This window comes from Daucus carota, chromosome 2, assembly GCF_001625215.2.
Source record: "Daucus carota subsp. sativus chromosome 2, DH1 v3.0, whole genome shotgun sequence".
Classification (NCBI taxonomy): Eukaryota; Viridiplantae; Streptophyta; class Magnoliopsida; order Apiales; family Apiaceae; genus Daucus; species Daucus carota.
In genome coordinates, this window is record NC_030382.2 from 25,612,624 (window position 1) to 25,684,712 (window position 72,089).

Sequence of the window (72,089 nt, forward strand, 5' to 3'; positions counted from 1 at the left end):
AACTTGCGCCTAAAAAGAGCCTCCTGTACACCCCTGTTCTCTCTCCAATCTTGCGCCACTTAGTTTTTGTTTAAGCAAAAACAAACTTGCGCCTGTACAGTGGAGGACTCCACTGTTATCTCTCCTTGGACTTGTTCCAGGTCAAACCTTGCGCCATGTATGCTTCCAGTGTGTTCACAGTATAAATGACTTAGAAAAAATCATTCACAAGTGTAATGTCTTGTGTGAAACCCTACATGCACATGCAAACCCTAGGTTGCCCTAGACACCTGACATCATCACATGCATGCATAATATATATAATATATTATGTTGTTATTATATTAATAAATAAAAATATATATAAATATACACACACATATATATTTTATTTATATGAACATATAATAATATATGTACATATATTTAAATATATTCTCATATATTTAAATATATATAATATATAATTATACGTAAATAAAAATGTAAATATATATATATAAATATATATAGAGATATATATAGTTATTTATAAATATAAATATAAACATAAATATATATAAAGAAAAGTATATATAAATGTATACATATATATAATATTTATATAAACATATAGTAACATATATACACATATATTTAAATATATTCTCATATATTTAAATATATATAATATACATATAACTATGTGTAAATATAAATATAAATATATATATAAAGGTATATATAACTCTCTCTAAATATACATATATTTATGCACATAATATAATATATATATACACTTAATTATATAATTGCTTATGTAAAATATAAATACATATATTATATACATATATATTTATTTAAATATACATACATATAAATATACATATACATATGTTTAAAAACATATATACATATATATTATATATATTATATTTAATTAAATATACATATATACATATATATAAATATATTTGTACATATACAAATATATAAGTGCACACATATAAAAGATAGGTCACTTTGGCATAGCTTGCAGAGGCTAGGCATTTGGCTTGGCTTGGCTTGACACAAATGACTTGATATGACTGGATCAATTCTTCGATCGATAAATACTTTGCAAAGCTCCGTATGTGCTGACGCTTAGTGCACTGGTCTGGTTCACAAGCGACTAACACTGAAGTTAAACATTGTACCGTCTTTGTCAGCAAACATTGATCAGTCGGTTCCGGGTTAGTTTATGCTTCAGTTTGTTGATTATAAATAACCAACCAAGATATATGAAAATATCTTGCTTCAGGGGTTGCACTGAAATCTTTCGAGTACTTGGACAACATCTTCATTGCTTCACAATCTTGAATACTTCAATCTTTATTCTTCACTGAGGCATGAACATATTAATGAACTTCTTCCAGTGAACTTATTCCTTCAAGACTGTAGATGGCTTCTTCAACCTTTGTCTTCGTATCTTCCGATTCCGGTGCAGGCATAGTGTTATTTACTTGTCCTGTTCTATTGTTGAGTTATCATCCCTATGTAACAGATAGGGTTGTCTTTACATTTAGACTTACAATCTCCCCCTATTTGTTTGTTAATCATAACAAGCAAATCCTTTGGAGGATAACTCAACTAACACTAGAAAAAGTAAAATCCTGGACTAGTAAATAATGCTACAAAGTTTCTGGATCATATAATACATTTCCAGATTTCATGAATAGAAACAACAAATGTGCATATCACTTTTATTTCTCTGGTTTTTGCTTACCTGCCAGATAATCCTCATAGTCTGTCTTGAAGAGAATTCAAAACATTCCATTATGCAAAGAATAATCAGCAGCTTCATTGAATTCTCCAGTGGTAATGAATAAGTTCCTGTCTACCACTTACTGAAGAATAAATGTATCACCTTATACTTCTCCTTCCGTTACCTTGATCAGGTTCCCCTTGGTGATAAGTAGCTATCTCCCCTTAGATGAAAGATCAATCCTCCTCCTTAGTTGAAAGAAGAATCTCCCCCTCAGTAGTACACAGCTAAAGAGTAGTTTAATCCCCCTTAGTTGTAGACAGCAGAAGAAAGCTAACTTACTTTTTCTTCCCCCTTTTATATATTCTCCCCCTAAATATATTCTCCCCCTTAGTTGTGGAATCCTCCGAGGATATGTGGTATCAAATAGGTCAAGGAACGTGTACAATACTTCCTGTACCAAAAGATAATCTCCCCATAGAGAACTAAACAACGCTAAAGCTGGGGTCGAAGAAAGAGTTCAGAAGAAGGGTTTACTTTGATTGGGTTGGTCCCTATGCTGAAAGAATAGGTTCCAAACGGAAAAGTAATGAATAAAACTAACATTCCAGTAACAACATCCACTTTGTCTTTAGGTATAAATTTGGTAATTAGTGGGTGTCTCACTAAAATGTTCTGCAGGTGTATCACTCAACACTCAATTTTCTCTCGGTTTTTGGGTAAGGGTGTCACTCACGAGTTCTGTAAGTGTATCCCTCCACACAAATACTGAGCTTCCAAAATGCTGAATACCTGCAAGAAAATCACCTTAGCCACCCTTAAAGGGGGTCACCGGTGGTGCAATGGGAGTTCGTAATTCCCAGTCCCTGCAGACTCATCAGATAAATCCGAATCATGGTCCACAAGTTGCCAACCACTAAGTGGCTTATCCAATTAAGGATCCAGAGTTGTTTGCTCTAGGAGGTTAGACAAAGGCTTAATTATGGCAGAGGCCCAAGTCTTCCTCAATGTCTGTGAAGACACTTGATTCAAGAGAATCATCAACCATAAGTTCACACCATGAAATGGAATGAACCGTAGTTGCTTCCGTCAATTCTTTCAACAACATGTGAGTTTTCGATACTAAATATTATAATATGTACCTCACAAGTGTTTCACTCTTCTCAATTTCCTATGTGTTTGCACTCACTCATGCTCACATATTTCTCATTCAGATATCTCACTGGTTCTTCTCAGAATCTCACCAAGTGTTTAACTCTTAGTGTTTGGCTCACAGTGTTTCTCTCAGCACTCAAAGTATGGTCTTCTGTACCTGCATGAGAAAATCACCATAGCCCCTTCAAGAGAGGTCACTGGCGGTGCAATGGGGTTTCGTAAATCCCCGATCCTCAACTGACTCATCAATAAATTGACTCATAGTCAGAGAGTTGCCGATCTCCTATAAATAGGAAATCCATTCTGATTGGATCCAGATCTGTTCTTATCTGGGGAGGGAGACGAGAATCCTGAAGATTTGGCAATTGAGATCCTCGTTTCCTCCTTACACCTGTAAAGGCATCAACCATCTTATCCACCGTAAAATGGTAAATGAAGAAGTTGCTTCTGGAACAAAACCTTTAACCTCACTGTGCACTCTCTTGTATTGTGTCCATAAGATTTTTGTTTAGGCTCTTCATCAGAGTGATTACTGATGATGTGCTTGACTCCATACAAGATGCTCTGGCTGACGAGCGAATTTCAATGGACTCATCCTATTGAGAGAATGATTCCAGAGACTGTTTTATTGCCTTTTCAGCTCTATATTCTTTTGAGAGAATACAGATGAGCAAACAGTTACCTCAATTTTGAAAACACCTTTTCTTCTTGAGAGGTAGAGCTGTGGGTACACTATCCCTCACATCCTTATTTGCTGCAACAAGTACAGTTTCTCCCTCATTGACTGTCTGTTTGAAAAGTTCCTTATTACTCCAGGGGGAAAGTTGGGATGTGTTCTGAATTTGGTTTTATAGTCTGGGATAAAGATTGTTGGTTTTCAACCTTATGACTATCTAGGAAAGCCAATAGGCTAATAAAGTTCCGAAGAACAGAAAGAGATATAAATGCATTTTTGAAAATCTATGATTTTGAATGATAGCAATTGCATTTAATCTTTTGAGAAAAAAAAAATGAATCAGTTGTGATTGTAAAAATGATTTGCATAAAGAATGACAATCACAACAGATGAAAGAATCAAAGTTTTCCATTAAAAACTGGTTTGAATACGAGAGTCTGAATCTATGCATAAAAGGTTTAGATGAACTTGTCTTTGAAAAAGACACAGACTCCTATTTCTCACCACAATTTAAAAAGGAAACAAGAAAATTTATGCGCTACAGTGTATAAAGCACTCGCCACACTAATTAGTGAAAAGGCCTCATACTAGCACATCGTCAAAACAGACGCTGCAAGTGACAAAGATCACCAAGTACACAAATACAAGATAATCAATGTCTCGTCCTATGACGCTACATGTATAGATGCAAAATATTCTAAGAAATATTTATGAAATATAGTAGTGGATACCAATTGTTGAAATCAATTGATAAGAAATTTCTTGACAGAAACTCACCACTCCAGAACATAAATACGAGACAGAATAAAGATTTTGTTGTCTCCCTTGTACTCAGAATATTAAACACCTAATATATATTTGCACTAGTGGTTTTAAGAAATATGCAATAATATTTCACCAGTGCTAATACATCAAAATCAATTCACAAATAAAACATCAATAAAGCATCAAGAAATAGATACCAATTAAATATTTCAAAAATGAATCAATCATGCTTCTATTATTCTATCAAAGTCAATCATGAAACAAATAAGCATATAATTGTCATGGATCACAATTTAACTAAGATAAAATAATAATTACCTACGCAATATCATATAATTATCAGATCAGCACATAACAACTAAAATCATGACAATCATACAAAGATATTCGCAAGCCCGAGGGAAAGTTGAAGAAAAGTTCACCAATCTTATACAAATAATCATTAAACACACGTGAACGCACACAACTCCTCGCAGAAAAATATTAACAATTAATATTAGTGATCTACATATAAGCATACAAAATATCACTAACACTAAAAGTATCACAACTATATGCAGTTAGACATGAAATAAAATATCAATTAATAAATCATCAAATATCTAACACAAATAGCTATGCTTCAATTATATACACTAATATAAATGGATTCAGCCTAGAGAGAATCTAAGTAACTCCACAAATACTAGTATATCATGACTAAATTCTAACTAGATTTCAACCACATACCAATTACTGATACAAGTCACAAGTCTAGAAACAAATAAGTCATGCTTCAGATTTTATACCTATAAAAATGAATTCAACCTAGAACATAATCCTAAGTATTTTCACAAATACAGATATATCACGACTAGATTATGACAAAGTTCTCTACTAGATACCAATTGTTAAAGAGGTATAGATCAAGAAAAATAACATAATTAAGTCATGCTTCATGTCATCTCTAATCATTTAAATCATGAACAAATAAGTCACTTAATTGTCATGCAACACAATTTAAATAATTGAAATAACAAACACTCATGCTAAAACATATAATCACCATCTAAGCATGCAAAGCAATAAACATGGCAATCACATAGGATAGCAAAAAGCACGAGGTACTGGATTTTAAATAAATTCACAAGTCCTATGTATAGACAATTTAATACTCATGAATTCATTCAAGAAATACGATAGACATGCTCATGAAAGAAGTAATACCTTATAGAAAATATAGTATGTGATCTACTTGCAGTGAAGTAAAGTGATAAGTTGAATACCTCTGAGACTTGACATTTCAGTTGATGTACCTCTCTTGTACTGATCAAGTCCAGTGGTTGTTGGCATAAGTCTTGGCAGGTCTAGAATCTTCCAAAATGCGCATATTCAAAAGATCCTTGACTTCCTTTTATTGCCATCATTCTTTAGGCTAACTAGTAGACCATAAAGAATTGCAACTTTCCAACAAACTCATCATATCACTAATCTGCATTCACTTAGCAATTATCTTGCACAAGTGACGTTAGTCCACATATAATATAATCATGGTATTACAGCACAGATAGTTGTATTGTGTGTGCCTTGTATCATGAGAGGTAATAATTTGGATACCAAATATGACTCTAGCAAACAGATATTAAGATAATATGCTAGTAAGAAGTCATACCATGTCTGTGACGATCATCAGGTGTTGGATAGCAACTCATAGAGAGCTGGTGAAGAAAGAGAATACAAATTCCGTTGGATCTGCAACTGCAAAGTCCTTGAAATGTTGCATGAAGCTTCATCTTCTAGCTCACTGTAATATCCTGAACCCGAGTCTCGTCAATGGTGCTTTAGTTCAATCATGAAGGTCGTTGAGTCCCCTAAGATGTAGAGTCCTGAACTTGAAGATTCTATTTTCATCATCTTCATAACCTTCTCTTTTGAATTAATTCTAAGCAACCAAATTGGCTTGTCCCTCGTAACATAGCCAAAAACATCCAGTTGGAATCTAAATACCCGACAAGTACTAAGTACTGAATTGTCTTTAGGTCAGGTATTAGAATCCGCACAATCTGCTTTCAAACTGATTGAGATCATCTTGCTGTGCAATCACTCAATCTGGATCCCATTAAGAGCTTCTGAATCTTCCTCAAGTTTCACTTCAGATTGAAACCCAAAGAAATAACATCCTTTCACCATAGCTCTCCTAGTCTTCACTTCACCATTAGGAACATTTAAGAACTAGAACCCGAGAATGATATTGATTTCAAACCCTTTGTCTAAGCAGATACGTTCTTCATATGTCCTGTTTATCTCCAATGTGGTGTTGAGTTTGACTAGTAGATCCACCAAATGCTCCCCCTAAGCTGTTGCTGGGATTTTCTTAACAATCCTTATCCTTGCAAAGAGATTCTGCTTGGATTTGAATCATCATAATACCAATGATATCACCTTTAACAGCTTGGAGCAAAGTGTCATTCAATGTCCTGTCCAGACTTACAATCACCTTCTGTTGATTAATCACAATCACCCTGTAGACTGTAGACTCCATTGAGTAGCCGAGGAAAATATTCTTTGAGCTTCAAATGCAAGCCTTGCAAAGAGGCATTTTCCTCCAAACACATACCAAGAGTTAGTGTTTGCTTCTGATTGGCCACTGACAAGAATGGTGTCTTTCTGGATTTACCAATGATCAGGGTTCATCTTGATCAACCTTCATTTGTGACGTTTTGTCCTTCGAACACATACGAACAACACAAAAGACTCTAGAGTAGTCAACGATCATCACAAAAAGATATCTGGCTTTATTTGCAAACATGACATTAACTGATCCGTAGAAATCCATACGTATCATCTGAAGCGGCTCAGTAATGTTGATCATATCTTTGCTTTTGTGCGATGCTCCATCGACCTCCCTATTGACATACCTCATAATCTTCATCCATAATGAATTCCAGATGAGGTAGTCCTCTCATCAATTCTCTTCTTACTAATAAAAAGAGCTACTTGTTTTGACATACAAGTTTGAGAGCTTCAAGTGCCATAGCTAATACTCATCTGATGAGGCTTCACTATCAAAACAGCTCACTCCATCTTCAGTTGAAGTTCCATATTAGCTACGAGCAATATTCACATCCTTCTTGATTTGAGATAAAGCACTATTCCATGAACTGACATAATGTCCTTTGTCAGAGAACAGTCTGATACTCAGAATTTGTGTGCTTTGACTCTTTCAAGAAAGATATGTTTCCATGATGACATTCCAGGAAAACAGGCATGTCCCGCAAGAGAATCTTTGTTGTCATCTTTCAAAGATTATTGACGGAACTGCTCACACGATCACATTTGCTGACAGGGTACTTTTGGTAAATATATGATTTCAGCTACTCAGCAAACAGAGTGCACCAAAAATCATATGGAACATATGTAACCTGCAATCACAAATGGAAAGTGTTCTATGGTCCCCAATCATAACTGGGTCCGGATGGATTAGAGATTTTTCTTTAACAGTGGTAACAACAGAATCAACCTTAACATGCTAATTCTTATTTAGACATTGCCCTAATGTGATTCTCAAACATGCTTTTCTAAAATCAATGCAAGTACACGGACATGCATTCATGACAAGAAAATAAGCAGACATGATGTTGAATACACATGGCAAATAATCAAAGATAAGACAAGAGCAAGACAGGCAGTTATGCAATTCAGAAGATTCAGTACTCTCTACTTAAACCAATTAACACAAGTGCAACAGGTAGCAAGTAGAATTACATATATTCAATAATCTTCGAAAAGCATATGGATTAGACACAAGAAATTAATAATCACATTATCAATTCATACTAATCCCAATCTGTTGTTATATGGCATTATACTATCTCTATTACCTAAGTCAGTTTTAGATCTAACATGAAGTTCTAAAAGTTCTACTGACACAAGGTAGACATTCCATCATAGAACAAAATAAAATCCTTAACAAACAATTCAGATAAATAAGCAAATCTAGTTGTACTAGGGAATTTGAAACTAAGTGTTTTAACAAAGTTATACATGCTAGGATCATAACCCCTAAAACTAAGAGTTGTTTTCCAAAGGAAAGCTTCTAATCTCACCATTGCAAATAATCAAATCCTAAATATTCATACACATGTTAAGAATCTGCTAAAGACACATACACAAGATTATCATCAATCCTAGTTACCAGAACAGTGATCTAGCATACTATTCCAATCATTATCTATTGTGATGCTATCATGCTTGTGCTTGTGTGTTAAACAATTCTACTCAGAGATTTATAACATGCTTTGAATATAAAGAAATATGTATTGCATAGTTAGAAAGAATTCGTACCTGAGATGTGCGAGTTGAGTCATCTTCAGAGAATGCTAGGATAGCCAGATAACCATAATCATCCTTCTCATTAGCAACTGATCCAGCTCACACCTTTCCTAAAATAGCATAAGAACTTGTTGTGATGTTTCTTTCAAAACATCCACTTGAATTTCAGACAAGCCCTATCATCCTTGTTTGTCGAGGCTTCAATATATATAGCAACCCACCTTTGCTAAAGATACCAAACAATATTGTGTGTATTGACCAACTCAGTTTTGAAAACAACCTCCTTGAACTGAACCCTGAAGAGTCACCACTTGAAACCAATGGATTCCATCTGAATCTGACATGACTAAACCTCTCAGATAGTGTTATGCTAATCCTTGAAGTTATGTCCTCACATTCTTCAAAAGTGTTAACTTTCGTCGACTTGAGCTTCCTCAAATTCAGTAGTTACAAACTCTTCTGTTCAATCCTAAGGTTCTGACATAAATGCACGAAACTGATTTGGTGCGGTAGTAACTCGATAATTATATCCTTAAACCTCCACAGTTCTCTGTCTTTGGTTCAGCTGATTCTAAATAGATTTAGCATTGGTACAATTCACTGTGTAATTGTATATCCCTGAATCACTGAATTAGATTGAAATCCCTTGAAGATTCTTCTGCAAAAACTTCTTAGAATCTTTTTCGAATCACAATCAGCTTTGTCGAACATAGAAAACTGCTTCTAATAATCCTTTGAGAAATCAATTGGATTGGGTCATCAATGTACTTCCATTACCGGTTCTGAGAATTTGGTATTTGAAAGTCCGGTGTTTGTCTTGTAATCTGTCAGCCTGATCTGTCTCAACTAAATGTCAATCTGATTTGTCTTGGAGTAGAATAATTAAAAGGTCACGGGACACTTGATTATTTAAACTAAGTTTAAATTATAAAGAAAATAAATTTAAAAATAAGTTTTAAAAGATGAAAGAAAATAAAGTATAAAAATAAACTTAGCTAAATCTATAAAGTAAATTTAATTATATTTAAAAAATAAATTCAAATAAATTTATAATAAACTGAATAAGTTTAGAACAAATTTACTTCGAATTCATTTAGTAAATATATTAAAATTTATTAGATAAATTTAATTTTTGAAAATATTCAAGTGTCTCGCCTCCAATTAAATCATAGCTTCCAAAACAAACTAAATTGAACCCTTGAACTTGAACTTATATCCATAATCAGTTAAATCCTCTTAAATTTATATTTTATATTTTAACTTAAATTTAAATCATAAACTATAAAAATTTAAATAATAAATTTACAAAATTTATGATAAACTTAATAAAGTCTAAGAGTAAACTTTACAAGTCTAAAATAAATTTGAACAAATTTATTAAATGAATTTGATAAGGTTTATAAAATAAATTTAATTAAGTTCATAAAATAAATTTAATTAATTCATAATAAACTCAATTAATAAGTTTAAAATAAATTAAATCAAATTTATAAAATAAACTTTTTTTAAAATTTAAAGTATAAATTTATAAATCCGGGTCCAAAGTTCAGTATCCGACAGATAATCCTTGCTTAGGCTTACGGACAAATTCAGCAACACAAACCGGAAGAACATTTCCCCTAATCAAATATCAAAAGCTAGGTTCTTGATTTTCCGTACGATAAGGATCCTGATTTGTATATCAATCAGCCTCGCTCTGATACCAATTGTTAGGTCCAAAGTATCGTAGAAGGGGGGGTTGAATACGATACTCACTACAATTTAAAATTCTTTCGAATCTTGCGGATAAACAAATTGCAGTTCTGTAATGGGTTTCGTGTTCCGGATATTTATAGGGTCGGTTTCTGAGGATATGAAAATATTAAACCAACACACAATATTTTCCAAGGTATATCTGTATATTGATAAATACCTCGAAGGTGCTATAAATCCAAACCCGAAGGTTCGGCTACAATGGCCACTACTCTCACTATTACAAACTCTAACCACTACTGATATTTCTATTACAAAGCTAGGCTAGGGTGTGTGTATAGTGGGAGTAGCCGTACAGAGCACTTGGCCATTTCATCCCAAAGGATGATGTAAATTGTGAGAGCACAACTTACATATTTATAGGCTTTCAACAAAACTAACCATGGTTACTTGAATAGTCATCTTGCGCCAATATATATATACAAGTATATATATATATATCAAGCTTGCGCCAATACAGTACTCCAGGAGAGAGTCAAATGTTGCGCGGTCAAACCTTGCGCTTGCATCCTCCATTGTCCACTGTATATATGACTTGGTTTTTCAGTGGTGCAAAGTTGCGCCCAGGGGAGACAAATGGGAGGCGCAACATTTGACCGAGTCAAATGTTGCGCTCCAAGCCTTTGTACAGAGTGAAATGCCTTAGAGGATTTTCAGAGGTGATCCATGGCGCAGGTTTTGACTAAGTCAAAACTTGCGCTCCTGTACATATGCACCTTGTGACTTAGAATAAATCAAGGAAAAGGAACTTGCGCCAACACAGTGGAAGAGTTCCACTGTTATCACTCCAGGTTAAGACCTAACCAACTTGCGCCTAAAAAGAGCCTCCTGTACACCCCTGTTCTCTCTCCAATCTTGCGCCACTTAGTTTTTGTTTAAGCAAAAACAAACTTGCGCCTGTACAGTGGAGGACTCCACTGTTATCTCTCCTTGGACTTGTTCCAGGTCAAACCTTGCGCCATGTATGCTTCCAGTGTGTTCACAGTATAAATGACTTAGAAAAAATCATTCACAAGTGTAATGTCTTGTGTGAAACCCTACATGCACATGCAAACCCTAGGTTGCCCTAGACACCTGACATCATCACATGCATGCATAATATATATAATATATTATGTTGTTATTATATTAATAAATAAAAATATATATAAATATACACACACATATATATTTTATTTATATGAACATATAATAATATATGTACATATATTTAAATATATTCTCATATATTTAAATATATATAATATATAATTATACGTAAATAAAAATGTAAATATATATATATAAATATATATAGAGATATATATAGTTATTTATAAATATAAATATAAACATAAATATATATAAAGAAAAGTATATATAAATGTATACATATATATAATATTTATATAAACATATAGTAACATATATATACACATATATTTAAATATATTCTCATATATTTAAATATATATAATATACATATAACTATGTGTAAATATAAATATAAATATATATATAAAGGTATATATAACTCTCTCTAAATATACATATATTTATGCACATAATATAATATATATATACACTTAATTATATAATTGCTTATGTAAAATATAAATACATATATTATATACATATATATTTATTTAAATATACATACATATAAATATACATATACATATGTTTAAAAACATATATACATATATATTATATATATTATATTTAATTAAATATACATATATACATATATATAAATATATTTGTACATATACAAATATATAAGTGCACACATATAAAAGATAGGTCACTTTGGCATAGCTTGCAGAGGCTAGGCATTTGGCTTGGCTTGGCTTGACACAAATGACTTGATATGACTGGATCAATTCTTCGATCGATAAATACTTTGCAAAGCTCCGTATGTGCTGACGCTTAGTGCACTGGTCTGGTTCACAAGCGACTAACACTGAAGTTAAACATTGTACCGTCTTTGTCAGCAAACATTGATCAGTCGGTTCCGGGTTAGTTTATGCTTCAGTTTGTTGATTATAAATAACCAACCAAGATATATGAAAATATCTTGCTTCAGGGGTTGCACTGAAATCTTTCGAGTACTTGGACAACATCTTCATTGCTTCACAATCTTGAATACTTCAATCTTTATTCTTCACTGAGGCATGAACATATTAATGAACTTCTTCCAGTGAACTTATTCCTTCAAGACTGTAGATGGCTTCTTCAACCTTTGTCTTCGTATCTTCCGATTCCGGTGCAGGCATAGTGTTATTTACTTGTCCTGTTCTATTGTTGAGTTATCATCCCTATGTAACAGATAGGGTTGTCTTTACATTTAGACTTACAGATATTGACTCCAAACCCTTTGTCTAAGCAGATACGTTCTTGATATGTCCTGTTTATCTTGTGTGGTGTTGAGTTTGACTAGTGGATCTACCAAATGCTCCCCCTAAGCTGTTGCTGAGATTTCTTTAATAATCCTTATCCTTGCAAAGAGATTCTGCTTGGATCTGAATCATCATTATACCAATAATATCACCGTTAACAGCTTGGAGCAAAGTGTCGTTCAACGTCCCATCCAGACTTACAATCACCTTCTGTTGATCAATCATAATCACCCTGTAGACTGTAGACTCCATTGAGTAGCCGAGGAAAATATTCTTTGATTTTCAAATGCAAGACTTTCAAAGAGGCATTTTCCTCCAAACACATACCAAGAGTTAGTGTTTGCTTCTGATTGGCCACTAGAAAGAATGGTGTCTTTCTGGATTTATCAATGATCAGGGTTCATCTTGATCAACCTTCATTTGTGACATCTTGTCCTTCGAACACATATGAACAACACAAAAGACTCTAGAGTAGTCAACGATCATCACAAAAAGATATTTGGCTTTGTTGTAGATATAACATTAACTGATCCGTAGAAATCCATATGTATCATCTGCAGCGGCTCAGTAATGTTGATCATATCTTTGCTTCTTTGTGATGCTCCTTCGACTTCCCTATTGACATACCTCATAAGCTTCATCCATATAGAATCCCAGATGAGGTAGTCCTCTCACCAATTCTCTTCTTACAAATAAAAAGAGCTCCTTGTTTTGACATACAAGTGTGAGAGCTTCAGATGCTATAGCTAACACTTATCTAATGAAGCTTTACTATCGAAACAGCTCACTCCATCTTCAGTTGAAGTTCCATATTAACTACGAGCAAATTCACATCCTTCCTGATTTGAGATAAAACACTATTCCATGAACTGACATATTGTTCTTTGTCAGAGAACAGTCTGATACTAGGAATGTATGCTCTTTGAATCTTGCAAGAAAGATATGCTTCCATGATGACATTCCAAGTAAAACTGGCATGTCCCGTAAGAGAATCTTTGTTGTCATCTTTCAAAGATTATTGACGGAATTGCTCACACGATCACATTTGCTAACAGGGTACTTTTGGTGAAGCATATGATTTCAGTTACTCAGCAAACAGAGTGCACCAAAAATCATGTGGAACATATGTAACCTGCAATCACAAATGGAAAGAGTTCTATGGTCCCCAATCATAATTGGGTCCGAATGGATTAGAGATTTTTCTTTAACAATGGTAACAACAGAAGCAACCTTAACATGCTAATTCTTATCTAGACATTGCCCTAATGTGATTCTCAAACATGCTTTTCTAAGATCAATGCAAGTACAAAGACATGCATTCATGACACGAAAATAAGCAGACATGATGTTGAATACACATGGCAAACAATCAAAGATAAGACAATAGCAAGACAGGCAGTTATGCAATTCAGAAGATTCAGTACTCTCTACTTAAACCAATTAACACAAGTGTAACAGGTAGAAAGCAGAATTACAGATATTCAATAAATCCCCTAAAAGCATAATGATCATAGACAAATTAATAATCATATTATCAGTTCATACTAATCCCACTCTATTGTTATATGGCATTATACTATCTCTATTACCTAAGTCAGTTTTAGATCTAACATGAAGTTCTAAAGTTCTGCTGACACAAGGTAGACATTCCATCATAGAACAAACAAATTCCTTAACAAACAATTCAGATAAATAAGAAAATCTAGTTGTACTAGGGAATCTGAAAGTAAGTGTTTTAACCAAGTTATACATGCTAGGATCATAACCCCTAAAACTAAGAGTTGTGTTCCAAAGGAAAGCTTCTAATCTCATCATTGCAAATAATCAAATACTAAATATTCATACACATGTTAAGAATCTGCTAAAGACACATGCACAAGATTATCATCAATCCTGGTTACCAGAACAGTGATCTAGCATACTAGTTCAACATTATCTATTGTGATGCTATCATGCTTGTGCTTGTGTGTTAAACAATTCTACTCAGAGATTTATAACATGCTTTAAATATAAAGAGATAAGTATTGCATAGTTAGAAAGAATTTGTACCTGAGAAGTGCGAGGTGAGTCATATTCAGAGAATGCTAGGATAGCCAGATAACCATAATCATCCTTCTCATTAGCAATTGATCCATCTCACACCTTTCCTTATGTAGCATAAGAACTTGTTGTGATGCTTCTTTCAAAACATCCACTTGAATTTCAGACAAGCCCTATCATCCTTGTTTGTCGAGGCTTCAATATGTATAGCAACCTTCTTTTGCTAAAGATACCAAAAATATTGTGTGCGCTGACCAACTCAGTTTTCAAACAGCCTGTTGAATTGAGCCCTGAAGAGTCTCCACTTAAAACCAATAGATTCCATCTGAATCCGACATGACTAAACCTCTCAAACAATGTTATGCTAATCCTTGAAGTTCTGTCCTCACATTATTCAAAAGTGTTAACTTTCGTCGACTTGATCTTCCTCAAATTCAGCAGTTACAAACTCTTCAGTTCAATCCTAAGGTTCTGACATAAATGCACGAAACTGATTTGGTGCGGTAGTAACTCGATAATTATATCCTTAAACCTCCACAGTTCTCTGTCTTTGGTTCAGCTGATTCCACATAGATTTAGCATTGGTACAATTCACTAAGTAATTGTATATCCCTGAATCACTGAGTTAGATTTGAAATCCCTTGAAGATTCGTCCGTAAAAACTTCTATTTTCCTACTACCAGTGGTGCCATTCAAAGTTGACATTCCGAGCCCTGGAAAGATGCTTCACTGCAGATGTAGAAAATTCCCATCCTGATCTGGTGATCTGATAATCAAGTAGGAGTAATTACTCAGATCAAGGCCTGAAGTACCTTCTTCAAAATTCACTGTCAGTAGTGTCCAATCAGTCTTTAATAGAATCTTCTTCGAATCACAATCAGCTTTGTCGAACATAGAAAACTGCTTCTAATAATCCTTTGAGTAATCAATTGGATTGGGTCATCAATGTAATTCCATTACCGGTTCTGAGAATCTGGTATTTGAAAGACCGGTGTTTGTCTTGTAATCTGTCAGCCTGATCTGTCTCAACTAAATGTCAATCTGATTTGTCTTGGAGTAGAATAATTTAAAAAGGTTACGGGACACTTGATTATTTAAACTAATTATAAATAATAATAAAAAAAAATTATAAAAAATAAAAGAAAATAAAGTATAAAATAAACTTAGTAAAATCTATATAGTAAATTTAATTATATTTAAAAAATAAATTCAAATAAATTCATAATAAATTGAATAAGTTTAAAATAAATTTATTTCAAATTCATTTAGTAAATATATTAAAATTTATTAGATAAATTTAATTTTTGAAAATATTCAAGTGTCTCGTCTCCAATTAAATCATAGCTTCCAGAACACACGAAATTGAACCCTTGAACTTGAACTTATATCCATAATCAGTTAAATCCTCTTAAATTTATATTTTATATTTTATATTTTAACTTAAATTTAAATCATAAACTATACAAATTTAAATAATAAATTTATAAAAATATATGATAAACTTGATAAAGTCTAATAGTAAACTTTACAAGTCTAAAATAAATTTAAGCAAATTTATTAAATGAATTTAGTAAAGTTTATAAAGTAAATTTAATTAAGTTTATAAGATAAATTTAATTAATTCATAATAAACTCAATTAATAAGTTTAAAATAAATTAAGTCAAATTTATAAAATAAACTTTTTTAAAATTTAAAGTATAAATTTATAAGTCCCGGTCCAAAGTTCAGTATCCGACAGATAATCCTTGCTTAGGCCTACGGACAAATTCAGCAACACAAAACGGAAGAACATTTCCCCTAATCAAATATCAAAAGCTAGGTTCTTGATTTTTCGTACGATAAGGATCCTGATTTGTATATCAATCAGCCTGGCTCTGATGCCAATTGTTAGGTCCAAAGTATCGTAGAAGGGGGGGTTGAATACGATACTCACTACAATTTAAAATTCTTTCGAATCTTGCGGATAAATAAATTGCAGTCCTGTAATGTGTTTCGTGTTCCGGATAATTATTTGGTCGGTTTCTGAGGATATGAAAATATTAAACCAACACACAATATTTTCCAAGGTATATCTGTATATTGATAAATACCTCGAAGGTGCTATAAATCCAAACCCGAAGGTTGGCTACAATGGCTACTACTACGTACACTCACAAACCCTAGCTTCTAAATATATATATAATACAAAACTAAGCTATGATTTATTTGTGTGTAGTAGTGTGCAAGGCACAAAGCCATTCCACCATAAAGGTGGTGGAGAGTGTGTGTTAATTATGAACCCACATCTCAAGTATTTATAGGCTTCTCACTTAACTAACCCTGGTTAAATCCATAAAGCCAAACTTGCGCCACTTTTGAAAGTCAAAAGATGTTCCTCAGTCAAAGCTTGCGCCTAGATCTCACAGTGGGGGGACTTAGACATTTCTTCAAAACACGAAGTTGCGCCAAGTACAGTTAGGGTCAGAGGCGCAACAATTGACCAGAATTGGTCAAAGGTTGCGCTTGACCGCTTGATCCATTTTCTGTCCTGCATTGCCAGCAAATACACGTACATACAGTACACATGCAATATTAATATAGCGCCAACTGGTTATTTCCAGTTTTACCCTTAATAGTTGGCGCCACAGGAATCATGCAGCAGTGTATATGAGTATCTCTGCCTTAGTCGAATGATTAATAACAGCAACTCCCCTACAAGTTGCGCTCACATTGAGTTTGCGCCTCCATTGGTCCCTGTGAGATAATATGACTTAGAATATATGAGATGAACTTGCGCCCCATAGCATGCTAACTCCACAGTTATCTCTCCATTGACCTAAACTTGCGCCAGTCAAAGTCTGCGCCTGCAATGTGCTCCACTGTAGTCATATAGTATATACATGACTTAGACAAATTCACTGGATAGTGAACTAGCGCCACTCAGTGCTCCACTCTGTATCTGTTATCTCTCCTACGTGCATGGCTTCAGTGTACAACAGTAGCTTAAAGAGATTGAAACCCTAGCTCCATGGACACATGCAAACCCTAGGTTTCCCTAGACACCTGACATCATCACATGCATGCATAATATATATAATATAATATATTATGTTGTTATTATATTAATAAATAAAAGTATATATAAATATATACACACATATATATATTATTTATATGAACATATAATAATATATGTACATATATTTAAATATATTCTCATATATTTAAATATATATAATATATAATTATATGTAAATACAAATGTAAATATATATATAAATATATATAGAGATATATATAGTTATTCATAAATATAAATATAAACATAAATATATAAAGAAAAGTATATATGAATATATACATATATATAATATTTATATAAACATATAGTAATATATATATACACATATATTTAAATATATTCTCATATATTTGAATATATATAATATACATATAACTATGTGTAAATATTAATATAAATATATATAAAGATATATATAGCTCTTTCTAAATATAAATATATTTATGCACATAATATAATATATATATATATATATATATATATATATATATATACACTTAATTATATAACTGCTTATGTAAAATATAAATACATATACTATATACATATATATTTATTTAAATATACATACATATAAATATACATATACATATGTTTAAAAAAAACATATATACATATATATTATATATATTATATTTAGTTAAATATACATATATACATATATATAAATATATTTGTACATATACAAATATATAAGTGCACACATATAAAAGATAGGTCACTTCCTGATATGGCTTTGTGTGGAAGCTTGACATATGGCATTTGAGCAGAGACTTTGGCATAGCTGATGGAGACTAGACATTTGACTTTGCTTGGCTTTGGAACAAATGACTTGTTATGACTAGATCAATTCTTCGATCGATAAATACTTTGCAAAGCTCCGTACGTGCTGACGCTTAGTGCACTGGTCTGGTTCACAAGCGACTAACACTGAAGTCAAACATTGTACTGTCTTTGTCAGCAAACATTGATCAGTCGGTTCCGGGTTAGTTTATGCTTCAGTTTGTTGATTATAAATAACCAACCAAGATATATAGAAATATCTTGCTTCAGGGGTTGCACTGAAATCTTTCGAGTACTTGGACAACATCTTCATTGCTTCAACAATCTTGAATACTTCAATATTTATTCTTCACTGAGGCATGAACATATTAATGAACTTCTTCCAGTGAACTTATTCCTCTAAGACTGTAGATGGCTTCTTCAACCTTTGTCTTCGTATCTTCCGATTCCGGTGCAGGCGTAGTGTTATTTACTTGTCCTGTTCTACTGTTGAGTTATCATCCCTATGTAACAGATAGGGTTGTCTTTACATTTAGACTTACAATCTCCCCCTATTTGTTTGTTAATCATAACAAGCAAATCCTCTGGAGGATAACTCAACTAACACTAGAAAAAGTAAAGTCCTGGACTAGTAAATAGTGCTACAAAGTTTCTGGATCATATAATACATTTCCAGATTTCATGAATAGAAACAACAGATGTGCATATCACCTATATTTCCTTGGTTCTTGCTTACCTGCCATATAATCCTCATAGTCTGTCTTGAAGAGAATTCAAAACATTCCATTATGCAAAGAACAATCAGCAGCTTCATTGAATTCTTCAGTGGTAATGAATAAGTTCCTGTCTACCACTTACTGAAGAATAATTGTATCACCTTATACTTCTCCTCCCGTTACCTTGATCAGGTTCCCCTTAGTGATAAGTAGTTGTCTCCCCTTAGATGAAAGATAAATCCTCCTCCTTAGTTGAAAGAAGAATCTCCTCCTCAGTAGTACACAGTTAAAGAGTAGTTTAATCCCCCTTAGTTGTAGACAATAAAAGAAAGCTAACTTACTTTTTCTTCCCCCTTTCATAAATTCTCCCCCTAAATATATTCTCCCCCTTAGTTGTGGAATCCTCCAAGGATATGTGGTATCAAATAGGTCAAGGAATGTGTACAATACTTCCTGTACCAAAAGATAATCTCCCCATAGAGAACTAAACAACGCTAAAGCTGGGGTCGAAGAAAGAGTTCAGAAGAAGGGTTTACTTTGATTGGGTTGGTCCCTATGCTGAAAGAATAGGTCCCAAACGGAAAAGTAATGAATAAGAACTGACATTCCAATAACAACATCCACTTTGTCTTTAGGTATAAATTTGGTAATTAGTAGGTGTCTCACTAAAATGTTCTGCAGGTGTATCACTCAACACTCAATTTTCTCTCCGTTTTAGGGTAAGGGTGTCACTCACAAGTTCTGTAAGTGTATCCCTCCACACAAATACTGAGCTTCCAAAATGCTGAGTACCTACAAGAAAATCACCTTAGCCACCCTTAAAGGGGGTCACCGGTGGTGCAATGGGAGTTCGTAATTCCCAGTCCCTGTAGACTCATCAGATAAATCCGAATCATGGTCCACAAGTTGCCAACCACTAAGTGGCTTATCCAATTAAGGATCCAGAGTTGTTTGCTCTGGGAGGTTAGACAAAGGCTTAATTATGGCAAAGGCCTAAGTCCTCCTCAATGTCTGTGAAGACACTTGATTCAAGAGAATCATCAACCATAAGTACACACCGTGAAATAGAATGAACCGTAGTTGCTTCCGTCAATTCTTTCAACAACATGTGAGTTTTCGATACTAAATATTATAATATGTACCTCACAAGTGTTTCACTCTTCTCAATTTCCTATGTGTTTGCACTCACTCATGCTCACATATTTCTCATTCTGATATCTCACTGGTTCTTCTCAGAATCTCACCAAGTGTTTAACTCTCAGTGTTTGGCTCACAGTGTTTCTCTCAGCACTCAAAGTATAGTCTTCTGTACCTGCATGAGAAAATCACCATAGCCCCTTCAAGAGAGGTCACTGGCGGTGCAATGGGGTTTCGTAAATCCCCGATCCTCAACTGACTCATCAATAAATTGACTCATAGTTAGAGAGTTGCCGATCTCCTATAAATAGGAAATCCATTCCGATTGGATCCAGATCTGTTCTTATCTGGGGAGGGAGACGAGAATCCTGAAGATTTGGCAATTGAGATTAATAACAGCAACTCCCCTGCAAGTTGCGCTCACATTGAGTTTGCGCCTCCATTGGTCCCTGTGAGATAATATGACTTAGAATATATGAGATGAACTTGCGCCCCATAGCATGCTAACTCCACAGTTATCTCTCCATTGACCTAAACTTGCGCCAGTCAAAGTCTGCGCCTGCAATGTGCTCCACTGTAGTCATATAGTATATACATGACTTAGACAAATTCACTGGATAGTGAACTTGCGCCACTCAGTGCTCCACTCTGTATCTGTTATCTCTCCTACGTGCATGGCTTCAGTGTACAACAGTAGCTTAAAGAGATTGAAACCCTAGCTCCATGTACACATGCAAACCCTAGGTTGCCCTAGACACCTGACATCATCACATGCATGCATAATATATATAATATAATATATTATGTTGTTATTATATTAATAAATAAAAGTATATATAAATATATACACACATATATATATTATTTATATGAACATATAATAATATATGTACATATATTTAAATATATTCTCATATATTTAAATATATATAATATATAATTATATGTAAATACAAATGTAAATATATATATAAATATATATAGAGATATATATAGTTATTCATAAATATAAATATAAACATAAATATATAAAGAAAAGTATATATGAATATATACATATATATAATATTTATATAAACATATAGTAATATATATATACACATATATTTAAATATATTCTCATATATTTGAATATATATAATATACATATAACTATGTGTAAATATTAATATAAATATATATAAAAATATATATAGCTCTTTCTAAATATAAATATATTTATGCACATAATATAATATATATATATATATATATATATATATATACACTTAATTATATAATTGCTTATGTAAAATATAAATACATATACTATATACATATATATTTATTTAAATATACATACATATAAATATACATATACATATGTTTAAAAAAACATATATACATATATATTATATATATTATATTTAATTAAATATACATATATATATATATATATATATATATATTTGTACATATACAAATATATAAGTGCACACATATAAAAGATAGGTCACTTCCTGATATGGCTTTGTGTGGAAGCTTGACATATGGCATTTGAGCAGAGACTTTGGCATAGCTGATGGAGACTAGACATTTGACTTTGCTTGGCTTTGGAACAAATGACTTGTTATGACTAGATCAATTCTTCGATCGATAAATACTTTGCAAAGCTCCGTACGTGCTGACGCTTAGTGCACTGGTCTGGTTCACAAGCGACTAACACTGAAGTCAAACATTGTACTGTCTTTGTCAGCAAACATTGATCAGTCGGTTCCGGGTTAGTTTATGCTTCAGTTTGTTCAGGGGTTGCACTGAAATCTTTCGAGTACTTGGACAACATCTTCATTGCTTCAACAATCTTGAATACTTCAATCTTTATTCTTCACTGAAGCATGAACATATTAATGAACTTCTTCCAGTGAACTTATTCCTCTAAGACTGTAGATGGCTTCTTCAACCTTTGTCTTCGTATCATCCGATTCCGGTGCAGGCGTAGTGTTATTTACTTGTCCTGTTCTACTGTTGAGTTATCATCCCTATGTAACAGATAGGGTTGTCTTTACATTTAGACTTACAACTTTTCCCTAACACCTCGTAAAAGCTAACGTATTACCTTAAACTCTTTCGAAGGGCATGAAGGACCCGTCACCATAATTATCATGCAACAGGGATAAAAAGAAATATATATAAAATACAGTATCCTATTTGACAGTAGTCCGTACCTTGCAGCTCTTTCAAATGCCTCATTTTCTGCAAATTAAATAAACATAGATTCCCAAGTTTGAAAGTCCCCAGATCTTCACGAAAACACCTAGGACTACAAAAATATTAAGAATACAAAGATCTTTGAAAATATAGAAAGAAATTTTAATTTTTCCAGCATCAATTACTTCAGAAATTATATTTCCCAAACTAAAATATAGTACTTTTGTAGTATCTACAGACCGCAACTCTAAAACCAGAGAGCTGAGACTGCCCATTTAGGCTACCCTCATTGTACCCAAGTATGTATCTAACCAAACGTGTGAAGAAAACAACCTACCTTATAAACATGGTATTCGCAGGCAATTATATGAGGAATAGTCTGTTTTTGACGAATAAGCTATTTAATCTGTTGTGTTCTTTGTATAATTCTATTGAGGTTCGTCTACTTGCGGCCCACTAGCTATTACTACAAAGCAATTATATGAAAATTCTGAATCCAATTCCATACATAAATAAAGAGAAAAATACACTCTGCATTTTACAGCTCTGAAATGAGAATAAGAAAGGAATATAATTATAAATTCACAAAAGAAAGAAAAGTGAAGTAAATCAACCTCCTTTTCTTTCTCTTATTCAGGAACAGGCGGAGGTGTGAGGTTAAAGAGTTTTGGTATGAAAAGAGATGAGATCTGAATGAGTTTGAATGATATGAATTTGAATTTTGAATTTGAAATCACAACAAAGCAAATGAGGAAGCAAAGCAGACGGTACTACAGCTGCAGTTTCGTTTGTTTTTGAAATAGGGAAGAAAGAGATGTGAATATGGAGAATTGCATTTGACATGTCGTAAAGCAGTGAAAAGCTCTGGACAGTCAATATATGACTCAGTGGCATGGAGTGTAATTAGGCATGAACTCTTGGGGTATGCCCTGGCAAGAAGTGGCAAAAAGAGTAGTAGGATTTATTATATAGTTTATAGTCCAGGTCATGCGAAATTGATACCTGCAGCACACTTTGAGTTGCACAACCCTAGCCTAACGGCTTCATGCATATGTCCGTTAGGGATATTAGTAAGCCATTATAATTTGCTTGGATTGCATCAACCTATAAAAATCATAAGAATGACAATAATTAGAAATGAAAAGGGCAAGATATAACAATTTTAGCTACAAAGTGGAATCACCATTGATGACATTTACAGAAGGAGATTTACTCCTTATGTCTGATACCTATATAATTTTCATTCATAAAGTAGAGAACAGATGAAAACAGATAAAAACCTTTTTCTGTATCTAAAAAAGTAACTTGATGTTATCTTCAGTTACAATTTTTGGCGAATTCCCATGCTCTGGATCCGGTTTTGTTGCAATTATTAGCTGCAAAAGAAAACAATAATGTGAAATAGGAAAAGCAATAAAGAATTTGTAGAGTCCTGAAAATCTTTCTAATCTGTTATGCTCATCAGCTCATGCCAACATCAGTGAGCAGCTCCAGAAATTTAAGATAGAAATTTAAAAAAAATATGTAGGAATTACTATACATAAAAAAAAAAAAGACAGTTGTTGCTCATTTATGTACTCATTAACAATACATATAGAGTCAAAAAAGATATATAATCTTAGGAACAAAATAGAGTGATTTAGTTTTGGGAAAATTAATTCTAAAGTCCCTAAATTATAGGCACTTTTTTTTCTATGTCCCTGAACTATAAATGTCAATTCATAAGTAATTCAACTCTTGATTTTTTCCTATATGGGTCCTTCCGTTAGTTCTTTTTAAGTTCATGAGAATCAATGATAACTTTGAAGGTGATTCCGGTATCCAAATTTGAAGCTTGAGTAATCAAATTGCTCGTTTTTCAATCCCCTATCCATCTATACCATCAAAATTTAGTTTGGTAATTTTCCGAATTTTGAGTTGAATATTAGTTTTCATTTTAATAGCTTTTATTCGAATTATAATGATGTAGATTGATAGATCGTGTGATTATGAGCGTGTTCATATAATTTTCGTGATTTTTAATGTTCAAATTAGCCTCGTCGGAAAATTCGAGCACACCGGATTTGAGCTTTTCCGACCAAGTTCGCCGGAAAAACTAACGCCGTCAAACCAGATCTAACGGAAGGGCCTAGGTGGGAAAAAATCAAGAGTTGAATTACTTATGAATTGACATATATAGTTCAGGGACCTAGAAAAAAAATGCTTATAGTTCAGGGACTTTAGAATTAATTTTCCCTTGAGTTTTTTATGCAAGGTAATAGCATCAAATAGAAGTAGTTGGAGACTATAATCTGCTAGGGATTGAGAAACCAAGAGCAAGCTCTAGAAGTCAAAATGCAAGATTCTTAACAAAGTAGTTGCAACAGTTACAACTTACAACCAAAGTTTAAGTCCCCAATCCAGTTTATAGATTTCAACTGTTAAACTGAATAATATAGGCATAGTTCCTACACTTATCCGTTCCAGATAACAAAGTAACAGAAATAGTTAAGAGAATGCTAAACAAACTTACCCGAAGCCACCAAGGCAAAGAGTGCCAAATCAAATATTTAGTTGTCAATCTAAAACCTTAACATAACACCAAATAATAACCTTTTTTTATCATCCAAAGGAAATATATACATAATATTTCCAGGGAAATGTTATTGACATCGCAATATCTCTTGCTCTCTTCTTTAGGAGTGCTTCTCTTCAATGAAACGGGGAGGCCCTTGCACTTTCTAGCACTTTCATCACCCATTATTTGCCTTATAACATAGCATATAATATAGGCATGTTTACATGAACACATTTTGAATGTTTTTTTCTTTGTACACGTAACTCAGATGTTATAATGCTATACGAAATGATATTTCTGTTATTAAAAAATAAATAACCTCATACAATGTAGTAGGATGCGAGAATTTGAAAAGTTCTTGTCTCTTTGATGTTATTTAATAGACGTGCAAGGCCAAATTGAAGTCTTCTCAGATATTAGTCCCTCTGAACATTACCAACATACAAAACAGTCTGAATGCAATATCTGATTCGATAAATCTTTACAGTTTTTCTTATACTGTACTCTCTGCTTATGTAGTTGGTTTCTGAATTTTATACAAAGTGACCACACTGTCAGCAGCCACATAAAAAAATATTGCAAGAAGGATCTCGAGCTTCTAATCATTTAAATCCTACAAAATCAATTGGTCTACCTCTCCTCATAAAACTTGACATCATTAATAATGAACAATATTGGCAGAATTGGGACACATAAAAATATACTTGTAAACACGATGGTTAATATTAAAATATTACATGTTTATTTAGTAGTCAACATGCCTTTAAGGAAAGCAGCAATTGTTGCCTCTTGCACCTTAGTCATTTGAATATATCCAGCTGAAGTAATAGCCTCTACCGTTAATGGAAAAGCATCAAATTCGTCAAACCTGCAACAAACAGAATTTCAACCATTTAAGCACCATTACTCAAATTCTGAGTGATAACTTCAAATCAAATTCCAACATACAAAAATTAGGATTCTTGTACCTTTTCTCACTCATAATAGATTCTTTCTCATTACTTTTCTCCTCAATCCCTACCAAACTCCTCTCGATAAATTCCTTCCTAATCATATTTAAATTTTTTTCCTAAATTAAATATGTAAACAAATAAATTTAAATAAATTTTGTGTGTAATATATATTATTTTGTTTTAGTAATTTTAATTAACTAATCACCGATCTTTATTTATTTACAATGTGGTTCAGAGCTTGATCAGAACATGCATTTTCTAGAGAAATGCTGCATTTTCAATATTTCAGTACATAACCAGTTAGAAGGTATACTTGATTGAGAGACTAGGCTGGACACCTCATCCTGTTTCTGGACAAAAGAATTCTCATCTGGAGCAATCAGCAAATTCACATAGGATTCTTGTTTCACCAATGACAAATGCAGCTCTAGACCGTTCACTGTTATGTTCCACGGCTACAACTGAATTTACTTCAGCCTGTCAAACAAAAAAACAATAATAAAAAAGCAATCCAAAGGAGTATGGATTAAAACCAACAGAAAAAAAATATTATTTTTAATGTTAGATGATGATATCAAAAGCAGAAAAAAAATTAGCTAGTTCTTAGTAAGCATAACATTAACTCCAGCCCAATGCAATTTATTATTACACTCATAAGAATGTACCAAAACACCTTTGACAACATTAATTGAAGGATCTGGCTGGCTGGCTATAGTATTTAGTATTCACAAAATGAGGAACCAAGATCAAAATATGTTAAATTTAGCAAAGGATACTTCTCAATTATATAAAGATCAAATCAGTCCATGTATGCATCAAGAGTCAAAACAATAATCAAACATGATTTTTGCAAACCCATATGTAAGCTCCAATATTTAGGAATCTCAAATTAAGCAAAAATCCATCTCAATATATTTATCAGAATATTTCCACGAAAATTGAATAGACAGGCAAACCTACAGAATGTGTGTTCTTGGGTCGCCTCAACCCTATCACTTATAATGAATGTGCTGTTAGGAGTTGTCCCACATCGGTTGTGGGAGGGGCAGAAAGCTAGAATATACGCAGCCAGAACAACTCCAATAGAACGAAGCCTTTTGGGAGATGCCCAAAAACAAAGCCGTGCGAGCTAGGCCCAAAGCGGACAATATCGCACTATTGTAGAGTTAAGCTCGCTTAGCTGGCCCAACAAGTGGTATCAGAGCCAGGTTCGAACGATCCGTAACAATCTCTGATGGGCTCCAGAATGGACCTCGGAAGAGGCGGATGGGCTACCCAGAATGGGCTAAAGGATAAGGCAGGTGGGCCTTCCATTTTGGGCCTAGGGGGAGCCAAATGGCCAGACGGACTTCCAGTATGGGTTTAAGGGGGAGCCCGATCGCACATCAAGAGGCGGAATTCGACAGGTGTCGAGCCCGATGTGTGAAGAGGGAGACTGTTAGGAGTTGTCCCACATCAGTTGTGGGAGGGGCAGAAATCTAGAATATAAGCAGCCGGAACAACTCCAATAGAACGAGGCCTTTTGGGAGGTGCCCAAAAACAAAGTCGTGCGGGCTAGGCCCAAAGCGGACAATATCGTACTATTGTGGAGTTATGCTGGCTTAGGTGGCCCAACAAGTGGTATCAGAGCGAGGTTGGAACGATCCGTAACAATCTCATGTGGGCTCCAGAACAGGCCTAGGAAGAGGCAGATGGGCTACCCAGAATGGGCTAAAGGATAAGGCAGGTGGGCCTTCTAGTTTGGGCCTAGGGGGAGCCAGATGGCCAGACAGACTTCCAGTATGGGCTTAAGGGGGAGCCCGATCGCACATTAGGAGGCGGAATTCGACAGTTGTCGAGCCCGATGTGTGAAGGGGGAGATTGTTAGGAGTTGTCCCACATCGGTTGTGGGAGGGGCAGAAAGCTAGAATATAAGCAGCCAGAACAACTCCAATAGAACGAGGCCTTTTGGGAGGTGCCCAAAAACAAAGCCGTGCGGGCTAGGCCCAAAGCGGACAATATCATACTATTGTGGAGTTAGGCTCGCTTAGCTGGCCCAACTCCACAATAATACGATATTGTCCGCTTTGGGCCAAGCCCGCACGGGTTTGTTTTTTGGGCACCTCCCAAAAGGCCTCGTCCTATTGGAGTTGTTCTGGCTGCTTATATTCTAGCTTTATGCCCCTCCCACAACCGATGTGGGACAACTCCTAACATGTGCTTAGTCATTGATTAAGAAAATATAGTTAACACTTTCATGCAAGTTTAAAATGGTACATTTTTTAAGCTGACAATGCTGCTCCAAGCCACTCAAATGTAATATAATTATTGAATCTGCAAAAAAGAAGAAGAGAGATTTGTATTAGGAATTTTATCAAACACTTAGAAAACATGCTATAAAATATACTCCATAACCATATATTTACCCAAGAACATATCCATAACAAATGTATATTTGAAGGTGACATCTTCACTTTCTTAAAATCATACCAATATACACCTGAAATAATGGACAACAAATCATCAATCAGCAAATTTCAATCAAATTCATACGAACAAATATACATAGTATGCATACGATACCCTTAACTTTTGTAAATCACAAAAGGAAATCGCATCCTTCATACTATCTAGCCATAAAGATCACTATTGTTTATGTCAATCATAATGAATATAATGATAATTATATGCATTAAGTAATAGTAAAATCGGAATGCAATTATAGTTTAACAGATTTTGAATAGTAGAGACCTTGTTGTCTCAGACTGATCATAATCTTCGTTCTTTCGCGGCGCATAAATGTCTCATGGACAATATGTCGAACAATACCAATATCATCCATATTTGGTCTCCATGACTCAATCAAACATAAAATAATTAGTACATAAATTGAGAAAAAGAACAACCTAAATCAGTAAAAGAAAACCCATCGCTTCCAAACCATCGTTTTAGACACTTATGCTTCTGAAGATATTTGGAACCTGAGGGGGAGTTGAAGCAGGAATGCTCAATGCCGGATCATAAAGAAAAAGTCTATAGCGAAAGCACAGGAACCGGGTCTGATTAAGAAATGGAAAAAGGGTAGAGAGAATACCAGCTCCAGCGAGATATATAGACTTAATCAGAGAATTGATTTTCCACTGGCGATACGGCCTTGAAACCCTAGAGGAGGGGCACACAGCAGAGAGAGAATATGAGTTTTTATGAGGGAGAGAATAATGGCTAGCGTGTGTAAGAAACGTAAGAGTCAGAGAAGAAGAGAGTTTTGAATTTTGAATTCTCGGAAAAGAAGACCGAAAGGAAAGCTTCCTTTGGAAGCCAAAAGCTCACGTGCAGCAGCAAAAGATTAGGAAAACTGTGTGAGTCAAATGTTGACCTCAGTGGCAAAAAATGTAATTAGGTAGCAAGTCTTGGGGTATCCCCTGTTTAGAAGTGGCAAAAATAGTAGTAGGATTTATTATATAGTTTATGATTTCTGTTGGATTAATCTCCATTATGAATCTATACGTGATTATATTACCAAAAACAATATATTCCCAGTTCTGATTCATTTATACAAATTTGACATATATAATAATTTTAATAGATAGCTAAATATTCCATTAACCATCAATTATAATGCTTCCTTTCACAGGTCAATCTCATAGTGATCTCCCAAGCCAAAATGAGCCATAAGTAACCAAACAACAGTTATGAGCTGCCCACCTTTACTTAGCTGTTCAGCATGCGCACTTGACCTGACATGACTTGCCGCATATGATAGCAGTTCTACCCACAATTTGCTTATTATCATCCATTTTCTCTCGGAAGGCATATCTTTTAGCTCTCTAGCCAATACTGATGCAGTGAAGAATAAACTTTTATCTCTGCATACAGTTACCAGCTCATCAACTTCTGTTTTGGGCCTAAGAATTGTTTCACAGGCCTTTTTCTGTAAGGGTTCCTTCTCTTCCTTGCTCTTTCTGTGAAAGAAAGTACTGAACTTTCTTTTCTCTAGTTCAGGTAATTTGGTTTGGAAATATTTGCTGACCTCGGTGCAAGTGTCTTGGAACTTTGTTTCGCCAATGCTAGAAACTGCAGACATCATCTCAGGCTTCATAATCATAAGATATAGCATGTAGTCGGATAGCTGCTTTGCAGTGTCGCGTAGTTCCTTATTAGTTACCTGGTCCTGGATATCATTGTAGCATAGTTCAGTGGCGATGTGCCACAAAAGAAGGATATCATCATACTTATAGTTAGTCACATAGGGAAGAAAAGTACCACGGTCTTCTCCCAATTCATTAAGCACCCACTCTCCTTTAGACGTACAGATTTCTTTTGCCACGGCTAGATTGCTAGCTATCTTTGATTTCATTTTCAGCTCGTTGAAGATGAAGCTAGCTATGTGTTGGGTGAATGGTTGTAATTTTACATACAAAAATCTATTTAGAAATCGGGAAAGGCCGAAGTAAGTATAAAAATTTTCCCTTCCTTTAGAACATCTATTTAAACAATAAGATATCAAGTTGAATGTTGACAAAGAGTTAGCCCACCTTCTATCAGTAAATTTGGCCTCTGATGATTTCTGTCTCCAATAAGCCGAAGAAAGGAATTATAGAACGCACTTCTAGTATTGTTAACAGACAGTATGCAGTCAAGGAACTTGTCTTTCCATGATTTGTGATTGGGGTTTGCATCAGACAAAAGCCGGAGCTTAACAACTGTCCAGTCGCAGAAAAGTAGCATGTAAAATGCAATCACCTCTAACACAATTGCTCCGAAATACAAAATGTATGTAAGGACTAAATCGATCTTATAATTGACAACTTTTACCCCAAAATCACAATAGAAGACCACCAAGGAAGAAACAACTGCCATAAAGGATAGAGTGCGACCACATAGGCCAAGTTTGCTATGCAACACAGGGATTTTGGTGAAAAGAACATCATAGAGGTAATTCAACTCTACTTCAACTAGCCTAAAAGCGTCTTGGCTAGACCTTTGAAGGAAGAAGTCACGGCTCTGGTTGAGATCATGGATGCCAACACTGAGGTCCACTACGAGTCCTTTGAATGTCATGAAGAATACAGAAGCACATTGCAGCACTTCTATATTAAATAAAGCCTCACCATTCATTTTTATCAGCAGTGTGTCCTCTTTTTTTGAAAAATCATTGACCCCCAAATTACTTTTTGAAAGCATGGAATTGCGAAAGCTTTTAGCACTTCCATAATACAGAGCACACGTACGCTCAGTGCACTTGATGATCCCGTACAAAAACAAGAGTAGAATCGGGACCTCTACTCTGTAATTAGTCTCTACAGACTGATAGATAGCATAAGCTACTGCAATGCACTTTGAAGACAGATAAAACAAATTTCTGAGCCACAGTTCATTGTCCTCGGTTGCAAAAGCAGTGATGGTGTCTGGACCGCCAAGGTGCACGAGTAAAAAAGTAGCCCAGTACATCAGAATATGATCATCTTTGCAACTATCAGAAACCCCGTGCACCATGCAACGAACTTGGACGATGTCATCCTTGTAATCATTGTATAATAAACTTTGCCTGCTCACAATGAGTCCGAGTCCAAAAACAGCAACAAATTCTGCAAGAAGATACGCGAACCAGATAATCTTGACAATCCATCTTCGGGAGGCTAACCTTCTAAACGATCCGGCCACAACTAAGAAGATTTGGAGAAAAAGACTAAGTAAGATGCAAGCCGAAAGTTTCCATCCATCATAAAACACCATGCCTGATATATGATTGCTAGCTCAGGTTAAGTGGTTATCAAGCCAGCTACAAGGTCTATATCATTGAGAAACTTTGGTTGTGTGTGTTTGAGATTGTAATATAACGAATAATTATATTGGTGTAGGTTTCACTTGTCCTTCATGGACGAGGTTGGATCCAGCAATGCTTTAGAATATGTTCTAAAGTAGCTGCATAATCCGTCAATTCAAGTGAAATTAAATTGGATATTATTTACTAACATGATCATAAAAATTTACTAGTGGTGAAGCAAAGTTTCATCTTGGACCATATTCTTTACAGAGTATCCTCTGACTCAATTGGTTTGTTCCTTGTTCATGAGTGAGCATTTCTGAAAATAAGAATCGAAAAGGTTCATCTTGTAAAGAGAATGGTTCACAAATTCTGGAAATAGTTTTGTAAAAAAAAAACATTTCAATTGCATGGTTAAGTATCTAGTTGTAGTTTTTACAGTATTTATGCAGCAGCTATGTTTCGAATCCAGAGTTAACTGTTTTCGAACAAAGAAGCGGTATTCTACGTGCTATGATGTAACATGTATTGAAGTCTATGTCTTTGTGAAGTTTCTGGTGTATTTGTTTTTGATTCTGAATGTCTGTACTACATCAATATATAGCGAATAATTATATCGTGGTAGGCTTCATTCGTCCTGGGAAGATAAGGTTTGAATCCAGCAATGTTTTAGAATATGTCCTGAAGTGATTGGGTGCACAATATGTGCCACGGATATGTCAATTCAAGTGAGATTAAACTGAGTTGTGTCTGGTATTAATATGTCGATTTACTTAAAGTTCAAGCTGGTTAATCGCTCTTACAAATGTAGTTTGTATATAGTAAGTTGAACATCAGCTAGTTATTCTTATTTGCAAACATGAGCAAGAAAAGTATGAGTGGTACATTACGAAAAAAGAAAAAGAAAAGCAAGTATCATTTTGTACCATGTTCTTTACAAAGAAACTTCTGGCATAAGTGTTTGTTTTTGGTGGACTAATGAGCAAGAAGTAAGCTTTCCAGCTACAAATGCAAGCCATGACAATTACACCTACTTCAATCATGCTCAATGGCATAAGTCAATAAAAAGGCTATTCTAAGAGGTTTAGTATCTTGATTTTTTGAACTATCTTTCTCTTGAAATGTGTAGTCTTGACAATATTCATTACAGAAAATGATCTCACAGACGCTGGAAATTACCATGGGTAAGAAAAAGGGGTGGGCTGTGGTTTTAGGTGGGTTTAGTCTAAAATTAAATTTAGAAGACCACTTAGCATGAACCACAGCATATCCTGGACATGAAATAAGTCTGGCACTGGCTGCTCAACTGTGGAGGAGACCGTTAAGAGGTGATTATATGGTAAGCCCTGCTTGTTGGGGGTGGTGTGTCTTGGTTTAGGTAGCTGGTGGGAGAGTATTAAGGGGCTTCCATTGGATTTTAAAAGATTTTTTTTTTATTCATGAAATGTGAGGATATTCAATTGAGATTGTCTAAAATTCATTAAAATCTTGAGATATTCAATTGGAATTTTAAATTATGCTACAAAATTTGGTGGTATTCAATCAGGATTTTAAATTATGTTTTAAAATTTGATGGTATTCAGTTGAAATTGTTTAAAATTCATTAAAATATGATGATATTCAAATACTAATGGATTTTTTTGGATTTCATAAAATGATGGATTTTATGGAATGTCTTAGTGTATTTTAAATTTTTTGAAATCCCACCAAAATTCATAAGATTTTGAAACAATGTGCTTAAATCCTAAAAAATCGGTATCAGCTCTATGACATTTCATCAAAAATCCATTAAATCCATAGATCAAAAACAATCTATTAAAATCTCAATTGAATACACCCCGAATATGAATTAAGTTACTCCCGTTCTTGAACAAGGTTTCGGTTTTGGTTCTTTAGTAAACTTCACATTTGTGCCGTTATTCGGCAAATATTAATATATTAAAAATATATATTATGCATATATTTTAAGTGTTACATTTATATTTAAACCAAATAATCAAACAAAAAAATTTATTATTCTTAACAATTTACATAATAATTATTTGATAACACAATTATTGCATTATAAAATATTTAAGTGAATAAGTAATCAATTATTTATGGAATCATATATTGACTAGTGTTATATGCATAAATTGTATAAAATTTTGAACAAAATGATATAACAATTGAGGTGGGATATTTTAGTTGTTGCTATATACTCCCTCTGTCCCAAAATATATGTTCCTGTTCACTTTTGACTAGTTAAATTGACTATATTTGACTCTAATTAACATGTATTATATAATTTAAAAAATAAAAAAATTATACCGTTACAAATTACATATATTCTATTTTAAAATGTAATTTTTTTATTTTATAATATAATAAATAAATATTTTTGAATATAGAATCAAAAATCAGTTAATTTGACTCCTTGAAAATCGAAACGGACATTCAAATTGGGACGGAAGGAGTATGTGAATAGAGGAGCCACCCGATTCAAAACTTAACAAGAAGTTTAGTTAGAATAAATAATATCTCAAACTCATACCTCAAATCTCAAAGTATCATACGGAGGTATGAGTGAGGATCAATTTAATTTTGTCAATGTTTGAGTAATTAAATATTAACATTTAATACATGAATAATCAATGATATAAAGTATATAATAATAACAATAAATTTATTGATATTTTTAATTAATATAAGTTAATAATTTTTAAAAAAAATGAATATATTGATTCGAGCATCATACCAAAGTAACTCAATTTGTCATTCCAACCTCATATCATTCCGTGAACCAATCAACCCCTTAACGAGTACTCCCTCCATCCCCTTTTACATGTCCCTTTGAAAATTTTTTTTTTTCCAAATTACTTGTCCACTTCTCTTTTCAAAGCAACTTTTTGTATGTTTTTTCAAAATGTAACAACTTCCAATGTTTGACTAGCATATATATATACACAACTCTATCTAATTCATCACATTTATTAGGGATATGTATGAAAACAAGATATCCACCTAACATTTTCTTAAGATGCGTTAACTTTTCAAAAGGGACAAGTAAAAGGGGACGGAGGGAGTATCTCGGAGCATCCGTGAACACCGAACAATCTCCAAGAATTGAGTGCGCGACGAGCACAAACAAAAAAAATCCTGCTTTCGGGTCGCTGAGCAGTAGAATTTATGAGTGAACTATTTGAATGTTATACATTAGAAATCCCTGTTATTTTCTTATGAAATTCTTGGAACAACTGGTCGTTTGTGGAGCAATTACTCAACTTCGGTAAAAATAAAGACCATTACTCAGTATATGGAGCAGTCAGATCTGTAGCGAATTGGCGGATCATTGAGAACTGTCTGAGCAGCGGGAGACGGCATCAGCAGTCAGACCCGTGAACAACACTGTTTGAGCCCCCTAAGTCTAAGTCCTGGTTTCCTGGACGATTAAAAATCAAGTATTCATGACCCAAAGTTCTGCAATCCATATTTGTTGTTCGAGTGTACCCTAGGCAGATGTAGGTCTAAGATATAGTACAAACGTCACGTGTAAATAGTCAAACGCCTTATACATAGGACCACAGGGAGTATTTCAGATGACATATACTCATGACCGTCATTAAAATAATGATTATTAGTGTAGAATATAAAGGAAGCAATGGGTGCAGTGAAGTGTTCGACATCAGTAGCGGAATTTGTGATGCAACACAGGAAAGTTGGTGAAAGTTGCGAGGAAGAACTCATGCTCTGATTACATTTAAGGATGCTGAGAATGAGATCAACAAGAGTCCTTAAAATGCTTTGAATATACTAAAGCTTCCGCTTTTATTTTAATCAGATGTTTAGACTCTTTTTTTTATTAATATTTTGCATTCAAATCAGATTTTGAAAGCATGGAATTGCGAAAGCTATTTGCAGTACCAAATAATATAAAATTTCATTTCATTACTTCTGAATTCATTCATCCCAACCAAGCACAACATCGGTGAATTGTAACCCCAAGGCCAAGTTGCATGCTTGCATTCCAAAAGATCAGTATGCCATGATCATTTGGTGTGTTTCCAAATGTTATATTTTATATCAATATTAAATCTAAATTCCCTAAACAAAAACAAATGCATGGGAGGCTATAGAACCACATAAAACTACTAGAAAACACTTGGTAAATCTATTCTTATTGATCCCTAATGCATAAGAAGGAAATTCATAATAAAGTTTTTACTAGAAAAGTGGTCAATCTACAGAATTAAGAAGTTAAAGTTCCTGTGTAATGGATGATCATAGTAAATCAAACTTGAAATAGAACATTACACTTTTAAACAATCAGGTAAAATGCTCCGAGGGGTTAAAAACACACTGATCACACAATCAGGTAAAATGCTCCGAGGGGTTAAAAACACACCGATCACACAAGCGTAAATAAGAAACTAGTGACAAAACAACGGCATTCCACACCTCTACTTAGCTGCACACATGATATTATTTAACTGCACACATTATATTTTTAGATAGATAACGAACGAACTCTTTCAACAGTCAGTTGTGATTCTTGTGTTCCTGATTCTTGTGTTCCAGAGTTGATCTCATACTCATCTCCCAATCCAAAATGAGCCATCAGTATCCAAACAATAGTTATTAGCTCCCCGCCTCTACTCAGCTGAACAGCGTGCGCATTGGACCTGATATTAGCTGCTGCATATGATAGCAGTTCCACCCACAATTGGCCTATTATCAACCATTTCTTCTCTGACGGTAACATTTTTAGCTCTTTGGCCAATACAGTTGCAGTAAACAATATATTTCTATCCCTCTTTACAGTCACCGGCTCACTCTCTCTGTTGAAACTGAGAATTCTTTCACAAGCCTTTGTAAGTAAGGCTTCCTCCCCTTGGCTTTCTCTCTTAGAGAAACAAAAAGATCTCCTTTTAAGTTGGAGTGATTCGCCAGTGTCAAATAATCTGCAAACCTCACTGCAAATATTTCGGAACTTTATTTGCCCAATGCCACAAACTGCAGACATCCTGTCAGGCTTCATTACCATGAGATAGAGCATGTAGTCTGATAGCTGCTTTGCAGTCTCACGTTGGGCGTTATTAGTTTCTTGGACCTGACTGTCATTATAACAGAGTTCAGTAGCAATGTGCCAGAGAAGAAGAATGTCATCATAGTTATAATTGTCAACAAACTGAAGAAAGGTTTTGTTTTCACGAAGTACCCACTCTCCTTTGGACGAACAGATTTGTTTAGCCTTATCTAAACTTTCCGCCATCTCTGATTTTGTTTTCAGCTCGTCAAAAATGAACTCAGCCATGTGTTTGGTTAGTGGTTGTGGTTTTACATACCAAATCCAATTTAAAAAACGCACAAGGCCAAAAGAACTATAAAAATTTTCCCTCTTCTTTGATGGCCTTTTTAAACAATACAATATCAAATTGAATTTTGACAAAGAATCAGCCCACCTGCTATCAGTAAATTTTGGCTCCGGATTATCATATTTATCTCCAACAAAACGAAGCAACCATTCTATAAACACACTCTTACTGCGATTAACTAACAGTATCCAGTTGACAAACTTATCTTTCCATGATTTATTTTTCGGGTTGTCATCAGACAGCGGTTTGAGCTTAATTACGGTCCAGTCACAGAATAGTAGCATAAAAACTGCAACTACATCCAGCCCAACTGCTCCTACAAGCAAAATGTAGGTAATCACTACATCAAGCGTTGTATAGTAGTCCCTTGCAACATAATGGAAGAGCAACGAGGAAGCAACAACCGCCACAAAGGATAGAGTTCGGCAGAAGTAGCTGATTTTGTGGTGCAATAGAAAGAGCTTGGTATAAAGAACATCATAGAGATAATTCAACTCTACCTCAACTAGCCAGAAAGCGTCTTTGCAAGATGTTGCAAGGAAAAACTCCCGGCTCTGATTGCGTTCATTGATGCTGAGATCCAGATCAACAACAAGTCCTTTGAACGCTTTAAAGCACACAAAGGCATACTGCAACACTTGTAAATGAGTTAAATCATTCCCATTCTTCCGAATCAGAAGTCTGGACTCTCTCCTCGTAATCCTGTCATCCTTATCGGATTTTGTCAGCATCGAATTGAGGAAGCTATTTGCACTACCATAATACAGGGCAGCCGTACGCTCAAAGCACTTAACAATTCCAACAAAAAACATGAGTAATGCTGGAATAATTAGTCGGTGATTAGATAGTAAAGACTCATACAAAGCATAAGCCACGACAACGCACTGTGATGCCAAATAAAACCAATGTCTAAGCCACAGTTCATTGTCCTCGGGTGCAAAAGCAGTGATGGTGTCTGGGCCGCCAATGTGTACAAGCAAAAAAGGAGCCCAGTAGAGATGAATGTGATCTTTGTAACAGTAATCAGGCTCACCATCTTTGCAATTCTTGGAAAACGAACTTTGCCTGCTGACAATGAGTCCGAGTGCAAAAACCGCAATTATTTCTGCAAGCAAATAGGCTAACCAGAGAAGGACCACTATCCATTTGTGAGATGCTAACCTTCTAAATGTTCCCGCAACAATCAGGAAAATCTGAAGATTAAGACTAAGTAAGATGCAAGAACGAAGTTCCCATTCATCAAACAAGTCTGTCAGTAGGATCTTGTGGATCGGCACACGCACCATAACACCTCTTGATATTAGCAAGCTCTGTTGCTAAAGACTGTATGCACAAAGCTAGTTCTTTGTCAAATTTTTGTATGGATGTAGGTGTGATTCTCATGATCATGTTGATATATTTAGGACAAGTTAGGACCACATTTTAAGAAAAGAAAAAGAAAAATCAAAGTATCATATGCAATTTTCTTTACAAAGTATATCATCTCTGACATTGTTGCATGATTGGTCTTAACTTGTCCACAAATATGTAAGCATTTGTCTTTGCTTCCTGCAGGGATGTGATATCTATTCTCTTTTCGCTTATCATGCCAACATGTGTTTCTCGAGTACGTATCTTTCATTTAACTTGTGTTCCAAGCTTCTTTAGCATTGAGACTAAAGTATAGTTTCCTTCCGTATTTGTGGGGTTATCTGATTTCCAAATACACTTAAGATCCCCGCGGAGAGGGATATGGAACCGTCAGTATGCTTGCCCGCTACGCATGACACATATAATTTTTCTCTGATAATTTTTTGATTCTGTTTTTTTCATTACTTCTTACGCATGTGACATTCATTACTTCATACACAGGCACTTGTAATTTTTCTCTTACCTATACCGAATGTGAATCGGGGATCATCCTTCGCATTCTTGTCATTGCAGCTGGTGGATCCGATCGTAATATCTCAGCAGAAAACTGGTCCAACAACAACATTTACACAGTTTGACGCACCAGGCACATTGACACAGTTTGACACACAAGGCTTGTATGTAATCGTGATGCACGAAAAGAGTGTATAAACTGCCTCGTCGGTGGTCAAAAAAGAAATATCCTCGTACACTTAGTCACAGACAAGGAACAGACTGTTTTGTTAGAAGTTCCTTTCTAAAGGATATGGCACAAAACGATATTTTGATGATCATGTTAGTTAATATATAGCCGATGTTCAATGGAGTAGCAAATTTAAATTTCATTTGAATCAGCATTCACTACTAAGCACACTGCAAATTTTGTAGTCACAATTTAGTCTCGCTTGGCCGTTTGGTTCATGGTATGAGCCCGGTTAACGGGAATCGGCTCCTAAACAGTTGATGTTTGGATTAGCCATTTTGTTGTATGGAATGAGAATCTCATTCCTACTTGGATAGGTAAATCATTCCTTCCATATCCCTTGGGATTATCATTCCCATACCCCTCAGTCTCATTCCCGATTCCAGTTCTCATCTACCATCCAAACGACCTCTTGAATTTAAAGTGCACTAGACGTCCCGACCACTGTAGGACATATTCTAAAGCTAGCACTGCTTAATACAATCATTGCCTGTCAAGTTTCTAGCTCCTGGGACGACGGAATCCTACCAGTACATCATTTTTCGCTATATATATTGATACAGTACAGACATTTATAATCACAAACACACACACCAAAACCTTCACAACCACATAAACTTGTAGCAAGCTTGACAATCACTAAACTCGAGCAGCTTGCTAATCGATGAAAATCATTTATACTTCTACATCATGGATGGTTTTGGGGTGGGAACTTCGGGCTTGCATCTTACTTAGCCTTTTCCTTCAAATCTTCTTAGCTGTTGCTGGAACCTTTAGGAGGTTAGCATCCCAAAGAAGGATTGTCAAGATTATCTGGTTAGCATATCTGCTTGCCGAATTTGTTCCTGTTTTCGGGCTGGGACTCATTGTCAGCAAGCAAAGTTTGTTATATTATTCAGACGCCGATTCAGCCCCTATAGGTTCTTCAAATTCCGTGGATGACCACTTTGAAGTTCATTGCTTTCGGAGCAACAAGGTTGTTGCTTGCGGAGACGAAAATATTCTCATGTACTGTGCGGCCTTTTTACTCGTACATCTTGGTGGTCCAGACTCCATCACTGCTTTCGCGATGGAGGACAATGAACTGTGGCTCAGAAATTTGTTTTATCTGGCTTCAAAATGCATTGCGGTAGCTTACGCGATCTATCAGTCTGTACTGACTATTCACAAAGTACAGGTCCCTGTTCTGCTCTTGTTTTTGTACGGGATTATCAAGTGCACTGAGCGTACGTGTGCTCTGTATTATGGAAGTGCTAAAAGCTTTCGCAATTCCATGCTTTCAAAGAGTAACTCGGGGTTCAATATTATTCCAATAATCGACAAAAGTCTGATTGAAATGAATGTGAAGGATTTTGAGCATGTAGAAGTCCTGCAAAATGCCTTTTTACTATTCACGGTGTTCAAAGGACTTGTAGTAGATCTCAGTGTCAGCATCCTTGAACGCAACCAGAGCCGTGACTTGTTCCTTGCAAAATCTAGCGCAGACGCTTTTAGGCTTGTTGAAGTAGAGTTGAATTACCTCTATGATGTTCTTTTCACCAAAATCCCATTGTTGCATAGCAAACTTGGACTCTGCTGTCGAAGCCTGTCCTTTATTGCAGTTGTTTCTTCCTTGGTGCTCTTCAATTCAAGCTCTGAAGGCTATCACCACACTAAGGAAATGTTTCCCTACATTTTGTTTTCAGGAGCAATTTTCCTAGAGGTAATTGCATTTTATATGCTCCTTTTCAGCGACTGGACAGTCGTTAAGCTCGAGCCTCTTTCTGAAGCATTCCCCCACCGCAATTTATGGAAAGATAAGTTCCTTAAGTGCATACTGTTTGTTAACCGTACTAGAAATGATTTCTATCATTTCTTCCTTCGTCATGTAGGAGTAAATCATCATATCGGGTCCGAATTTTCTGATGGCAGGTGGGCTAATTCTTTTTCAACTTTCAACTTGACATGTTATTGTTTACATAGATGTTCAAAAGGAAGGGAAAAAATTTATACTTCCTTGCGCCTTCTCCGGTTGTTGAATGGGTTTGTGTATGTACAATCACAACCACTCTCCCAATTCATAGCCAGTTTCATTTTCGATGAGCTAAAAATGAAATCAGAGATAGCGGAGACTGTAGTCGTTGCAAAACAAAATATGTTCGTCTAAAGGAGAGTGGATGCTTAAAAAGGAACTAAAAGAAGATACTTTTGGTCCTTATGTTGAAAATCACGATTTTGATGATATCCTCCTTATGTGGCATATCGCCACTGAACTATGCTTCAACGACAGTGAGGATCCAGAAGCTGATAAGGACCAACGTGACACTGCAAAACAGCTATCAGGTTACATGTTGTATCTTCTGGTCATGAAGCCTGATATGATGTCCGCAGTCTCTAGCATAGGGGAAACAAAGTTCCTAGATGCTTGCAATGCGATCTGCAAAGTATTTGACAAGGAATTAGGTGGAACAAAGAAGCAAAAGTTTTGTCAGTTCTTTCGCGGAGAGAGCAAAGGAGAGAAGGAAGCTGTACAGAGAGAGGCCAAAACAATTCTTAGCGTCAACAGAGAAGTTCACCCTGTACAAATGGATAATGAAATTTGTTTCCATGCTTTTATGTTGGCCAAAGAGCTTAAACTGTTACCCTCCAAGGAAAAATGGCTGCTAATAAGCAAATTGTGGGTCGAACTGCTTTCATATGCGGCTACTCATATCAGATCAAGTGCACATGCTGAACAGCTAAGTAAAGGCGGAGAGCTCATAACTGTTGTTTGGTTTCTGATGGCTCATTTTGGCTTGGGAGAACTGTATGAGATCAACCAAGGAAAAACCAGATCATAAGCCATCTATCAACAATTACATTTGTTATTTGATCAAGTAATGATAATTTCTACAAATGTATTGATTTAAATAATTTTTTCTACGATGTAAGCCTTGTTTTCTTATTTTATTTTTATCAAACGAAGTTCTTTCTCCCTGTCTTAGATATGTAATTGAACTCTCACTGTTTCTCTTCTTCACAGTTAGACAGCGTCTTAATGGATATCCACTTTATCGGCTTCTTCTTCTGGAACATTTTCTCCCCACTTCTTTAGGAACCTAAACTTCTTACTAAATTGTAGAGTACTTCTTTTAATCATTTAAGTTAACAGAACCTAGCGGATTTAGCAAAACTTTCAAAAATCATTGATCAGTAGTGAAAAATCACAGCATGATTTCTACCTCGTCCGTCAGTAGTTGGCTACTATATTTTCTATAGCCGACAACAATCAGATTATATTTTCTCATTGTGAATCAAGTTGTCTACTACTCGCTCTGTCCCCTAGTAGTTTACCTTGGACGATGAAAGTTTGGCACCGAATGCTCATTGAAAACATAGTTCTGTGACTTATTTTTTAATCTTTTTTCTTTTGAATGAAATTTTGATGTTTGAATTTTTATACACAAAAAGAGAATCTCAAAAATAAGTTACGGACCTATGTTTTATAAGAGCCTAAAAATGCGTGTCGAGCAGTGAAAGAACTGTAAAGAAATGGGAGAGACGGAGGGAGTATATAATTTAAGCTTAATGATCATTGTTGTGAGAGTCGTTGGTACAACGCTAAAAACATAGATTAGCTATATAACATCATAAGCTAAAATTTTGAGGAATATGAATAAAAATTCACTCCAGAAAGTCTCTGCTCATTCCGTAAATTTTAGGATCCATTTTTTTTTTTGAAAAAAGCTGGGGATTTTATTCATTACTAGACTCCAACAAAATACAATCAAGAAATTCTGTATGGATATCAGTCCTACCAAATCTACGATCAGGGTATTTAAACGAAGCTCTAGCAAAGCAATGAGCAACTGTATTAGCAGATCGTTTAATGAATAACAAAGATAATATGTTTGAAAGTCGGAGCTCCCGCCGACACTCTTCCACCGCTAAACCAAAGCTTGATCTCATCTCCACTGTACTTTTAATTGCTTGCACAGCCGCCAAGCAATCTGATTCCATTAACACCTCCTGCCAGTCATGTTCTTTGATCCAGGACAACGCCTCTTTGATGGCTAAAGCTTCTGCATCCTCTGCTGACACCTTGTCTGCGAAACAATGAGTTCTTGCAGCGACCACCTTGCCATCTGCATCTCTAGCTACCAAACCCAGACCATATTCATCTCGATTTTCAAATAGAGCAGCGTCAACTGTTACCTTTATTGAGTTATCTTGAGGCCTGACCCAAGTAATAGCACCGTCCCCTTGAACTTCAAACCTGGATGGTGCACTAGAACAATTAACCTGGGCAAATTTCCACCGTAAAAGGTACTGCTTTGCTGATGCTGCGACTCTGTTTACATTTGAGAATTTTCTATTCCATACCACATCGTTTCTGTGCCTCCATATCGCCCAACAAACTGTCACCATCTCTGCACACCTGTTCTGATTATTACTTTGAAACACATCCCCTGTCCACTCTTCAAAGTTCTCGACCTGTACCACCTGAAACACATCTCCTTTTTTTAATGATTGCTTCATAGATGGATTATTTTATTCTCTTCTAAATGATTATTATTCATGAATCAATATTATTTGAGATTTCGGTATCTATTACTTGATTCAAGATTCACTATTTATTATAAATCTTTATTCTGTAATTTGTTTGTTGATGTTTTTGTATCTTGAAATTAATAACACTGAAAAAATGTTGTATCGTCAACTCAAAACTGTTTTGACGATATTATTATAATCATGTTAAAAGTTGTAAATGCGTTTACCTGATTGGATGTATAATTGAAAATAGATATTCATTAATGAATTTAAAAAAAATTAACTTAACTGTGTGCTTATCACGTTGGGGTGTTCATCAAACCGCAAAAACGATTTTTATTTCTCGTGTTGCGGTTGCGTGTTGAAGTTTTAAACATGGCGTTGCTGTACATGTTGCAGTTTGACATTATACAACCAATATTCAAATCGCACCGCACCGTTATTTTCAAATATATAAAAATATATCACATATAATTATAAATATTTAAATCATAAAGTTAGATTATTATTATTATGTTATCTTCTATATACATGTGTGTGTGTATATATATTCAAGTTACTGAACTACATTTTAATAATTTCACAATATAAATTATGGTTAGTTCTAAAACGACAAATTAAATATTATAATTATATCTATATTTTATATATATAATTTATTGGTGTTGAATCATCTTCATCATTATCATACTTATATTTTAGTTTACTACTTTTAAATGAGTATCACAGCTCTAAATTTATAATTATATATATATATATATATATATATACATATATATATATATAAATTTATTATAAAATTTATTTCTAAATATATATGATTTAAAATTATATTTATATTATCAATTAAAAGTATAAATATTTTGAATGTATAACTACACAAACTACACCAACCGCACCGCAATTTTGTGACGGTTTTTTTATTATACGACGTAGTTGCATGCGGACGAATTTGCATGTGCGGATTAGTTCACTTCACGAGGTTTTCCCCCGCATGCGCACGGTGACATCTCTGGTATACATAAACCTCCCAACAGTGACAATTCCGTTGTGATGGACTGATGGGTGACGAGTAACGCTCAGTGCAAACATGTCAGAGCTTTCAATTAACTTCGATCCATAGCTCTCCACGACTCAGGTAATCAACGTATCAATACATCGTTATTTTTTCAGAAAGGCCACTAGTCTGTTATGTTCCCTGTTAATAGTTAATCATGAGGTTCCAAGTGTTTGATCAATGTCCCTGTTGATTCTTAAACACACATATGTTCTATTAATTCGCTGCTATAGATTCTTTCTAGCTTATTTATGAAATGATACATTCAGGGTGAGGTTTAAAGAATAATTATACTTAAAATAAAAACTGAAATCCAACATATTACACCCTTTTTTCCCTGTTGCAGAATTGTACATAACATTTGTAAAATTACAATTAATCTAGTTCTCACAGTTTTTCGGTTCACTGGGCATGATGAAGTAATTGCTACTGAAAATTTACAATTGAACTATGCTAGTTTCATCTAATCGCTAGAACCATTTAAACTTATTGAAACATATCAATTAGATAGCTATACCTCTCATATTTATGGGGTTAATTATCTGATTGAGCACTCACTTCACACCAATATATCATCCGTGGCACTCTCAAATTTTCAGTCTCATTTGAAACACTGTTTTCAGAAATTGTATCAGTCTTAAAAGTAAAAAGTTAAATTCAAAAACAAATCGACAGTTTGAGAAGTGTTACTCATGGGGATTTAACACAGTACGTTATAGAGATTATGTAGGTATGATTAATTGGATTTCTGCGTCCAAAAAATGGCTATATATGGAATAGTAGGGTGCTTCATAACTCATCTCTTCCACCATCAATTTTACCCATTTTTTGGATGCGGAAATTCAATTAATTGTACCTACATAATCTCTATAGTCTACTGTGTTAAAGCCGTATGAGTAACACTTCTTAAACTGTCGATTTGTTTTCGAATTTGACGTTTTATTTTTAAGACTGATACAATTTCTGAAAACGATGTTTCAAATGAGACCGAAAATTCTAGAGTGCCCCGGATGATATATTGGTGTGAAGTGAGTGCCCAATTTGATAATTAACCCCATATTTATGTATCTGTAACGCATTTAGGCAGGGGTAACAAATAAGTCATACATATAATACTACCAATTTCAATAAGTTATTATCAATTGTCGAAAATGAAAGCTGTATTTCCTAGGTAATGGATGATTAAAATTAAGTGAAGAAATTTAAAACAAGACAAGTATCAAACAAATCAATCTATTGATTATTTATTATTACCTATTATATCTATTATATATAGGAAAATTTTAACTAGAGTAGACTCGGATTGAGTACTAATTAAAGTAATAACTAATAAGTCGCCTCCAACAGAACAGACTATGCAGCAAAGGATACTCATACTTACAAGACAAACCCTTAATTCTCACAATTTATGTGATCTTTTTTATACTTCAAATATAACATTTACAACACGCGTGTGATTGTAAAAACTGGACTTTCATGTATACATGTATCATGTATAAGTATAACCCTTGAAAATTTAAGGGATAATAAGCTAGGAAATACCAAGTGCCATAAATCTGATCGATTGCACCTTTTACACGCCGACACACCAAATACTTTCACTTAGATATACCAAGACACCAAATACATACTTGCTGACAAAACACAAAATACTTATATTTAGAGCTTCTTCCACGGGCTAAGAAGCTAGTTGCTTCAAACCACATATGACACTATTTGATAAATAACCTACCTTTTACAACAATCAGCTATCGGCTTCTGTTCCAGGGATGATCTCAAACTGATTTCCCAAGCCAAAATGAGCCATGAGTACCCACACAATAGTTATAAGCTCCCCACCTCTACTTAGCTGCTCAGCATGAGCACATGATCTGATATGAATTGCGGCATATGATAGCAGTTCTACCCATAATTTGCTTATTATTGACCATTTTTCATCTGACGGAGACACTTTACTTAGCTCTTTGGCCAATGCAGATGCCTTAAACAATAACAATTTATTTCTGTTAGTCTGCATGGTAGCTGGCTTAATTTCTCTGTTGACATTAAAAATGATTTCACAGGCATTTCTCTGCAAGGTTTCCTTCTCTTCCTCGCTGTCTCTGCCAAACAAACAAAACTTTTTCTTGACCAGATCTGGCAATTCATGAATGTCAATTAATTTGCTAACCTCAGTGCATGTATCTCGGAACTTTATATCCCCGGTACTAGCAACTGAAGACATCATATCAGGCTTCATGACCATAAGATATAGCATGTAGTCTGATAGCTGCTTGGCAGTGTCACGTTGTTCCAAGTTAGTAAGCTGATCTTGGCTGTCGTTGTGACAGAGTTCAGTCCCTATATGCCAGATAATAAGGATCTCATCAAAGTTAAAATTAGAAACAAATTGAAGAAGATTAGGTTGCCTTGCATGTTCAAGTATCCACTCTCCTTTGGATGAACATATTTCTTTAGCTTTGACTAAACTTCCCGCAATCTCTGATTTCATCCTCAGCTCGTTGTAGATGAAACCAATCATGTAAGAGGTGAGTGGCCGTGGTTTCACGTACCAAATTCCATTCAGAAAACTTATAAGGCCAAAATAATCATATAGCTTTTCCCTTTTCTTTGAACTTTTATGTAAACAATAATATATCAGATTGAATGTTGACAAAGATTGAGCCCACCTGCTATCAGTAAATTCTGATGCATGACGGTCTCTATCTCCAACAAAACCAAGTAACCAATCTAGGAACTCACTCCTAGTATTATTAACATGCAGTATCCAATCGGCAAACCTATGTTTCCATAATTTTTCATCAGGGTTTGCAGCCGACAAAGGCTTGAGCTTAACAACTGTCCAGTCGCAGAAAAGTAGCATAAAAAATGAAATCATGTCCAACACTATTGCTCCAATTAGCAAAATGTATGTAATGACCACGTCAAGTAGGTGATAGAAGTTCCTATTTACCACAATATGGAAGAGTGCCAAGGAAGAAACAACTGCGAGGAAGGATAGAATTCGACACCAGTAGCCAAATTTATTCTGCAACACAGGGACTTTGGTGAAAAGAACATCATAGAGGTAATTCAACTCTACCTCAACTAACCTGAAAGCGTTTTTATAAGATGTTGCAAGAAAGAAGTCCCGGCTTTGGTTGCGTTCGTGGTTGCTGAGATTGAGATCTACAACAAGTCCTTTGAATGCAGTGAAGTATACAAAAGCATACTGCAGCACTTGCAAAGAAGAAATCCTGGCTCCGGTTGCATTTATAAGTTTGGACTCTCCTCTTGGATTGTCAGATTTTGAAAGCAAGGAATTCCGAAAGCTTTTTGCACTTCCATAATGCAGAGCACGCGTACGCTCAGCGCACTTAATGATCCCACAGAAAAGCATGAGCAGCGTTGGGATCCTGAGTTGGTAATTAGTTTGTAGAGACTGATAGAAAGCATAAGCCACAGCAATGACCTGTGAAGCCAGATAAAACAAATGTCGGAGCCAGAGTTCATTGTCCTCGGGTGCGAAAGCAGTGATGATGTCTGGACCGCCAAGGTGTACAAGTAAAAAAGGAGCCCAGTAGATATGAAGATGATCGTTATAACAAGAAGTGCCTTCATCCTCATTGCAATACTTCGCAAACAAACTTTGCCTGCTGACAATGAGTCCGAGTCCAAAAGTAGCTAGAATTTCAGCAGGCAAATAAGCTAACCAGAGAAAGATAACAATCCATTTGTGGGATGCTAGCCTTCTAAAGGTTCCAGCTACATTTAGGAAAATTTGAAGGAAAAGGCTAACTAAGATGCAAATGCGAAGTTCCCATTCATCAAATAAGTCATCTTGTTTGAAGTGGGGTAAACAGGGGATACTCATACCTGAACTCTGCCCTTTTTGATGGATTTGTATTTCCTAGTTAAGTATCTACAGTTTATCGCAGTTTCTGTTGGTACAGTTTATTGCGGTGTTGAGTTGGTATGAGACTCTAAATGTTCGCGTACATCCGTAGCAGACAACTTAGATTTTGGTAGGGCTCCTACCGTCCCCGGAAACTGGAAACTTGACGGATAATGTTCAAACATATCAATGACCAAGTAAAGTATAACTTGGGCTTCATAATTACATATTCCTCGTTTTCTTAAAAAGTTGTTCCATGAAGAACATGATTTGTTACGAATATGAATATTCTGTAATTCTAATACTGTTAAAAATTATCCACAAATCTTAATGATTTACAATATTGTTCCTTCTCACTCCTTAGGTGTGTTCTGAACTGAAGACATGAGCTTATTGCAGGTATGAAATAATTATGTATGTTCTCCACATGTATTATATATGTTATAAATCATATGCATTTACATTAAGATTGTACATGGGAAACAAAACGGGCTACTTTTCGCGTGCTTCTCTTATATTACTAAACTTACTATGGTATAGCAGATCCTTTTGGCGAGCTTGAATTAGAAATGTTATGGATTTTAGGGGGCAAACAATATTTTAGATACAATTCTATAAGAAGAGTTATTGTAGACAAAACTTAAGAAGACAAGCAGCATTTGGTCTGATTACTGATGTATATAGTCTTATTCCTTCTTTTTGCAGCCTGCCAATTAGACAAGCATGTATACACCTGCATGTGAAATTATGCTTACAATTTATATTAGGAAGGATATATAAGTTTGTCTGGCTGCAGTACTACAATCAACTCATTAAATTGGTTCAGGGCCCTGAAGTTTATTCATGTTCGAAATTTGTATGCTAGACAACTCATTGCATGTTTTCTGGTTTGGTTTTGGCTAAAAGAAAAAGAGAAAAGAGCTAGGACCAAAAATTCAAAGGACTAGAAGAAGCTAAAGCAAAACGAGGGAAACGTTAAGTATTTTTTTCTTTCATTATGTTCAATAATGCTTTATCTTAGCTATTCGTGTCCCTTCATTAGCTTTAGAAAACTAATCTTTAAAAACTATTCTATTCTTCAAAAGAGAAAGAAAGTGAAGGTATAAAGCTAATTAACTATAAACAAAAGAAGTATACAAATATGATAAAAGAAAAATAAAGAGTAAAAAAAGACCAACATGAAGGCAAGAACAGAATAAAGACCTAATGGTCCACCTAATGCATTAACTTTATCTTTTAGGAGTAGTTAGTTATGTACTTGAGTTATATAGAAAATAGCATGTTCCATGCAAGTTAAAAAGTTGGACATCATTTGAGCAATCCTATAGCTAAACTAACTTTTAGTTCAACTCCTCCATTAGAGGATTTACTTCCTTCAGCAAACCTAATACTTGTTGCATAGTTGGTCTTTTTCGTGGCACTTCTGCTGTGCACAAGTATCCAACTCGGAGACTCTCCACCATCTCACTGACGGTGTCACCACCACGTCTTAACCTCGAGTCCAATGCATTTAGTCCATGTCCCTCCCTAACTAATCTCCTAACTGTGTTCACGGTCTCATCTGAACTGATTTGACCAGTTAACAACTCGATTAAGACTGTACCAAAATCATACACGTCGGCCTCAGGGGACCTGCCGACCTGATCTGGGCCTAATGCAAAATCTGCAATTTTTGGTTCCAAGTCGTCGGATAGTAAGATATTGGATGGGACTAGATGGCCATGCACCACTGGTTTAGAGAGGCCGTGGTGGAGGTAGGCGAGTCCACGAGCAATGCCAACTGCAACGCGATGGCGAGTGAGCCACTCCATTTTGTCAGGGGATGAAATGTGGTGTCTATTCGCAATTTCATTGCTATGCTCCCAAGTGTCAGTGCTCCAATCCTCTACATTGGTTTTACCAGCTGGAAGCTCGTGAAGCCATTGATGGAGATTACCATTGGCCATAAACTCGTACAACACTAACTTCTCATTGCCTGCAAGAAATTAGTGAATCAATTCGATGAAACTTCTGCAAGAATAACTTAACTGGCTCTAGTGAATAGCAATGTAATTTGGGCACTAAATACGTTTAGTTATACTTTGTTAAGGACCAAGGACCATATTGTCTTGTACATATACAATATGTGACCATCATGTGAGACTGTAATCATGCTTCAGGAATATAGGGCTTATGTTTTTTCTAGTTACATGTTTATGTGCTTGTGTTCATTTGTATGCATGCATAGAGTATTTCCAGACTTCATTCTCCCTCTAACAATTGAGACTGGCATGCCTAAAAGATAAATTTAACAGCCTCAACAATTTTGGGAATTTAATTAACCCTAAATCTTATATAACAACAAATAATATTGATACAAATGGATGTTCTAGAAATCGCTAGGCGGGTGTTGACCACTAGGCTGTCCTTCTGTCCTCCGGACATTGATCCAATGATGGATTTTTAACCGTTTGTGTTATATATTTTTTTCTCGTTGAGAAACACGAACTTAAATTTTCCACAAAATAAACCTTGTCAATATTCTTCTAATTAACACTAAATCAGCAAACAATCCATCCAAATTTACCCGGACCTACTTGAAAGCCATTGAAAAAGTAGGTGAAACAACCAAGAAAATCAGTTTAGCTAAAGAAATTTACCTGCAATGCAGTAACCAGAGATGGGCAACAGATTGGGATGTTTAAGCCTCGAGATGTCATCAAAAATGGCCTTCATGTCACCAATATCAATGTACCTAGCACTCTCCAACACCTTGATGGCCACATGGAGCTCACCTGGCAGAATAGCTCTGTAAACAGGCCCGCACCTACCTTCTGCAAGCAAGGATTCTTTCCCAAAATGTGACGTGGCAGCAATCAAGTCCTTGAAGGTAAGATAGTTCATCAGAGGCTTCTCAAACATTACTACAGCTGCTGATGATGGTTCTTTGATATCGGCCACCCATGAGGTCCCTGACTCTGTCTCAAATGAAAAGGGTCCTGATTTTTCAACTTTAAATGGTATTTGAGCTGGTTTCGAGATTGCCCATCTGTTTTTCTTTGCTAGTTTTCTTTTTCTATGCATATAGAAAATGTACATAAACATGGCAATGACCAAAATTGTGGCTGAAACAGATACAGCTAGAGCCAGATGCTTGTGCTTTGAAGTATGATTACTTTTCTTAAGGTTTTCTTGATGTTGCGCATCGTTTTCAGGTGGAATTCGTATTGAATGAGGTACTGTTGTGGGACTTCTGTTGATGTTTTTGGAACTTGTGTTGAATTTTCCGGCATGAACAAAGGCAGAGTGGCCGAATTCTTCGATATTGGCTGAAGTTAAATTGCCACTAAAATTATTAAATGAGATGTTCAAGAATTTGAGGCCAGAAAGCGGAGGGAATTCAGAAGGAAATTCACCAATCATGTGGTTTATCGAGACATCCAAGTAAGTTAACGAGCGAAGATTTGAAATGGGATTTAAACTACCTGAAATGTTACACTTTGAAAAATCAAGATATTGTATGTTGATCAGCATGTTGAGACCAAGAGGCAAGAATTTGAGATTGTTATGTGAAAGATCAAGAGCTGTAAGATTTGGAAAATGGGAGATATTAGCCAAGTTTGTGAACCTATTTTCGGACAAATTGAGGTGCCTGATTGATGAAAATGGACCAGATTCTGAACTGATTTTGAAACCAATGGTACCTACAAGCTTGTTCTTGGACAGATTAAGCTCAACCAGGGTTGGAATAGCCCAAAACCAGCTTGGAACATAGCCCTTGAGAGAATTGTTGGAGAGATCAATTGTTTGAAGATAAGACAATTTCTTGAAATATTTCCATGAAACTGAACCATTCAGATTTCTTGATGAGAGGTTCACATGTGTAATATGTTGGCTTTTACAGTTCAGATCATGAGAGCTAAACCAATAAGATTTGAAGCCAGAGACTGAGCTGAAAGCCTTGATAAGTAGCTCTTGGTCAGTGGTGATGTTACATGTAGAGTCTCCTAAGACTATACATGAAGTGAAAATCATGAATATCAAGAGCATCATCATCTTCATCTTTCTGTATTTCAAAAGAGTCACCTCCTCTGCAACTTTGGCTTACATGAGTTTTGTTAGAGAAGTATAGCACTAAAGCACTTTAAACCCAAGTTCCAAGGTTCTTTTTGGGTACTCAAGGGTCATGTATAAAGATTAAAGAGGGAATCACTGCCTAAAATAGTGTTGGAAGGAAGAGGAGGGACTTGGGATTATTTTTACAAGTGTCTATATAGCCAAAGAAGAAACAAACTACACTATTCTAGAGTGAGAAGTGAACAATACGAGACAGAAGCAGGATTGTAAAAATCACGAATATTATAAGCGATGAAAGGAACTCTACCATGGTTAGTAAACAGATTAAAAATAATTAGTTATAATATTAATATATCGAAAAATGAAATTATGTCATGATAAGAATTTAATATATAATATTTATAATTTATATATTTTGTATTGAATATAATTATAGTTATATTATAAAAAAAGACAAAAAGTTAATATTTTGAAATTAAAAATTAACAAGTTAACATATCTTGACCGCTTAATCTGGTTGATAATCTTGTAATCCGCCTAATAATCTTCTTAATTTTCAAAAATATTTAATCACCCATTTTGAAATCTTTATATTTTATTTAAAATTAAATATACTCGCAAACTCGTGTTTTTATTGAGAAATTTAAACATAAATTCCATTTCCAAATGTTTAACTAAAATATGATGATATTATCAAAATTAACTGATCTAGAAAATTTTGAATCTAATTTATGTTATATTTTCACATTATCTCATTTTTCTTTTCTTCATAAAAAATCATAAAAGAACCGAAGAAATATATAGGTACATTATTTAGCTTCATACTGGTTTTTGACTTTGATAGTGTCATATGTTTCCCTTGTATATTTTACATGTGAAACATGCAAACCATGTACTCACTCGGTACCATTTTAATTGCTTTTGATTTTTTTACACGTATTTTAAGATGTTAAAAAAATCATATCTAAACATAATCATTCTTTATAAAATTTATATCAAATAAAAGTTTAGAATCTAAACTTTAATTTGATATAAAAATTGAATTTTTTTATTAAGTGTAGATATAGGTTTTTTGCATCTTAATATACGTGTCAAAAAATCATATATCAGTTAAAATGGGACAGAGGGAGTACATGTTTACAAGTTACAACAAACATGCACTCCTAACAAATCAGAACATTGAAAGTAATGCTAGCGGGATATTATTCAAATAAAAAGGTATTTCGCCCATACACAAATATAAACACGTTATCCAGAGCCAGGAATCAGGATTAAATTATACAGTGATTTCACATCTTTTGTGACAAAATATTAAATTCCACCGCACCTCTACGATTTAAATACAATTTTGTAGTAAATCTGCAAGCAGCAAAGTCTACTTTTTGTGAAAGTGCGACTGGCGCACAATATATTTTTGTATTTTCCATGCGGTATTTCATAAAAATTGGTGGTGCTGTGCTCGAAATTCCTCCTGCCATCCAAATTTAAAAGCAAACTTTTTTGCTAAAAAATAAGTGAAAATTATTTGTCAAATTTAAATAAGTTTTCTTTAATAACAGTTTTTAACGGAAAAGTTGTTTTTACGGTATTTTAAAAAATATGTTTTTCAACTTTTGCTGGAAGCAATCATAGATTTCACAATTAAATCTAATTAAAAATATTTTTTATATTATAACTCAAAATAAGCAAATACCAATAATATTATCAAACAATTATTTGATTTGAACCACTAACACTTTATTTACTAGTATTTTTTCTAATAGCACAGTAATTTTTAACAACGCTTTTAAATATCACTAAGACAGCCACTATGTTGATCCTAGGGTCTTAGACTAATATGATACAAATTAATTCAAATTATAAATTTATAAATAATAAATTAATGTAAAATAATGTAAGCCATGTCATCTACGCTTGTTTTTTCAGCTGTAAATTCATAAACCTAAAAAAATAATTACATATCTGAAAATATACAAATAAATAAGACCGAATCAAATAAATAAACGAGTGTGGGAGGTAACCAACTTAACTTTTCACTTTTCCCATCAACCCATTTAAAATGCTTGTATTGTCAAGTCATACAAAATTATGATACCAGCTCCTCATCTAATTTCATACAGTAAGAATTTAGGTCGATTTGAATAACTTTTAATGTCATTGTATAAAATCTGTGCAGTGAATTAAACTGTTAGTATAAAAGTCATGTACTCCTCCCGTCCGCTACGTGCACTTTTTACACGCATTTTGAAACTCTAGTAAAATATAGTTCAATAATGTATTTTTAATTTTTCTTTTTTTGAATAAAATTTAAACTTCAAACTTTTTTTTCAGATTTTTTTAAAAAAAATTATATAATGTAAATATACTTTATAAGAGTTTTAAAATGCGTGTCAAAAAGTAACGTAAAAAACCTGATGGGACGGAAGGATTATAAATTAATTAGTGATATGTATTTATTTTTGTTTTTAAAGTATTCTAGACATAATCCTTTTATAACAATGAAAGAGTAGTTATGTGGATTACGGAGCCATGCATAGAGGTGCAAGTCAGTCACTGAATCATCGAGAAGCCCATAGTTCATATTTATCTGGCCGACAGTACATACAAGATATATGGGGCAATATCGTGCATGTCTCTATACTTTGTAGCTTTTTCACAATAAAAAGACAGGAAAAATGATATATATGTGACATGGTTAATGAAAACTGAAAAGTCAAAAATACGTAAAAAGCATGGCCACATATTACATAAAAGATCATTTGGATGAGTTTAAAATAAGTGCTTCTTGCTTAAAATAAAAAAGTGGAGTAGAAGTTAGAAGCAAGACCTATAAGTGATTAAAGTGTTTGAGAAATAAGTAGAAGCCCTGAAACAAAAACTAGCATTCCTAACTTTTTATAAATACTTCTTGGTTTTTTACACAAACCGTACGAAATAAGTGCTTCTAACTTATAAATCCAGAAGCCGGTTTTTAAGCCGTTGTCGAACAGCCGCATATACTACATGCCATTTTCTATTATATTGGACTAGTCAAAATTTATTTAAAGGCCTGATTCTAGGTAAATTCCTTTGACGTGACTTTGGTTGGTTGCTAGATGTCTCTATACTACAAACCCTAACCACTACAGATATTTCTATTACAAAGCTAGACTATAGTGTGTATAGTGGGAGCAGCCGTGCAGAGCACTTTGCCATTTCATCCCGAAGGATGTATGTTAATTGTGAGAACACAATTCACATATTTATAGGCTTTCATAACTAATCATGGTTAAGTAAGTGATCCTGGTTCTGTTGGAGTGATCCTGCTTCTGTTGTTTAACTGCACGTGGTTAATAAATTAACCAAGTGATCCTAGTTCTTTAACATTTTACCAGAGGTGGTGAAAATAACCAAGTGATCCCGGTTCTGTAGCATTAAACCATACTTAATTAAACTAACCAAGTGATCCTAAGTGCTTTCAATATGTGTGTATGTAAAAATCTCATGCCTTGGAAAGTTTTCAAGCATTAAGCATCCATATAGAGCATCGGTGCTCTAAGAGGCTGCACAGGGCGCAAGTGGCGCTAGCATCCACGAAGGGCATCACTAGGGCACACACCAGGCGCCACTCCAACAGTTAGTCTCCACAGCATCCCCACAGGATATCCCTAAGGCGCCACTCAACTCCATAGTCTCCACAGCGCTCAGCAACATATATCAGCATACAGGGCGCTCTAGGGGCGCCACTAAGCACAGTGTCCATACAGGATGTTCTAGAGCCCCACTTAGCATTCCACTAGGCGCCACACAAGGCGCTTCTCCAGGTGCCACTTAGGGCGCACTCCAAGCACACAACAGGCGCCACTCCTTCCTTAGCATCCACAACACCTTCAGGCGTACAAGGGCGTCCGTGCAGGCACTAGGAGCACCACTCTAGGCACTATCTAGGCGCACCTTGGGCGTTACAGTTGGCGCTCATGCAATCCAGCGCTCAGGCATGACATCATCATATATGCATGCATAAATTATATATTGTATATTATATTATATAAATATATGTATAAATAAAGGTATTTATATATATATATATATATATATAATATTTATATAAACATGTAGTGATATATGTATATATATAAATATATATTTTAATATATTCTCATATATTTAAGTATATATAATATACATATAATTATATGTAAATATAAATATATATAGAGTTATATATAATTATCTATAAATATAAATATACATATATTTAAGCACATAATATAATATATATATATATATATATATATATATATATATATACACACACACACTTAAATATATAAATGTCTATGTAAAACAAAAATACATATATTATATAGATATATATATTTTTAAATATATATACATATAAATATATATATAGGGATAGGATCAAATAAAAACTTTTTTAAGTTACAAACTTACAAACTTTTTTTTATTCTCCCATCGTGTTAATCCTTAGTTATATAAAGTATCTATGTTGAAAATTCTTCAAAAAAAATCACAATTTTTAAAAATAACGCATAAATAAATCGCGTTTTCAACACATTTATAGCTGGGGTTCAACATCGGATGTTGAACACTAATTATCATTGTGTTGAATATATCTAAAAAGATGTTTAAACTATACCTCTGGGGTTTTGGTAAGGTCTAGAAACATAAATATTAGTTATATAACATGTTTACCTTAGTTCTTACATTTAAAAATTGGTTTACGTACTTCTCCACCACTATTTTAATCGATGTTCAACAAATTATGTTAAAAAAATGTTGAACTCAAGTTATATATGTGTTGAACAAAAAAAGTTTGTAAGTTTGTAAGTTTGTACCAGAACCCTCCCCTATATATATATACATATGTATAAAAACATACACACATACATACATACATACATATATAGGCAAGTGATAAAATACAAACCAACTCTTAAATGCAAACTAAAAACCAGTTTCTCTACCACTATTTATAACTACGGGTATCACTAATTTATACTGCACTAATCACTGTTTTTATACGGCATGTAAACAGCGATTTTTATTATCAAAATTGAGAAAATCTACTTATCTAAACTATTGATAATCGATTATAGATGATTAATTTCATCCGTGGGAAGGTTCTTGGCGGTAGGAAGTCGCAAGAGAAGTTGTATGTTGATGGTAAGTAGTCGTTAGTTTTTATAAGTTATGATGGAAAGTGTATGTGACTATTGGTGATGGTAGACAATGGTGGCAAGTCATGAAAACATCTGGTTATGGTGGTAAGAGGTCCATTATTACGGGTTGGGTGAAGATGATGGTCATATACGTTGCGTATATGTGTGTATGTGTGTGTGTGTGTATATATTTATATTCGTGAGATATGCTATATATAAATTAGTGATATGTTATGTACAAATCAATGAATCCTGTAGTTATAATAGTGATAAAAAAAAACTGTCCAGAAACTGATTTTTAGTTTTTAGGCTAATTTGGTTTCTATTGGAGTAGGACTATATATATATATATATATATATATATATATATATATATATATATATATATATATATATATATATATATATATATATATATATATATATATATATATATATATATATATATATATATATATATAGGCTTATGATCAAATAGAAACCACTCTTAAAATAAAAACTAGAAACCAGTTTCCCTACCACTATTTATAACTACGGGTATCACTAATTTATACTGCACTAATCATTGTTTTTATACAATATGTAAACAACGATTTTTATTATCAAAATTGAGAAAATCTACTTATCTAAACTATTGATAATCGAGTATAGATGATCAATTTCATCCGTAGGAAGGTTTTTGGCGGTAGGAAGCCGCAAGAGAAGTTGTATGATGATGGGAGGTAGTCGTTAGTTTTGTAAGTTATGATGGAAAGTGTACGTGACTATTGGTGATGATAGAAAATGGTGGCAAGTCACAAAGTCGTCTGGTAATGGTGGCAAGAGGTCCATTATTACGATTTGGGTGAAGATGATTGTCATATACGTTGCATATATGTGTATATATATATTTATATTCGCGAGATATGATATATATAAATTAGTGATATGTTATGTACAAATTAGTGATTTCTTCAATTAAAAATAGTGATAAAAAACTGTCCAGAAACTGGTTTTTAGTTTTTAGGCTAATTTGGTTTCTATTGGAGTAGTACTCTATATATATACATACATACATACATATATATATATATATATATATGTTAGGAATCAATAATTTTTGATGATAACATAAACACCTTGTAACATGTTTTATTTAGAATCTTTATCAAATTTCAGTTGTAATTGTTATACTTCTTGTCTTTGGGAATTATCAATGGATGGGTAGAATAAGATGGCTAATTGTAAATATCCAATGCCATGTAATTTTATCTAAGTGAAGGATATTCAACTGATGAGATGTAACTATTCAACTGATGAAGACTGGGTCATGTTTCAACTGATGAAAACCAAGCATTCAACTGAAGACAAAGTATTCAACTGATGATGCTAAGGAATTCAACTGATGAGACTGGAACAACATTCAACTGATGAAGTCTGTAATTCGTTCAACTGATGAAGGAGCTTTCAACTGATGAAGTCAAGAGCAGTTGAAAGTAACCAGAACTTTCAACTGATGAAGCAAAGAGCAGTTGAAAGTGACTAGAGCTTAAGTCTGACAAATCACATGGATCGAATTACACTAAAATAGACATGGAAGCCTGATTAGGAAAATAAAGAAGAAGCAGAAACATTCTTATCTCATGCAATGCAATCTGGATCAAATCAAGATGATGGTCAAAGATGAAGACAACTCAGAAAGCATAAGACAAAGATGTGCAACATTGTTTAGATTAGAGTGCAATTTGTATTCTAGTTAAAATCTTTGTATAACTTGGAGTATATAACTAAGTTAGTAGCATCAGTTGAACTCGTTCGAAAAACTTGAGAGAAATTCTGAGAGTTAGAAACTGTTCAAGTGATGAACCTGCAGCTGTGCGAATTGGAATCAATCCACAGATTCTTCAATATAAAATCTCACGGGTGGATCATTCAATCCACCCGTATTTTTAATACTTGGTGTTTATCTGTTTTGTTGTTTTAAAGTGTTTGTTCTTGAATCTTTTATTTTGCAAAAGATTGTATTCAACCCCCCCTTCTACAATCTTTCTTATAGTTGGTGTAAAATAACAATTGGTATCAGAGCGAGGTTCCCAACAAACGGGGAAAAAGATCAACACTACTAGAGGAAGATGGGAAAGAAGGATGCTGGAGTGAAGATTCCTGTTCTTGACAAAGATAACTACTTTCACTGGAAAGTTAGAATGCACCTGCATTTGTTGTCTATTGATGAAAGCTATGTTAACTGCATTGAGAAAGGACCTCATGTCCCCATGAAGGTCTGCACCAGTATTGGAGTTGATGGTGAAGACATGGTAGGTAAAATGATTCCAAAACCTATCCATGAATACTCTCAAGAAGATACTGAAGAAGTGCACAAGGACAAGAAAACCATGAATCTTCTGTTTAATGGTTTGGATCAAGAAATGATTGATATTGTTATTAGCTGCACTACTGCCAAAGAAGTTTGGGACACCATCAGAACTATCTGTGAAGGGAATGAGCAAGTAAGAGAAAACAAAATGCAGTTGCTGATTCAACAATATGAGTCTTTCCATTTCAAGGCTGGTGAAAGTTTAAGTGACACATTTAACAGATTTCAAAAGCTGTTGAATGGCCTGAAACTTTTTGGAAGAATATATCAGGTTAAGGATTCAAATCTGAAATTTTTGAGAGCTCTTCCTAAAGAATGGAAGCCCATGACAGTCTCTCAGAAACACTCAAGAATTCAAAGACTACACTCTTGAGAGACTGTATGGAACTTTGAAAACCTATGAGCTTGAAATGGAACAAGATGAAGAGATAGAGAAAAGCCAAAAGAAAGGGTATTCATCTGTGGCTCTAGTTACATCTCTTGAGGAAACAGTCAAGGACAAGGGAAAATCTCAAGTTGAAGAAACTGAGAAGTTGGTTAAAGAAGAGAGCTCAGAATCAAGCAAAGGAAAAGGAAAAGATGTAGCTGATTCTGGTGAAGAAAGTGATGGGATTGATGAGCACTTGGCCTTCCTGTCAAGAAGATTCTCCAAACTGAAATTCAAGAAGAATTTCAACCCTGCAAAATCATTTAAAGGCAATTCCAAGCCTGATAGAAGCATGGTGGATAGATCCAAATTCAAATGCTTCAACTGTGGAAATGCAGGTCACTTTGCAAATGAATGCAGAAAGCCAAAAGCTGAGAAGAGGTCCAGTGAACATATGGATTACAAAAAGAAATATTATGAACTTATCAAGCAAAAAGAAAGAGCATTCATTACAAAGGATGATTGGGCAGCTGGAGATGATTCTGATGATGAGGAGTTTGTCAATCTTGCTCTAATGGCCAACTCCACAGATCAAGAAGAAAACACTGGAAGCAGCAGTCAGGTATTCACTACAAACTTAGTAGAGTTAACTAAAGATGAATGCAATGCTACTATCAATGAAATGTCTACTGAATTATATCATTTTCATCTGCAAACTTAGTAGAGTTAACTAAAGATGAATGCAATGCTACTATCAATGAAATGTCTACTGAATTATATCATTTTCATGTCTCTTTGAAGTCTCTTACTAAGGAAAATTGTAGAATTAAGGAAGCTGACACCTTTCTTAGTAATAGAAACAGTGCTCTAGAAACTCAGTTCATTGAGTTTGAGAAACTGAAGATTGAATGTCAAACAGCCAAGGATGATCTTTTGGCTGTCTTAAAAAGAGAAGAGATCATAAGAAAACAGCTTCATAAGGAACAAGAAATTATTGCTAAATGGAAATCTGGGAGAGATGTTTCCACTAATATCATCAACATGCAAGGTAGAGAAACCTTTGTGGAGAATGAATGAAAAAGGAATAAGAAAGCTCTTGAGATCTCTGAGATCAGTTCAAGTGATGAGAATACTGATTATGATCATCAGTTGAAAAACAAAGCTTCAACTGATGAAAGTCATCAGTTGAACAAAAACTCATCAGTTGACAAGAAAGTTCTCAAGAAACTCAACAAGAAATATGGTCCTGTTAAGAAGAACTTTGTCAAAGGTGAGAATAATTCTTTTGAGACTAGTGAGAGTGTAAACAACATTCATAATTCCAGTAACAAGACCAAAAAGAAATTGGATGCTAGTGAGCTTAAATCAGAAGAGACTAAGAAGAAGAAGGGGAATAGAAATGGTAAAATTAGAGTCAATAAGCACACTAACTACACACCCAATGCCAGTGCTCCCAGGAAAACTTGCAGTAAATGTGGTAGTGTAAATCACTTATCTGCTAATTGTAAAACTATGATTGCTCCTAGGTCTCGTTTGTTACGCTGCAACCCAACGCAGTAACCTACACTTCCATGGAACTCATCTAGATGACAGTGTTTGGTATACAACTTTTAATTTAAACTATGTAACCCAAACTTCCTAGGTATCTGAAGTTACAACAAAACACCGTAACCTAGTTACATTGCTCAAACGTGGTTTTTCTGAGTTACCGCGTGAATGTACAATATTTGTAATATATTTTTCAAACTTTTCCTATTTATAATATAATTATTATATATAAATTATTGTTTTGACTTTTGATATAATATTACTTGTTTATATACATTGATCTTTTTTTTGAAATTTTATATACATTGATCTTAGTTTACTTTTAACTTCATATTTTACATATGTTGCAATTACTTCCAATACTAATTGTTATAATAATTTTATTTCACAATTTTTGTATGTCAATATTTATAAAATCATGTTTATATAATTTTAATTTGTACTTCTTTTAATATAATTATAACTAATTATATTTAATAAGTTGTTTTTAATGATATACATAAATACAATTTTAATTTTATAATATTACTAATATAATTATATTTATATTTATTTATATTTTTATATAATTAATTTATCTAATTATAAATTTTAAAATTTTATTTCTATATTTAATATATTAGCTTATTTAAATAATTTTTTTATTTTCTTATAGATATCAATATATACTTTTTTCTTTTACCATTATATTAAAATTTATATAACTTTATTTAATATTATATATCAAATAATTTTTATTTTATATGTTTGTGCAAATTTATTAATTTAATATCACATAAATAATCATAATTTACATAGTTACGTACATGTATACATCAAACATACCAAACACAATTTTTAAAGTTACACGTTAACTGCATGCTGTAACCTAGTTCCAGGTAAGTTCTAGTTACTGTGTAACTCTGAGTCCTGCTTACCAAACGAGGCCCTAATTTATCATTGCCTATTCCTATGCCATCTGTTCCTCACATGAACTTATCTGCTATGAACATGATGCCTGGTTTATTACCTCACAATTCATATTCTCAGCCTGGCATGCCATATATGTTCAATCCATATTTCAATGCTTTTAACATGCCTCAATTCCATTCAAACCTGCATGGTATAAACAATGTATGCATGCCTCAAATGCCTGTGTTTAAAAACAATGTTGAAATCCCAATTTCTCAACCAAAACCAAAGATTGAACCACTTCAATCCAAGGGAAAAGTTGAGAATGAAGGAAAAGCTGTTAAGACTAACAAATCTGGACCCAAAGCAATTTGGGTACCAAAATCAACTTGATCTGTTTTTGAAATGTGTGCAGGGAAACCATAAGAAGAATTTGTGGTACTTAGATAGTGGATGCTCCAGGCACATGACTGGTGATTCTTCCCTGCTCACAAACTTTGTAGAGAAAGCTGGCCCTAGCATTACCTTTGAAGATGACAGCAAAGGATATACTATGGGATATGGCTTGATAGCAAAAGAGAATGTCATCATAGATGAAGTTGCATTGGTGTCTGGTCTTAAGCACAATTTGCTTAGCATCAGTCAACTTTGTGACAAAGGATACAAAGTCAATTTCACTCCTGCAGCCTGTGTTGTCACCAAAGGAGATGACAGCAATGTGCTACTAATTGGACAAAGAAAAGGAAATGTGTATGTAGCTGACTTCAATTCTGTCAAGTCTGAATAAGTCACTTGTTTTCTCAGCAAAGCAAGCTCAGATGACAGTTGGCTATGGCACAAAAGATTGTCTCATTTAAATTTCAAGACATTAAATGAGTTGATCAAGAAGGATTTGGTAAGAGGAATACCAAAGATGGAATTCTCCAAAGATGGTCTGTGTGAAGCTTGTCAGCAAGGAAAGCAAAAGAGAATCTCTTTCAAAAGCAAATCTCTTTCATCAATTGTGAAACCTCTTCAGCTCTTGCATATGGATTTGTTTGGACCAGTCAATATAATGTCCATTTCAAAGAAGAAATATTGTCTAGTGATTGTTGATGATTTTTCAAAATTTACTTGGACTTTCTTCCTACATTCTAAGGATGAAGCTGGGAAAATCATTATCAATCATATCAAGGCACTAAACAACAATCCAGATGTCAAAGTTGAAAGAATAAGAAGTGACAATGGGACTGAATTCAAGAATTCTATGATGAAAGAATTTTGTGAAGATAAGGGAATTATTCATGAGTTCTCTGCACCAAGAACTCCACAACAAAATAGAGTGGTAGAAAGGAAAAACAGAACTCTCATTGAGGCTGCAAGAACCATGATAAATGAAGCTCAGCTTCCAACCTATTTTTGGGCTGAAGCTGTGAATACTGCCTGCTTCTGTTAGGTCCTGAAACGATTGTAGAAGGGGGGGGTTGAATACAATCGTCACTAAAAATCGCGGCGGAATAATCTGATTTGAATTAAACTTGTTAATCAGATTTTAATTAATTAATATAACAATGTTTTAAGTCGTTATATAATTAATAAGGTTCGTTTTAATGTCCACTAAAGTTCGTAGAATAAATTCGACAGGATGTATTCTAGTTTAGTGATTAAAACAACCGAGTGATCAAAGCACAGAAAACTGTGGATATAACAATTGCAAGTTACAAACAACTTGAAAGCTTTTACAATGCTTGAACATTTGGAAATGAAGAAGTGAAGCCATATTTATAGGCAAACCACTTAGATCTAGGTATGACATTGAAAGGAATGACTTTCTAGCTTAGGAATGACTTAAAACAACAAAGCCATGCCAAACAAGGAGAAGGAATGACATTTTAAGAGAAAGCCATACTGAAAAACTCGGTATGACTTAATCAGACTTGGTCACTAAGTCATTCGGTATGACTTTGAACACAAAAGCCATTCTGATCACTTCGGTATGACTTTATTAAGTCATAATCACTCAAGTCATACACACAAAGCAACAAAGCCTGATCACAGGACACAGTATGACTTTTTAAGTCATACTAGTGAATGTCTGATACCAACACACGGTATGACATTCAATAAGTCATACAACAGAACTCGGTATGACTTGTTAAAGTCATGACAACAAAGTCTGTTGAACAGACACGGTATGACTTTATTAAGTCATGCTGTAGGAAGCCTAAATACATGACACGGTATGACATTCTCTGAGAATGTCATGCCGAGTCATTTAAACAATAAAACCTTTATAAATAATTGAATAAATACTCAATAATTACTCACTTAATTATATTAATTATATAAATTCATAAATTAAATTAATTCGAAGGTGAATCAATTTAATAAATAAATTATACAACTAATTTAATTATTTTGATAAGTGAAATAATTAAAGAAATATTTATTAAATTATATTTCTTCAACAGCAGGGACTCCAGGCTTTTGATGAACGTTGTAGATCTTTGTCTTGATCGAACGGCCACTTGTAGTTGATGCAGAATACCTAATTAGAGTAGCTGACACACAAATGTACTGTCTGGTTCATCTGTATCTAGCTGAATTAAATATTCTTTATCAAATAAACATTTGAGATGTGGCTTGTTCGTCGATTCTTTGTCTTCGTAGTTCTTCTTCATTAGTAACAATAGTATGGAATCTTCTGAATAAATAAAGTATTAAAACTTTATACCTTCTGGACTTCTGGACGTGCTACAAAAGATTATTTGTACACTGAGGCTTGAACATATTAATGAACTTCTTCCAGTGGTGTGCAGCAGCATCCTGAAATTCTTCAGACATATAATTTCAATAAATCACTTGACGTTCTTCGTACGGATTCCTTCAACAGTACTTGCTATTTACCTTGCTTTCTTATCAGAGTTGAGTTGGTACCTCTTTAATTACAAATAGGCTAAACATATGCCTTTCAATCTCCCCCTATTTGTTTGTTAACATAACATGCAAATTATCGAGAGGATAACTCAACTAACTGATAAGACAAAGGATTAAACATGAATTGTAAATAGCAAAAAGTTTCTGGTATTTCATTAAACATTGACCAGAATTCAAAAGATTACATTAGATTACAAAAGGATGTTCTTTTTGAACATATATTACAAATCCCTAATGAATCTAACGATCAACTTCTCCTTCTTCGATATCAGAAGTGTGAAGGATAGGAGTTGAAGGTTCTTCCCTGGTTGGCACTTCAGATGTAGTGGATTCACCACGCTTCATTCGTTCCTTTGCCAGAGCCAGTTGATGTAGTACTTCCAAATCCACCGGGTCTTCGCGGAAGTCTGATGGCTGAGATTTTGTAACATTTTTCATCCTTCAAAAGTATTGAGCAACATTCTTTCGAGTGCAGTAAGCAAGAATCACATCATCAGCATCAGACTTAGCTTTAGAAGCAAAGCCCTTGGTTCTTAAAAGAGTGGAGGCAAGAGCAAGTTGTTTAGCTGGATACTTTGGCAAGGCTTCTTCGTTGAGATAGACAGTGCTGAAGATCTCCTTGTGAACGAACTTAACACAATAAGGATTCCTGACAACCTGAGGACTGTTGAATACAGCTTGTTCCAGCAGTTTGTCACGAAGAAGTTCATTCAGGTTGGAGCTGCGCTTTACCTTATTCCGAAGCACCCAGAGCTCAGATACAGAGAATGATTTCAGAGATTCGACAGATAGTCTGAAAGAACCATTCCTCTGTGTATAGACAATTAGCTCCCATTGCTCTAGCAAATTGTTGACCCCCACTGTCACATAATTCAATTCCAAAGCAAAGGCATGCATAAAGACATCCTCGTCAGGGTTTACCTCTCTAAGATCATAGATCAGAGATAAGAACTTGTTGTCGTCGAAAGGCTCCCTTTGAGGTCCATTAATGATTCTTCTTGCAATGTCCCAGCTTTTTCCTTCTTTCCTCCTTATATCAAGATTCTTCTGCTTGATTGCAGCATCATAGATTTTCTGTTTCTCGATCTTGATTTGTTCTTCTGTGATCAACTTGTCCTCTAGAAGTTTTTGGAAATCACGAAGCTTACGCTTCCTAGCTTCATTTTCAGCTTTGAACTTCCGGACATTCTCCTCATGTTCTAGGTCAACAGGTTCTTCATCCTGAAACAAATAACCCTCATCAAATTTACCTTCTTCTTCTTCTGCTTGACGATAGGTAGCATCGAAGATGTCATCATCATCCATATCCTGTGGATAGTCATCATAACTATCAGAATTGAAAACATTGTCGGACTGATGTAACGGTTCTTTGCCTTTAGACTTATGAGTTTCTTTGTCAGGGGCAGATCCAGAAGTGGTATTATCCTTGTTGCTTTGATTTGAGCTATTGCCTCTATCATCCCTGTCACCTTTGTCTCTATTCTCCCCCTTAGTTGAGGGATCCTCTCCGGAGGGTTGATCATCAGACTTGTTGGAGTTTCTGAGGAGTTGATCTAACTTGCTGTCGATGGTCTCAAATTTGGACATGTAAAGCTCATGATTAGACCTCATTTCAACAGCCAAGTCATGGATTTCCTCTTTAAGCTCATCCCTGTAAGAACTGGATGGCCTTTCCTCAGTTTTCTGTTGCAGGGTCACCAACTGTGCACCCTTGAGCTTCTCGTTCTCAGCAATCATTCTGGCAAGCTCAGCTCTTAGCTTTGCCATTTGTTCCTCAAACAGAGCAGGGTTAGTGTGTGCGCTCACCTCACGTACACTCAAAGCTGTTTCACTAGCCTCACGTGCATGTGTATCGCTCGGTGTTTGCCTTACATCACTCTGTTCATTCACTCTTCCCGCTGTACCTGTATATACTACCAATGTCCCCTGAGATGGGTTCAAAGGTAGTGGAGGAACAAATTGTCCTCCGGACGCCTGTGAGGGCAGATTAACTTGCACGCTGCCAAGTTCCGCCTGATCAGAAAATAAAGGGAGATCAGCAAAGTTTTCATAAATAATACATTGATTTTGAAAATCTGTGCACTCAGTAAACATAGTAACCTGTGTATCTGTTTGGTCTGGCACTAGCGTGAGTGCTAGCGCAGTGCTTGACTCTGTACAAGTTACCGCGGCCGGACGGTCAATTTCAATGGCCACATCCTGTAGAGAGAATGGGTCCAGAGACTGTTTATCTGCCATATCAAAATCTGAGCCTTGTTGGGAAGGCACAGATGAGGCTACAGTTGTCTCCAAGGTTTCCACCCTTTGCTTCTTTGAGGGAGACAGAGCTGTGGGTTTATTCATTAAACTACTCGAACTCCGTTTCCTCGCAACTTTACGAACAGGTTGCATTGAAGTGTTGGTTGATGTGTTTGGAGAAACGAATATTTGTTGAAGAGAATCTTCAGCTAGGTTATGAACCTGTGTGTTGTCAGGTTCATTGCTGGTAGGCTGGAAAACAAAATCAAGGTCACAAACAAAATCACAACCATAATCTGACGTATCAACATTAAAATTAGATGATAAATTAGAAAGTACCTGAGCTACCTGTAGGTCCTGACGGAAGGACTGCAGCTCTGGATTGATAGGAGAGTCAGAGGGTAGGGGTTGTGAGGTAGATTGTGTTTGTGGGATGATTTGGGATTGTGTTTGGTGTGGGAGAGGTTCAGATGAAGATGGTTGATGCTCGAAGAGATCATAATCCAAAGTTTGATCTTCAAATGAAGGGTTAGATTGTTCTGTTTGATGGATGGGGGAGTGATATGATGATTGGTTGGATGAGTGGTGTGAAGATTGTGCTTCTTGGGATTGTTGAGGTGAATGCTGCTGTTGTTGTTGTTGTAGAAGTTGTTGTTGATGGTGTTGTGTAGGTTGTTGAGTCTGCAGGGGTTGAGGTTCTTGAGGTTGCTGCTGCTGCTGTTGTTGTTGTTGAGGCTGCTGAGGTTGTGGTGCAGGAGCCACTTGAAGTTGATACGGTTGAAGAGGAGCATTGAACATTTGGAGCATGTGAGGAGTGGTGATTAGTGGAACATTGGCAAATTTATTCTTGTTATCCAACTGAGTCATAAGTTTGGTGCAGGCACGAGGAACTTGTGCCACAGGAGAGTTGGAGTAGTGTTCCTTCTCAGCGTCAGTCATCTTGTCATTCAGAAACAGCATAATAAACCTTGGATAGAAACAGGAAACCTTTGCGTTCTGTTCAACAGATCTGTTCCTTAGGGGCCCTAACTTGGAAAGAATGGCTTGCAGAATAAGCTTTCCAAAGTTAATCCGACGATTATAAACAATGCTGAACCCAATTTTCTGAAGCAGCGAGGTTATTACATTAAAGTTCTTGCGAGTGGTCGGAGCAAACACTTTAGCCAAAGTGTCGAAGAAAAGATCCCACTCAGGCTTCAGATTGCCTTTCAACATTCTAGGCAAATTGATCTCTCCCTGATATAAGATTGTCTCGAAGAAATTGGAGAGTTCAGCTTCGGTAGGGAGTTCAGCAAAATTCTCCCTGGGAAACCCCAAAATCCGATTCACATCATCAGTGCTGATAGTAATCGTACGTCCTCCGTGTAAATCTCCAGAAACCCGATGATTATCCAACAACGTAGTATTCAGGGCTGTCGAGTAGAAGTCCTGAATTGGTTGTATCTGGAGGTCTGCATGAGCTGTAATAGCAGTGCTGACGAGCGACTGGCTATTCAGAAACCGGACCCACGGTCTAAATCGAGCCAAACTGGCCTCGGGGTCGAAAAATCCATTCAAATTAGTCTCCTCAATTACAAAGCGACCGGCCATTTTTAAAATTAAAAATTGAATTAAGTGAGAATTTTTCAAATAAAATAATAATTTTCAAATTTCTCACAAATTTCAATTAATAATTAACAAATCAATTAATTAATTAATTAATAATTCGATTTAAATGGGTAAAATCGAATTAAAATTTAATTAATCCTTAAAAAGGCTTAACAAGGTCCCAAACAATGTCTTAGCACCCACTAACTTCAAAAAATCCCAATTGGCTTCTCAAAACCCTAATTTTCGAAATCAACAAACAGGGGTTTTGAAATCAGTATGCACAAACCACCACAAATCGCACAAAACTGGTACTACACGGCCACAGGAGCACAGAATCGGTCAAGAATCGTTCAGACTCGGTCAAAATCGATGAAACTCGGTGACTCAGTCTAACTCGGGTCGAAGGGTTTCAAAATTTTCAAAATTTCAGCAGCAATTCGACTTGATTTCTTGAATATTCGAAGTAACCAGCAAGCTTTAAGCTTGAAATAAGTAACCAGCAAGTTCTTTGAAGCAAAAACTTGAAAAACTCGAATGAAACAACAATGTCTGTGTATGTGCGCGTGTAAGTGGTGAAGTGGAGAAGATGAATGAAAGCGGTATGAGATTATTATGTTAAGTCATACAGACTTAAGGGGGTCGGTATGACTTTCTTTCGAAATGTCATACCGTGCACTTGAGAAAGACATTCTCGTGCAACCGGTATGACATTTCTAAAGAATGTCATACCGAGGAAATGAAAAGGGGAGTTAGCAGCATACGGTATGACTTTCTTAAAGAAAGTCATGCCACACAGCGAAGTGTGCGACAGAAGCTAAACGCGGTATGACTTTTTCTGAAAAAGTCATACCGAGCTTTTAAACACAGAATAATAAAAAGTATTATGAATTTTGATTATTTAAAAGCAATAAAACCTTTTGCACATTTAATCAAAAATCCAATACACATAATATATAATATATTACACATATATTTTGTAAAATTCAACTTTAATTAAATATAAATACTTATGAATTTAACTTTAATTCATTAAAATGAATTAACTTAAAAACAAATATTTATGCTTGATTAATTTTGAAAAATACAAACTAAATACATATAATTATCTAAATGCATGGAGAATATTACAGGGGAGTATGCAGCACTTAGAAAATTATAGAGACGGATATGAACCTGCATAATTACACATAAGTTAATCAGATAATTTACAAACAATTATATAAAAACTAATAAAATAGATATAATTACACAGAAAATTCACAAAAATATATAATAATATATAAAATACATATATATATACAAAGAGAATCATGGCATATTTAACATCCCTAGTTCACAAACCAACTTAGAGAAAGTGGATTCATCAAGTGGTTTAGTGAAGATGTCTGCAATCTGATCAGCTGTGGGTACGAAATGTAACACCACAGTACCATTCATGACATGTTCTCTAATGAAATGATACCTGATATCTATGTGCTTGGTCCTGGAGTGTTGCACTGGATTGTTTGAAATGGCTATGGCACTGGTGTTGTCACAAAATATTGGAATTTTGTCGACAGAAATACCATAATCATTTAATTGATTCCTGATCCAGAGAATCTGAGCACAGCAACTGCCAGCAGCTATGTACTCAGCTTCAGCAGTAGAAGTGGACACTGAGTGTTGCTTCTTGCTGTACCAGGAAACCAACCGACGTCCTAGAAATTGACAGCTTCCAGACGTACTCTTTCTATCAATCCTGCAACCTGCATAATCAGAATCTGTATAGCCGGTTAAGTCAAAACCAGTATTCTTAGGGTACCAAATACCTAATCCAGGTGTACCCTTAAGATATCTAAAGATTCTTTTGACGGCTATAAGATGTGATTCCTTAGGATCAGCCTGAAACCTAGCACATAAACATGTTGCAAACATGATATCTGGTCTACTTGCAGTAAGATAAAGTAAAGATCCAATCATACCTCGATAGCTTGTGATATCAACTTTCTTACCAGATTTATCCTGGTCAAGCTTTGTGGCAGTGGCCATGGGTGTCTTTGCCGGAGAAGAGTCTTCTAGATTGTACTTTCTTAGAAGATCTCTGACATACTTTGATTGGCAAATGAATATTCCATCTTCCTTTTGGCTTACTTGAAGACCAAGGAAGTAGGACAGTTCACCCA

The 72,089-nt window shown here is 34.7% G+C and overlaps 7 protein-coding genes across 8 annotated transcripts; 2 read left to right on the plus strand and 5 right to left on the minus strand.

The window, feature by feature from the left end:
- Positions 1-29,664: 29,664 nt before the first annotated feature.
- LOC108208136 (uncharacterized) lies at positions 29,665-31,983 on the minus strand. Of its 2 annotated transcripts, none has more exons than XR_010288712.1 (2): positions 30,417-31,982; positions 29,665-30,324 (listed from the first exon to the last, which is right to left on the minus strand). XR_010288712.1 is itself a non-coding variant. In XM_017378629.2 (2 exons), exons 1-2 carry the CDS (start codon positions 31,887-31,889, stop codon positions 30,564-30,566), a joined length of 1,215 nt encoding a protein of 404 aa, XP_017234118.1. In that variant the 5' UTR covers positions 31,890-31,983; the 3' UTR covers positions 29,665-30,563. The 2 variants fall into 2 exon arrangements, 1 of the variants encoding a protein (XP_017234118.1); XM_017378629.2 differs by having other exon boundaries at positions 29,665-30,577; positions 30,689-31,983.
- A 4,423-nt stretch (positions 31,984-36,406) lies between these two features.
- LOC108207231 (uncharacterized) lies at positions 36,407-38,560 on the minus strand. The gene has a single exon (XM_017377692.1). The coding sequence runs from the start codon at positions 38,558-38,560 to the stop codon at positions 36,407-36,409; it is 2,154 nt and encodes a 717-aa protein (XP_017233181.1).
- A 1,500-nt stretch (positions 38,561-40,060) lies between these two features.
- LOC108207232 (uncharacterized) lies at positions 40,061-41,512 on the plus strand. Its single transcript, XM_017377693.2, has one exon. The coding sequence runs from the start codon at positions 40,061-40,063 to the stop codon at positions 41,510-41,512; it is 1,452 nt and encodes a 483-aa protein (XP_017233182.2).
- A 6-nt stretch (positions 41,513-41,518) lies between these two features.
- On the plus strand, positions 41,519-42,272 carry LOC108207233 (uncharacterized). Its single transcript, XM_017377694.2, has one exon. The coding sequence runs from the start codon at positions 41,523-41,525 to the stop codon at positions 42,183-42,185; it is 663 nt and encodes a 220-aa protein (XP_017233183.1). The 5' UTR covers positions 41,519-41,522; the 3' UTR covers positions 42,186-42,272.
- Positions 42,273-43,080: 808 nt separating this feature from the next.
- Positions 43,081-43,863, minus strand: LOC108207234 (uncharacterized). Its single transcript, XM_017377696.1, has one exon. The coding sequence runs from the start codon at positions 43,861-43,863 to the stop codon at positions 43,081-43,083; it is 783 nt and encodes a 260-aa protein (XP_017233185.1).
- A 2,541-nt stretch (positions 43,864-46,404) lies between these two features.
- On the minus strand, positions 46,405-48,956 carry LOC108207235 (uncharacterized). Its single transcript, XM_017377697.2, has one exon. The coding sequence runs from the start codon at positions 48,783-48,785 to the stop codon at positions 46,677-46,679; it is 2,109 nt and encodes a 702-aa protein (XP_017233186.1). The 5' UTR covers positions 48,786-48,956; the 3' UTR covers positions 46,405-46,676.
- A 1,113-nt stretch (positions 48,957-50,069) lies between these two features.
- LOC108207011 (calmodulin-binding receptor kinase CaMRLK) lies at positions 50,070-53,109 on the minus strand. The gene is made up of 2 exons (XM_017377471.2): positions 51,446-53,109; positions 50,070-50,781 (listed from the first exon to the last, which is right to left on the minus strand). Exons 1-2 carry the CDS (start codon positions 52,845-52,847, stop codon positions 50,147-50,149), a joined length of 2,037 nt encoding a protein of 678 aa, XP_017232960.1. The 5' UTR covers positions 52,848-53,109; the 3' UTR covers positions 50,070-50,146.
- Positions 53,110-72,089: the final 18,980 nt, after the last annotated feature.

Bases quoted from the DNA above. Each gene is read 5' to 3' on its own strand.
- LOC108207011 (XM_017377471.2), bottom strand. From the start codon at position 52,847: ATGAAGATGATGATGCTCTTGATATTCATGATTTTCACTTCATGTATA. The intron at 50,782-51,445 runs GTAAATTTCTTT...AATTTCTTGCAG, and splicing joins CTCTGGTTACTGCATTGCAG to GCAATGAGAAGTTAGTGTTG.
- LOC108207233 (XM_017377694.2), top strand. From the start codon at position 41,523: ATGCTTAAAAAGGAACTAAAAGAAGATACTTTTGGTCCTTATGTTGAA.
- LOC108207234 (XM_017377696.1), bottom strand. From the start codon at position 43,863: ATGAAGCAATCATTAAAAAAAGGAGATGTGTTTCAGGTGGTACAGGTC.
- LOC108207231 (XM_017377692.1), bottom strand. From the start codon at position 38,560: ATGGTGCGTGTGCCGATCCACAAGATCCTACTGACAGACTTGTTTGAT.
- LOC108207232 (XM_017377693.2), top strand. From the start codon at position 40,061: ATGGTTTTGGGGTGGGAACTTCGGGCTTGCATCTTACTTAGCCTTTTC.
- LOC108208136 (XM_017378629.2), bottom strand. From the start codon at position 31,889: ATGGTGTTTTATGATGGATGGAAACTTTCGGCTTGCATCTTACTTAGT.
- LOC108207235 (XM_017377697.2), bottom strand. From the start codon at position 48,785: ATGAGTATCCCCTGTTTACCCCACTTCAAACAAGATGACTTATTTGAT.